The sequence below is a fragment of the Quercus robur genome, chromosome 8 (assembly GCF_932294415.1).
Source record: "Quercus robur chromosome 8, dhQueRobu3.1, whole genome shotgun sequence".
In the NCBI taxonomy this organism is placed as follows: domain Eukaryota; kingdom Viridiplantae; phylum Streptophyta; class Magnoliopsida; order Fagales; family Fagaceae; genus Quercus; species Quercus robur.
In genome coordinates this window covers 54534787-54595386 of record NC_065541.1, presented here as the reverse complement: position 1 = coordinate 54595386, position 60600 = coordinate 54534787, and the positions used below count along the sequence as shown (strand labels likewise).

The window sequence follows — 60600 nt, the reverse complement described above, 5'->3', positions numbered from 1 at the left end:
GGTCTATTAGTGGAAAGATTTGAACAAAGGAAAGTACATTACCCGATGTCATCATATGTTCTGCTAAAGCGGCTTTGGCTAGCCGATCGGCGAGCTCATTTTCTCCCCTGGGGATCTGGACGACCATTGCTTTCAGCCCGTCGACTCTCGCCCTTACTTGATCAAGATATCTCTTCAACCTTTCCCCCTTGCATTCATAATCTCCGTTTACTTGATTGGTCACGACTTGAGAGTCGCAATACACGACCACACTTTCAGCTCCGGTGGCTTTGGCTAGGTCGAGTCCTGCCGCCACCGCTTCGTATTCTGCTTCATTGTTGGTAATGGGGAAGTCGAGACGGACCATACATTCAACCTTGTCTCCTTCAGGTGACAGCAATACTATGCCGGCTCCTCCAACTCGCCGATTGGATGATCCGTCGGTGTAGATGTTCCACCGGGGGTGTTCTTCTGCCCTCTTGCCCTCGTCACGCGTAAACTCTGCTATGAAGTCGGCTACAGCTTGTCCTTTAATGGCCACACGTGGACGGTACTTGATATCGAACTCACTCAATTCTATTGCCCACAGCGTCAGTCGACCCGCGGCTTCAGGATTACTCAGTGCCCTTCGCAAGGGCTTGTCGGTCATTACATTCACGGTATGGGCTTGAAAGTAGGGCTTGAGCTTGCGAGCCGCCGTGACCAATGCAAAAGCGAGTTTCTCCATAGGTTGGTATCTTTCTTCGGCACCACGGAACGCCCGGATGGCGTAGTACACGGGCTTCTGTGCCCTGTCCTCCTCTCTGATTAAGGCCGCGCTGACGGCCATCGGGGAGACAGCCAAATAGAGGAAGAGTTCTTCACCTGGTTGCGAGGGGCTCAGTAGAGGTGGTGAAGATAGATAGGTTTTTAACTCCTCGAAGGCTCGCTGACACTTGTCCGTCCACTCGAATGACTTTTTCAATGTTCGAAAGAAGGGTAAACACTTGTCCGTCGCTCTCGACACGAATCTATTCAATGCCGCTACCTTGCCGTTAAGGCTCTGTACTTCCTTCGCGTTTCTTGGGGGGGCCATCTCCATTATGGCTCGGATTTTGTCCGGGTTAGCTTCAATCCCCCTTTGAGATACCATGAATCCTAGGAATTTGCCTGCCGTTACACCGAATGCGTACTTTCCCGGATTGAGTTTCATGTTGTAGGATCGAAGCGTGCCGAATGTTTCCTTGAGATCTTCCAAGTGGTCTTCCTCCTTCCGGCTCTTCACCAGCATGTCGTCGACATAGACTTGGACATTCCTCCCGATTTGCTGTGCGAACATCTTGTTCATTAGTCTCTGGTATGTTGCCCCTGCATTCTTCAGGCCGAATGGCATTACTTTGTAACAGAAGAGTCCTTGACTGGTTACAAACGAAGTCTTCTCCTGATCGTCCTCGTGCATGCGGATCTGGTTATAACCCGAGAAAGCATCCATGAAGCTTAGCAATTGGTGTTGAGCCGTCGAGTCTACCAGGAAGTCGACCCTTGGAAGGGGATAGCTATCTTTGGGGCATGCTTTGTTAAGATCGGTGAAGTCCACGTACATCCGCCATTTGCCGCTCGTTTTCTTCACCATTACCACATTCGCCAGCCAATCGGGGTAGTAGACTTCCTTGATGAAGCTTGCCTCTTGGAGTTTGCGGACCTCTTCCGCTATTGCTTGGTCTCGTTCCGGGGCGAATACTCTCTTCTTTTGTCGGACGGGTGGAAACGAGGGCAACACATTCAACTTATGTACCATGACCGAGGGATCGATTCCTGACATATCGTCATGGCTCCAGGCGAACACATCCTTATTGCTTCTCAAGAAAGCTACGAGCTCTTGACGGATTGCGGGTTTGGCAAGCGTTCCGATCTTGGTGGTTCGGTCTGGATTGGAACTGTCGAGAGTTATCTCCTCTAGCTTCTCTGTAGGTTCTGCCGTCGTTCGGTGTTCTTCTATGTTCAAGGCCTGGATCTGGTCTTCCACCTCCATCATAGCTACGTAGCATTCTCGTGCGGCAATTTGATTTCCGCGTAGCTCTCCTACCCCATACTCCGTTGGGAACTTGATCATTAGGTGGTAAGTTGATGTTGCCGCCTTCCACGAGTTGAGCATGGGTCGTCCAATAATAGCATTGTAGGCTGACGAGCAATCGACCACCAAGAATGTTACGTCCTTGGTGACTTGTTGGGGGTAATCTCCTACTGTCACCGATAACGTGACTGCGCCCAAAGGGAATATTCTACTCCCCCGAAACCAACGAGCGGGGTGTTTGTCGGTATCAGCTGCTCCCTGTCAATCCTCATTTGTTGGAACGCCGGATAGTACAAGATGTCGGCCGAACTACCGTTGTCGACCAACACTCGGTGCATGTTGTAGTCGCCTGCCCGCAAGCTGACGACGAGGGCATCGTCGTGTGGATGGTGTAGGCGTCTTGCATCCTCTACCGAGAACCCGATAATGGGGCCTTCCCTTCTTGCCATCTTTGGCACTGTACCCGCCAACTGGACATTCTGTACCATCCGAAGGTATGTTTTGCGAGCCTTTTTCGACGATCCGGCCGCGGCTGTTCCTCCAATTATCATTCTTATGTCCCCTAATGGGGGTCTTTGTCGCTCGTTTTCTCGACGGGGGTGTTGTTCTTGTGGGGGTTGATCCGTTCTCTCCTTGCTGACGAACTTCTTCAGCTTCCCTTGTCGGATAAGGGCTTCGATTTGTTGCTTCAAGTCGTAGCAATCGGCCGTGTCGTGACCATGGTCACGATGGAAGCGGCAATATTTGTCTCTGGACCTTTTGTTGGGATCACTCTTCAACTTTCCCGGAAACGTCAGGGATCTTTCATCCTTAATCTGCATTAGGACTTGGTCTATTGGAGCGGTCAACGGGGTGAAACTTGTGAACCTTGCGCCCATGGGTTTTGGACGTCTCTCCTCCCTTCGATCTCCCATCCTTCCTTTCTTCCGCCCCTGGTCCTGTCGGGGATCCTCTTGTCTGTCTCTTTTCTTGGGTCTATCTTCTCGGGCTAATAGTGCGTCTTCAGCGTTCATATACTTGGTGGCCCTGTAAAGCACCTCCGACATGGTCTTTGGGTCATTTTTGTATAGGGAGAACAAAAACTTACCCCCCTTCAGCCCGTTCGTGAACGCTGCCACTAGTATCTTGTCGTCGGCTTCGTCGATCGAGAGCGCTTCTTTATTGAAGCGAGATATGTAGGCCCGTAACGTCTCCTCCTCTCTCTGCTTGATATTCATTAAACGAGCCGTGGATTTCTTATACCGATGTCCTCCGATGAAGTGCGTAGTGAATTGAGCGCTCAGCTCCTTGAAGGTGCCGATGGAGTTTGGTGCTAGCCGGCTGAACCAAATCCTTGCTGCGCCCTTTAGGGTTGTAGGGAAACGCCCTGCACATAATTGCGTCTGCCACTCCCTGAAGGTGCATCAGGGTCTTGAAGGTCTCTAGGTGATCGAGAGGGTCCTTGATTCCGTCATAACTATCCATACTTGGCATGCGGAATTTACTTGGTAGGGGGAAGGAATTGACGGTTGCCGTAAATGGCGAGTCAGTCCGGTTGACAAGGTCGTCAAGATCATTAGACACCCGCCCCTTGAGAGCGTTCATCAGTACTTCCATCTGTTCCTTCATTGCCTGCATCTCCGCGATGATGGGTTGTGGAGCTGTATCCGTCACTGAAGGGATGCTAGCGTCCCGTCGCACTTGTTTGCTCGGGGCGTTACTCTCCTGTGGTCCGTCATGATTCCTCCTTTCAGCGCTGGTTCCTTCTTGATCCGCTCCTTGGTTATTGACCGCCGCACTCTTTTGGTTCAGCTGCTCTTCTAGGTCTTGGTTTTATTTGGTGAGGCGCTCCACGGCTGCGGCGAGCGTCCTGACCTGTCTCTCAAGGGCAGTCGTAGGGGCTTCCTCTTCTTGAGCGTCGTTAGTGGTTGCCATCGAGCGTGTGAGTACCATGTAACTCTTTTGTCTAAGAAGCGATAACGTGCTATGACGATCGTTTCCCACAGACGGCGCCAACTGATGACGTCGAAAATTGTCACCAATGGGTCACACCGTACTCGCGACTCGAAGCGAACCTGCACGACAGAAGCAATCGAAAGAAGTCCTTCAGAGAGCACCGGTGTGGTGCCGGCCAAAAGCTCTCCGATGGTCAAGTTAGAATTCTTCTGTTTTACTTAGAGTGTTAGAGAGGGTCAATTAAAGCGTACCTCAATTTCTGAGGGTGGTAGGCCTTTTATAGTGACAAAGGGTTGACTTTTCTTCTTGGTTTCCAAATCTTTTCCATGTGGGACTCTAATACAAATTCCTCTGAGCGTGGTGAGCAGGGATTTCCATTTTTGGATCTTAGGGCTTTTCTAGGCGATATGGACTTCGGATCATGGGCCCTTACTACGTTTGTCAGCAATGGGCCTTCAAAGTACAGGGGATCATCTTTATACAGGCCCAGCAGTTCCGATCCGTCAGGCCCATTAAGGTAAGCCCATCAGGCTCTATATTTTACCATCTTCACTGGGGTTCGAGTAATTATTCTGATGGCTTTTTCTTACATAAAATCCAAATTGATCACAACCAACACGTTCTCATCTTTATGTTCAAAAAAAATTGTAGCTGTTGGGGCAACTAAAAACAGCCTGTTCATGCCACATTGTTCTACAATTTTGAGTTCAAAGTTTACTAGGTATAGTGTGGTTCCTGTTGTGGGTTTGGTTGGAGTTGGAAGGTTGCAACATAATGTTAATCATACACATTGTTTTCTTCACACCACAAATAGATTTTACCATGCAAAAACAGAGCCAAAGTCACTAAATTGGTCAGCGTACAAAGATTGATGGGATTTTGTGGGAGAATATGTAGCTTTAGTTTGGCGTTTGGTGCTATGTTTGTTATTGCCATTTGTGGTGCAAGAATACAAAGAGACCCATACTCAAGAAGGTTCCATCTTTCTCTCATTGAAATGTTTGATGATCTGTTAGGAGATATTGGGTGGCAGAAGTTTGAGGAGGAACACAAAGGGAAATTATTCCTTCTATCAGACCCTCGACCTATTTGGGTACAATCTATAGCTACAAAGATCATTATAGCAATGAATAGCGGGTTAAGGGCTGGAGACGAGTTCACGATCAATGGCCATTTATATGCTAGTAGAGATTTTGGAGATAAAGGGTCGTTGTTGGCACCAAAATCTGAAGGAGATAAGGTTGAACAAGGGTTTAAGCAGAGACAAAAGCGGGATCGAAACTATATATGGAAACCTGCTACTAAATTTTTGAACCGAAGAGATTGGGAAGTCTATGTGATGGATACTTCGGAAATTAATGCCGTATGCTTCTTTGGTCGGAGGATTGTTGTTCACAAGGGGTTGCTTGAGATTCTATACCATGATGAAGAGTTAGCAACTATTATTGCGCCTGAGGTATAATTTGGTCATTTTCTTTAGAAATACAATATTCATTCCTCTATTGGATTTTACTATTTGAGAACTATTTAGTGCATTTTGGTTTTAAATTAATTTACCCCCTTTTTGTGTGGATAGATTGGGCATGCTGTGGCTAGGCATAGCTCAGAACATTTTGTGATGGATTTTGTTTGGGTTCTCATTGCTCTGATTCTTCTTATTTTTGCTATTCTTAATGTTGGCAATTCAACTTCAAGAAGAAATCCAGATGGTCCTGCAAAACTTTGGGGAATGTTTAAGAATTGAAAGTTCAAATATGTGTATAAATACCCTTGAACGTTTAGACCCCCAATTTACAACTTAACCAATTCAAGCATTATGTCAAACAACTAGTGTGCGGAAAATGAACATAAGCTATAATATAGAATTGGAAAAACTATCTAAGCCAAATTAAAATCATAACCTACAGCAGATAATAAAAAGGCAAAGATAAAAGGGAAGGAAGATGTAAACACAAAGACAACATGCGATGTGTTATCGAAGAGGAAACCGAAGCCCTCGGCGTAAAACCTCTCTGCCGCCCTCCAAGCGGTAAACAATCTACTAGAAAATGTAGTTGGGATACATGGACGGCAATAGACCTTCCAAGCCTAATCTACCCAGTGCACCTAAACCCTCCAAGTTTCTTGCTCCAACGAGGTTGCGCCGAACTTTTTTCTTTTCTAGCTTCCCGGATTCCGCTACTAGACCGTAGCATCAACCAATGTAGATTGGTTCCTTCATAACTGCTTCCCAGAAAACCAAACAGCCCTCTCACAGTGATGAATATGGTGAGAACAAGGTTTTGGTAAAATGCCTTTCAAGGATTTGACAATGGAGAGGAAGAGAGTTGAGGAATTTGAAGAGACTCTAATGTATAGATTGTAGGTGAATCAATCTCGTTTTACTCTAGGGTTTCTCTCTCAAAATTCTCTCTGGAAGCTCTCTTTCATTTGTGGGTATAAGGGGTATTTATACTGAAGTGAGAGAGGAATGTGAAACGTCAGGTTTTACAAAACAGGGGTGGCTCGCGGCTTGACCTAGCGACTTGACTGAGTCGCGAGATCCAGTCGCGAGATAACTGTATGGCTAGTTGTCCTGTTTTGTCCTGTAGTGCTCCAGCTAGCATGACTGTTCACCTTCTGGCACGCTTAGTATGTGTGCTGCGTCTGGCGGCTTAAAGCCGCGAGCCACCCGCGAGAACAAGCCGCGAGTCTCTGTTTTCTTGCACACTCTTGAGCAATCAACACTCTATCTCACTCACTACCCTTACAGCAAACTCACCTAAATACAGGGTTACTAAATGCTGAAATACAAGCAAATTTGGCACGGAATAAAACCAATAAAATGATTGATTAAATTCAACCTTACAATCTCCCCCTTTGGCTATTCCGTGACAAAACCCTAAAACAGACTCTAGACTTAACATGTGAGTTGGGAACAGTTGAACAAAACTCACTCACACCTAACTCTAGAAGCTGTGAAGCACTTGAATCATAAGAACATGAAACTCCTGAAACACAACAATACAACATGATCATTGTATGCAGAAAAGCATGAAATGCATATGAAACAAGCTTAAGGTGATCAAGCAAAGATGAAGTGAAGATTCAAATCATGGCTTGATCAACCAAGTAATCACCACAAGGTAGTGATCACAGTGCTCATTCACACTTGGAATGAACACTTGAACATACAAGTTAAACAAGAACAAAGCAAGATACTTGTATGCCTAACACTCAACCAATGCATAATACACTAAGTATATGCATCTAGGAACAATCCTACAAGGGCATAAGAGTGACAGTACTTAAAACAAAATGCAAGACATTTAGATAGAAGTACTGATTTCAATCAAAGCAAAAAAGGCTGCATAAAGCATGGTACAAACCATAAAGCCTACAAACTATGCATAAAACATAACCCTAAAAACTTACATAAGCAACATGGGTACAAAAACACAATATATCTACTTAAACTGAATAACATCAACATTATATATAAAAAATAAACCAAGTTTATAAGTTATGAGTTAGAAACAGGAATACACCAAAAACACAGTGTATCAAACCCGAAGAAACAAAGTATCCAAAACAAAATAACCACATATAGATAATGTCTGATTTTGACTGCTCCCCCTCAACATATTACTCCCCCTTAAGAGCTGCTTTTCTGCTTCTCATCAACTAAAATCTCCCCCTTTTTGATCGGAATGGCTAAAGGGTAGTCCATGCTGGGTGGTGAAGCTGTCAAGTTTTGCAGAAAAAATATCAATCTGGTCCTGCATGGCTCTCATCCTCTCAGAGTGCTCGGTCTGGACCCCTCTGATTCCATCAAGTCGTTCCAGAATGACTTGAAATGCATCTGGAGGTGTATATGAAGAAGTTGATGCTCTAGTCCTTTTGCCACTCCTCCGAGGTGTTAAGGTTGATGCATGCCCTGCTGCCTCTGCCTCAGTCTCCATTGGGGCACCCTCTCCTTCATCACCTTCATCTTCTTCACCTGGAAGTCGAACACTTATCCTTTTGAAGGTTAGCTTGTTAATTGCAGAAGGTGTGGACATAAGACTGATGTCTCAAGGGATTGGAACACCCTTCTTTCTAAAGATCCTCATGAGCAGACTAGGGAAGATCAGTTTTGGTCTAGAAGTGGTTCTAGTCTCATCCACAATAGTGTCATATATGTGGGAACTGATGTTAATGAAAGTCTTTTCTTTGAGGTCTATCAGAAAAATTGCTCTTGCACTGTTGATTGTAGTCAGCTTCCTTATGGGATATAGGTTGAACATCATGATTATAGTGAGGCATCTCATGTCCACTGGAAAAGCTGTGGTATTCAGACACTTCCCTTCTCTTTGTCCACCAATCCTCTGTTGAACAGTTTCAATAGACAGAATCCTATCTTTGTAATTTACAAACTCCTGATCTTCTAATCCTTCAAGTCCTAACACATCATCAATGTCATGTGCATCCAAAGTGAACTCTTTACCTCTAACCCAGTAGCTTAGATCATCCTCCCTTATCACAGCATTTGAATAAAACTCTCTAATCAGGGGTTCACACACTACAGGGAGATCACTCAGAAGCTTTTCCCATCCTCTCCCTTCAAAACAGCTGGGGATAAAAGTGTTCCTTAAATCTTCCAAATCCACAAATCTTTCTTGAATAATTCCTGCTTTCAAGAAGAAGTCCTTGTATCTCTCAAAGTGAGAAACAGACCTGAACAAATTAGGGTCCATTTTCATTCTCTTATCTGCCTTCTTTGCAGGTGTTTTCTTCTTTGGGGATGAAGGTGCCATCTGTGAGCAATCAGAAAAGGCCACAACAACATAGAACAATACATGTGTAGAACTAATCAGTACTATGTAATTAACAAAGAAATTGCAGCCACACAGATGAACTAGAACACTTAAACCTTATGCTACTTAAATCAACCACACGGATGAACAAGCCTAAAAGAGGATACATATGATCAACAGGTAAAATGCAGGGTAGCATTAAAGTAGCAGAGATTGAAAACATCTTAAAGACAGATATATGTCAATGAGACATACATTATGATGAGAATGACATGACCTAGAGAACAAAAGACAGATTCACACAATAGAGGTACATGCACATTCAGCACAGTAAACCACACATTCAAAATAGGAACATTATGAATCAACTTATCAACATAAGATGAGATAAAATGAGTAAACAATAAATAACAAACCCTAGCTAAGCACATGATGAAGAATAAAACCAACAACTTAATAAAGCTCAAATTGAATCAATAGCTACCACAGGCTAAGCATGGACAAAGAGTAACTGTCGAACCAAAAACCCATCTCAAAATCATAAACAAATGTGAATAATCCAGAGGGAAAAACACAAAATCAAGTAAAATAGAGTGCAAGACAGAAAGCCCATACCTGTTACTTGAAGATTTTGAGCTGAAAAGAAGCAACAATGGAGTTTGAAAAATGGGTGCACGGAGTGTTTGGGAAGGAGACAGTTGAGAAAGAAGATGAATAGTCACAAAAGTTCGAGGGAAAACTGAAAAAGATTTAAAAACTGCCCCTATTTTTGCCAAACACGCGTTTTTCGCAACTGAAGTGAGTCGCCACCAAGTCGCCAAGTCAAGCCGCCAAAACACTCAAAGACAGAATTTTGAAAAAATTTTCTAAGTGTTTTTCGCGACTGGAAGGTCTACCCGTGAGAGAGTCGCCAAAACAGGGCAAAAATGAATTTTTGAAATTTTTAAATTTTGAGAACAAAATACTTTCCAAAAACACCTAAAACACTCAAAAATCTTTTTGTGTTTGAATTAACAAAGATTGAGCATGTGAAAACACATTTCATCAAGTACAATCACACAAATGAATATGACATTTATTGAACATAAACTTGTGTGTTGTGTGTGGATATCAACAATGAGATAGTCCTTAGTCTAATGTGAAGCTTCAATGATCAATTCAACCAAGGCATACACAATTAGCACTAGATTAAGTGATCCATCTCAATTATAGAAATATGTATATATGATCTCTCACAAAACTTGATAACATATCTTGGAGTTTTACATTTAACTCCACTTTCAATCATAACATTTGATCTTTTTGATCCTTTTTGAGACAATCACCTCTCATTGTGAGAGAGATATTTGATATTTCACTTTAATGAACTAGCCTTTGACTTTTTCAATAAACATTCACTTTAATTTTAGGTCGCTTACCCTTTTTCCTGGTCAAGTACTAGAATGTGCAACAGACTTTTGCAGCTCAATATCTCTTTTCATTTGAAGATTTACATTTGGTGAGCTCTTTTTAGCAAAAACAAAAATAAAGAGTAGGAAGATATATAGACACAAGTCTATGCATGTCTCAAGATCATCATAACCATTCATGACAAGTTTGAAGATCTATTTACAACAATCACATAGATTTTAAGATTTCTCCCACAGTGATATAAGTGCAAAGAGACAAGCTATGCTCGAAAATGCACAAAGCCATTAGCACAAAGGTACAAGGCAAAACAAGTTTTGAGACAAAAACTCAACAATGTCAATCAAACTTTTTGATTTTCTAATTTTTATGTGATTTTTGGATTTTTGACATAAAGAAAAAGATAGATAAAAAACAAAAAGAAAACCAAAAGTATGCACAAATAGACAAACAAACAGCCATCAACATAAACAACAAGCAATCAATCAAACATCGTCACAAAGCATAGGAAGTATTAATGCATGGACATGTTGTAATGTTTATGCATGAGTACCCTTTTTCACCCACACGTCACTTGCGTTTGGGGTAATTTCCTTATAGGATTGGGTACGGGAGTTAGGGCTTTCAAACCTTCATGAGAAGCTTTCCAAGCAGTTGGTGAATGCATCAATCATCTTCATCACGTTCATCATTCCGGGATCACCATTTTGATCTCTCGATTGTTCACCTGCCCAATTTCTTCCATCATTTCTAGGTCCTCGTGACCTTTAAGGAGTTGCACTGTTCTTTACTCTCAGCTTTTGGCAATTTGGTCGAGTATGCCCTTAAAGTCTGCAATGATGACACACATAAGTTGATCTAGGACCTCTTTGTGGTCGTGGACGAGACTTGGCACGAGATTCAGACCTGCCCACAGATTGATTACGGGAATTCAACAACCGTTCCTTCCCCACATTTCTCTTCTCCTCTATCTTGGGCTTCTCAGCAGTGGGACCAACATCAGCTGATTCTTTGGCCTTTATAAACTTCACTTCTTTAGTGACATTTCCAGATGAGCTACTTCCTCCGGTACATCTCAACCTGAATTTGTCTGAAAAGCACTTTTGCGATGAAATAACATCATCTAGCTTCTTGGTGGTAACCCTCTCAATTTTAGCATTTGCTTGCACAACCTCTTGCTCAAGAAATCTCACTTTTGTGTAAGCTTCTGACAGCTCACCGTTCAGTATTTCTATCTCACATTTGGCCTCCCTATATCGGATTAGGAGACTTTTATAATCATCTTCTGCCTTCTTCATTTTTCTCACAGCTGCCTTGGCCACCCTTGTGTACTCACCCGACTTCTCCAGGAGTGAGTTATAATTCTCTTGAAGATTGGCTGTGCTTTCATCTTCTTTAGCATCTGATTCTTCAACAATTCCCAGTGATTCTTCATCACTATGTTTTCCAAGGTCTCGCACAAGCAAATTCAACTCGTTTGAAGACTCAACATGAGCAATAGTCATAAAAGCTGAGTAGTTCCCTTCTCCATCACAGCTTTCTTCAGATTCTGAGTCAGATGAATCAGAGTCACTCAATGTCGTGACATACACTTTGCCTTTCGATTTCAAATAATTCGGACATTCTTTCTTAAAGTGTCCATGCCCGTTACATTCGAAACAAGTGACACCTTATGTAGGTTGGGATTCTTTTCCATCTTTCTTTTTTAATTCCCTTTTCGCCCTTACTGAACTTTGGAATTTTCCTTTATCGCCAAATTTGCCATTATTTTTGAATTTCAAGAATTTTCTGAAATTTTTTACAAGGTAAGCAACATCTTTGTCAACCACATCTTCTTTTGATGAGTCATGATCTTCCACCTTCTCATTAATGGTCTTAAGAGCAAGAGATTTACTCTTCCGTTGATTGGGCAGCGACATCTCATAGGTCTGAAGAGAACCAACCAGCTCCTGGACTTTGATGTCATCAAGGTCCTTGCTCTCTTCAATCGCTGTCACTTTAGCACGAAAACTTTCCGGCAATGATCGAAGGATCTTCCTTACAATTTTAGAGTCCTCTGTATTCTCTCCCAAATTGAACTTGCTGACAATCACCTCATTCAGCTTGCTATAGAAAGAGTCAAAGGACTCATCCTCACTTATTTTTAGCTCTTCAAACCGAGTGGTTAGCATCTGCAACTTGGTGTCTTTTACCTTCTTCGTGCCTTCGTAAGTGGTCTCCAATATCTCCCATGCTTCTTTAGCAACGGTAATGTGAGAGATCCTGTGAAATTCATTTGGAGAGACACCACAGAAAATAACATTGAGTGCTTTACTGTTAGCATTAGATGCAGCAAGAGCTGCCTTATCCCATGTAGATTTAGCTTCCTCAGGCTTGGTCCAACCTATCTCAACAGCATCCCAAACAGACTCATCAATGGAGCACAGAAAAGCTCTCATGCGAACTTTCCAAAAAGCATAATTACTACCATTAAAATATGGAGGTGCATTTAGGGATTGGGACCGATCCATCTCAAAAGGGAGTCAAGGATCACACAATGGTAATGAAACCACAAGATGTGTACTCGCTCTGATACCAATTGAAAGTTCAAATATGTGTATAAACACCCTTGAACGTTTAGACCCTCAATTTACAACTTAACCAATTCAAGCATTATGTCAAACAACTAGTGTGCGGAAAATGAACATAAGTTATAATATAGAATTGGAAAAACTATCTAAGCCAAATTAAAATCACAACCCACAGCAGATAATAAAAAGGCAAAGATAAAAGGGAAGGAAGATGTAAACACAAAGACAACACGCGATGTGTTATCGAAGAGGAAACCGAAGCCATCGGCGTAAAACCTTTCCGCCGCCCTCCAAGCGGTAAACAATCCACTAGAAAATGTAGTTGGGATACATGAACGGCAATAGACCCTCCAAGCCTAATCTATCCAGTGCACCTAAGCCCTCCAAGCTTCTTGCTCCAACGAGGTTGCGCCGAACCTTTTTCTTTTCTAGCTTCCCGGATTCCGCTACTAGACCTAGCATCAACCAATGTAGATTGGTTCCTTCCTAACTGCTTCCTAGAAAACCAAACAGCTCTCTCATAGTGATGAATATGGTGAGAACAAGGTTTTGGTAAAATGCCTCTCAAGGATTTGACAATGGACAGGAAGAGAGTTGAGGAATTTGAAGAGACTCTAATGTATAGATTGTAGGTGAATCAATCTCGTTTTACTCTAGGGTTTCTCTCTCAAAATTCTCTCTGGAAGCTCTCTTTCATTTGTGGGTATAAGGGGTATTTATACTGTAGTGAGAGAGGAATGTGAAACGTCAGGTTTTACAAAACAGGGGTGGCTTACGGCTTGACCTCGCGACTTGACTGAGTCGCGAGATCCAGTTGCGAGATAACCGTATGGCCAGTTGTCCTGTTTTGTCCTGTAGTGCTCCAGCTAGCATGACTGTTCACCTTCTGGCATGCTTGGCACGTGTGCTGCGTCTGGCGGCTTGAAGCCGCGAGCCACCCGCGAGAACAAGCTGCGAGTCTCTGTTTTCTTGCACACTCTTGAGCAATCAACACTCTATCTCACTCACTACCCTTACAGCAAACCCACCTAAATACAGGGTTAGTAAATGCTGAAATACAAGCAAATTTGGCACGGAATAAAGCCAATAAAATGGTTGATTAAATTCAACCTTACAAGAATTTTATAAGCAAGAGGTATTTTCTTCTCCTCAAAATCCTCATGTTTAAATCATTCTCTAACAATTTTGAATGCATTTTTTTTTCTCCCCCTTTGAATTCGTGGTCTGTATGCAACTTTTTAAAGAATAAGATAGATAGATGAAGCTGCATTTCATATTTGAAAGTTGGAATTAATGTTTACACAAGGCTTTTGCATGTTTGTTTGGTCATTTTTTTTTCTTCGTCATAGATAATCAATTAGTTCTTCAAATAACGCCGCTAATTAACGACCTTGTGCTGAGAAAGTTTCTCAAATACTCCTATGATCTTTCCATTATTATTTCTGAAGGGGCCCTTGGTCAATAATGGCCTAGAAAGCACGGATGCGGCTGGGAGGGTGGCGCACCCGGGTCCGACGCGGCGTCCGACGCGGTTGACCGCGAGTCCGGCCGCGTCTGAGTTTTTTTTTTTTTTTTTTTTTTTTTTTCTCGGATTAGAGCCGAATCGTCTGGATTCGAGCCGACGCGGCTCGATTCGCGCCGAATCGGGCTGAGTCGGCCAAAATCGGGCCGTATCGGTCATATCGGGTCGTGTCGGCCGGTGACCGATACGGCCGAAACAGGCCGGAAACGGCCGAAATCGGCCGAAAACGGCCGAAATTGGCCTTAAAACTCGCCGGAGCAGCCGAAATTCTGACCTCAGATGTGTTTTTTGCTTTCTTCTTTCTTTGTTTTATGAATCAAGTATATTAATGTGTTTTTTAAGAATATTTTTATAGTAAAAATATATAGAAAATATAAATAAAAATATTTTTAATAATTTTTTAATCGCCGAGTCCCGCCGCACCCGCACCCTACTTTTTCAAAAATTGCCGAGTCCCGCACCCGCCCCCGCACCCGCACCCGAGTCCCAAAATGCACCCGTGCTTCATAGATAATGGCCAGGGCTTTCCTCATTGTGTTGATGAGTATTAACAAAGCAGATTGGGAGGAGGAGGACAGGAGAATGCTATATTAGTGTCACTAACAGACACTGTTTGGTATATTCATATTCAAAGATTCCAATCCCAGTTGTTATCTACAAGTTGAAAGGGGCTGCTTCCTTAGGCGTTAGTTACTTGAGATTGCAAATGGATTTGTGAATCCAAAGAAACGATTTCAATTCACTTGAATGAGCGTTAAAAGCTAAGATATTTCTTTCTTTTTCATTTTTATTTTAAAAAAGATCTATTTGGATTTTCAAATGAATTGGAACCTTCTTACGCTGTGGACTTGTGATAATTATTATATGGAATTCCTTATTTCTTTTTCTTTATTATTGTTCAAACAAAACCTAAATGCATGGGCTTGAAATTTCTTTCTTGGTGTCCATAATTGATATTATTGTGAAATTCTAAATTCTGTTAACTTGAATTTTCTTCACAGTAATTTGTAGTTAAGAGTTGGGATAATTATTTGTCATGTCAAATTGTAATAATGTTACATTTGATTTCCTTCGCAGGAGGGAAGAGGAAGCAGATTATATTGGATTAATGTTAATGGCATCTGCTGGATATAACCCTAAAGTGGCACCCAGAATATATAAGAGAAACCTGAGGAATCTTGGCGGTGAAGGCGGTATCAATTCAACTCACCCATCTTGTATTAAGAGGGTTGAACTGCTAAATAAAGCAGAAGTAATGAACAAAGCGTTGGCTGTGTACAAGGAGTGAAAGCTGGTGAGGGGGTGAGAAGCTTTGTCTAGGATGCTTTTGTAATAGAAATCACAATGCTTTGCTTGCTTAAGAAAACGAATGGGAGATGCACTATTCATATTATTGTTCATGGAGGGGATTGATGAAACTATATTTGCAATAGGCTGGTAATGGAAAGGGCATTTTTGGTTAAGAGTGCTAAGTTTCGAAAGCTTTGCTTGGATAATTTCTTCAGCAAGGGTAGTGATTAGTGAAACCCATGAAATGTAGTGTTTTGGATATATAACAATATTCTTGTTTTGGAATGGTATGTATTAGACTTTTAATGGTAGTATCATGGTTATGGAACAATTTTTGCTTTGGAATGGTTATATATTAACTTGGATGGTAGTATCATGATATGGAACAACTTTACGTTGAGTTTGGAAGGATTTTAAATGAATAGAATTTTTTTTTTGAGAAGATAAATTAGATTCATTAAATTTAGATATCATTTAAAATCCAAGGATTTTAAAGGTTTAAAATCATTGGTGGATTTGGTCAAATTCAAATCCTTGATCTTTTAAAACTCCAAACAAGGTATTTTTGAGTTTTAATTACTCAAATCTAAATCCATAGACTCAAATCTTGCTATCCAAACACACATTTGGAATGGTATGTATTAGAACTTGGATGGTAACATCATGGTTTATGGTTATGTATAGTATTGTGATAACTTGTGTATTTTGCTTATGTTTAACTAGGTTTAAGTGGTGTATTTTGAACATGAACTTCCCTTGCTTATGATGTAATTATGGATGTACCGGGTATGTCTTACTGAAAATAAAAACATAGTTTTATGTTGATTATATTGATTTTAGTTATGTATCTTGTGAATTTAGTTTTTTAACTTTTATTTTCATTTAATTATTTATTTTATATATTTGGAAATAAAGGAGAGATATTACCTAATTTTTACATGAAATTTATACAAAATGAAAATACTAATAGAGGTGGCAGAGTTGAGGTGCGGACTAAGTCACACAATACGTGCCATCTAAGGATTTATCCAATGTAGTAGCCAAAATAATTTTTGCACGTTGTTCTCAGAATACAACAATCTAGCCACATTGTTAATTATCCTTACAAGCAGTGGTGGGGCCAGAAAATCTTTTCGGGGGGGGGGGGGGGCAGGATGACTATAACAAAAATCTCATGTAAAAAGAAAAAATATACTTGATTTATAAGTTAACTTTAACCGATTAAAGTTGTGTCATTAGTTCCTTCATGGTATTAAATTTTCTAAAAAACACTTTTTTATGTACACATTTAAACAATCACTAAAAAAAAAACTTATATCTCTCTTGTTACAAAATTTCAATTTGACAAGTTTCATGGTTTTTTTTAAGAATAAACGGCAGAATTTTATTCAAAGAAGTAATAAGTTTATACAAAAGCAAGGTAGCATCAAAGATCAACCATGCTAAAACTATACTAGCTACGGGGCTATCTCTTCACCGATCAAAAACCAACAACTATATGCAAAGTTACATCAAAGAATGCCAAAGAAAAACAAGACTATCTTACAATTACTTAAGACAAGCTTCCATAATTAGCTTCCAAATATTCTAAAGCATGGGCTGCAACAAACTTGGCTAGAAAAGGGGGATCAGGACGTGGAGTACCGTAGCAAGCCTTATTCCTCTTATTCCAAATCATCCAACTGGTTGTGAAAAATATTGCTATCTCTGGGTGATTTTTCCTTTGCATTATTTGATCAGCCACATCCACAAATGAAAGATTTGTGCAATGAGACATGATCTCCCTCAAGCATGTGGACTTCGAAACCTTGTCAGCATATGTATAGGTTAGCAAGATATGGTATGTTGACTCTACCCCATCCTTACAACATTCACATCTAGCATCAAACAAAATTTTTCTTCTAGTTAGATTTGCTTTAGTAGGCAGTATATCTCTACAAGCTCTACAAATGAAAGTTTTGATTTTATCACATACTTTAATCGCCTAAATCACTTTCCAAATTTTATTGCTCTGTGAGTGATTGGATGATTAGCCATGAGAAGATCTCAATTGTTGAGTTTGGATCATCTTATATGCACTTTTTACCGAATATTCACCCGTGTTTGTGTATGCCCAAATTTGGATGTCCTGCACCACTCTATTGCTCAATGGGATGGATTTAATAACCTTAGCTTCATGTGGGAGGAATACATGATTAATCATGGATACTCGCCATGATCTTGTAGTTGGATCAATGAGGTTATCCATTGTGGCCATTGTTGACATTGTGGTGCACGGGTTTACCACCTTGAATGATGGTGGGGTTGGAAGCCATCGGTCTTGCCAAATTCGAATTTTATTTCCGGTTCATACCTACCATCTCAATCCACTGTCCAAGATATATCTGGTTGCCACTATACTTTTCCATGCAAAACTCCCTGAATTTGGTGATGGAGCATCTAAGAAAGATGTATTGAGAAAGTACTTTGATTTGTAGACTTGATAGAATAAGGAGTGTGTGTTTTTCAGAAGCCTCCATCCTTGGTTGAAAATACATATTCAGTAGAAATAGTTGCAACTTCAAGAGTAATAATAAACTTTTAAGCCCTTCTAGAGAGTTCAATATCTAAAGATTTAACAATTGAGACAAAGGATTGAACACTAGTTTCTAAATATTGAACATTTTTCCTACTTTGCATCAATTATAGACGAGTTACTTACAATTTGTGATCAGCAAAATATAAACTCCGTTTAATAAGAAAAAACTTTATCTTAGTACCTTCAACTATTAAGCAAATAATAACTCCATATAAAAATTAAAAAAAACAAAACAAAAAATATTATTAAAAAATATAAGTTCTATTTCAACAATCAACACTTTTATATTTTTATAATCAAAATATCATATCAACAGTAACTATACTTATACAAGCCACTCATTCAATGGTAAATAGAAAGTAAAAGTCACTCATTCCTTCATTCATGCCAGCCATACATTATATATTATATAAAAGCTACACAAATACAATCAACATTATTGTAGTGATTAGAGGGAGAAAGGGAGAAGTACTACTAGTTAGCTGTTGGTGTGTGTGTGAACTGTTCAGTGAGATGCCTTGCAAGCGGCTCCTCGAGTAAAGGAGGCAACAAGGAGATGGCGGCACAATGGGAAACTGTAAGACAAATTTGAAATCATTTTCTTTGTAATTGGTGATTAGAAAATGGTTGAAAAAGATAGATTTGGGTTTATTTATTTGCAATTTAGGGATTTGTTTAAGGAGAGAGGGGTTTTGTATTTGAAGTTTAAACTCCAGAAGGGCCTCAGTCGGAAGAGTGGACCAGATATAGGTAATGATTTTTTTTTTTTTTTTTTCATTAGAAGATATGGTTAATATATATATATATATATATATATATATTAGAGAAGATATGGTTAATATTGGGTTTGGGTTTGTTGTGTCATTTTAATTATTTTGGGGTTTACTGGACTAGTTGAAAAACATGAAGGTTCAAAATTTTCATTTTTAGGAGACTAAATTCTAAAATCTTGGGGGGGGGGGAGGGGGGGTGGGCAATAAGGAAATTTTTATCTTAACTTGTAACTTTGCCCAAACTTCTAATGGGAAATTTAAAAACTCAAAGGGGCCATGGCCCCTGGCTCCGCCCGTGCTTAGAGCAACCACACTAGTTCATGGATAGTCTTCTAGAATATAAAAAATGCTCAATTTTACATATTTTAACTCAAAAACCCCTCACATCAGTCTTTGTAAAAATGTCTAAATAAGCACAATGGTCTTGCAAATAAACAGTAATCGTGTATACTGTTCACCATGCAAATGATTTTTTTATTCTTTTTTTTCTCTCTCCTCTCTTCACCTCACTCTCTTTTCCTTTCTCTCTCCTCTCACGGTTACTGTTCACAGTGTTAAAAAAATGAATATTTTAATAAATGTGTATAATAGACAAACTAATGTGGGTGTTTTGTAAAAATAGGTGTGTAAAATAAAAAAAGTAGGTTTTAGATGTGCAAAATGAAATTTTTTTTGCACATACTGATGTGGATGCTCTTACAAGCCTACACAATTTTTAGGATTTGAATGTCTCAATAATACTTTCTTTTACCAGAAAATATAGAGTTAAGAAGAAAATATTTTATTATTATTTTTAAGAAGAAATAGGCAGAAGCATTTTTTTTTTTGGATACTCAATATGGAGCTGCGTTTATTAAAAAAACAGAGATTATAAGAAAATTAATACGTCTGGAGGAATTGGCTCCATCCAAACTATCGAAGGAAAAGAAAGCATAACTCTCCTAACTAAAGCATGAGCAACTGAATTGCCCTTGAAAGAAGGAAAAGTTCATAAAAATAAACAGAGTTTATAAGAAAGTTAATACGTCTTTAGGAATAGACTCCATCGAAACTATCGAGGGAAAAGAAAGCCTAACTCACCTGACTTAAGCATGAGCAACTGAATTGCCCTTGAAAGAATGAAAAGTTCATAAGAGAACTAACAATAAACTTAGGCAAGTAAGTATTTGAAATAGAAGAAATGCACTCTCTTTCTTTCTATCTTTTCTTACTTTTATTGGCAAGACATGAAATCAGTTTATAGCCCAAAGAATTCGTACCAAAATGAAACTGTATTTAAGGATATATATATATATATATACACATTTTGAGAAAGTATATTTAAGGATATTTGAAAGCTGTTGAATTCCTCATAAATTAAAAGGTCAGAACATTTGAAAGGAAACATTTTCTAAGGAAAGATATTTGACAAGGGAATATTGCTGTTATACATTATTAAGCCACTAAAAATGTTCGTTTAGTCAATAAATTTATTTTAGAACTATTGATTTATGTAATTGGAAGTAACCAATTAGGTTTACAATGAAACCTAGAAATCGATCACCGATCGAATTTGAGTACCTCTATAGGATAGACCTCAACAAAAAATTGAAGAGTAACGGCAGCAAGTGATTGAGATCAGTACTTTCTCATATAAAATTAACTCTAGAGATATAGTAATATGGAGAAGACAAAATTGTTTCAAGCACCGACAAAACTAAAAGCGCCCCTTGTTTCAAAGAGAGGAGGATGGCTTATTCACATTTCATTTGATGGTCAGAGGCAAATTGATAGATAAGAAATGGGAATTCTAAGGATTCCTCTGGGGGAAAATAGAGACGTCTCCTATGTTAGCACAATTGAATTTTAACTTTTTTTTTTTTGAGAATCAACACCGAAAACTTTTATTAAGTAGTTGAAGAATCTAAAATAACAAGCTGATGTATGTTAGATGGAACATGCTCCATCCACACTAGTAAAGGAAATGAAACGATTGCTCTCTTAGGCTCCGCTTGGGAGTTCATAAGGGAATGGAATGGAATGGAATGAGATGGTCATAAGGGAATGGAAAGGAATGGAATGGAATGGAATGGAATGGAATTAAGTAACCTTGATTGGATCTTTTAAAATAAAGGAATGGAAAGGAATGAGATGTAAGTAATCCTGTTTGGGAGCAACATGGAGAGAATGGAATGGAATCATTTTATGACAATATTACTATTAGACCCCTATTTTAAAATAAAAGGTTGAATATATAGGGGTATTTTGGGAGTTCTAGTAAAAAAATCATTAATTCTAATTTCATTCCCTCCCATTCCTCCCAATTTCGGGGGGAATGAAAATTTGAGGTTTTAAGGGAATAGAGAGGAATGAGTGTTCCCTCCTACCCATTCCATTCCCTCTCACTTAAACTCCCAAACAAGGGAATGGACTTTCCATTCCCTCCATTAAAACTCCCAAACAAGATAAGGGAAGAATATTCTAAAATTATTCTTTTTATTCCTTTCCATTCCATTCCATTCCCTCCTTCCAAGCGGAGCCTTAGGCTTCGTTTGGGAGTTCATAAGGGAAGGGAATGAAATGGAATGGAATAATAATAAGGGAATGGAAAGGAATGTATTTAAGTAAGGAAAAGGAACGGAAAAGAATGGAATGAAATGAAATTAAGTAATCTTGATTGGATGTTTTAAAATAAAGGAATGGAGAGGAATGAAAATGAATGAAATGTAAGTAATCTTGTTTGGGAGCAACATGGAGGAAATGGAATGGAATCATTTTATGACAATATTACTATTAGACTCCTATTTTAAAATAAAGAGTTGAATAAACAGGGGTATTTTGGGAGTTTTAGTAAAAAATCATTAAATTTAATTTCATTCTCTCCCATTCCTCCCAATTTCGGGGGGAATGAAAATTTGAGATTTTAAGGGAATAGAGAGGAATAAGTGTTCCCTCCTACTAATTCCATTCCCTCATACTTAAACTCCTAAACAAAGGAATGAGCTTTTCATTCCCTCCATTAAAACTCCCAAACAAGGGAAGCGAAGAATATTCTAAAATAAGTCTTTTCATTCCTTTCCATTCCATTCCATTCCCTCCTCCCAAACGAAGCCTTAGCCAAAGTATGAGCTATACAATTACCCTGCCACCTAGTATGAGAGAAAGAAAAAGTTCTAAGCTAACCAACAATAGACAAAGTGTCTTTGACAATATGACCGATGGACGAGTGACCTCAATTCGCTATCCTCAACGCATTGCACACCACCTCTGAGTCTCCTTCAAATTCAGAATAAGAGATACCCAATTCAACAATAAATTTTGCAGCCCTTCTTGCAGCTAAGGCTTCCAACATCTCCACTGAACCCGGGTAAGTGATTTTTTCAGATAATGCCGCAATTACCTCACCCTTAGCATCTTGAACTACGACCCCAATACCTGTCTCTCCCGATTCACTGAACACAACCCCATCATACTGTGTTTTGTAGATCGCACTCGAAGGAGGTCTCTATTTTAACAAAGAAAATTAGGCCTATTTTGGATATACACTGCTGTCAGTTTCTTTAAGACCTTCTCCTTTCTTCCCGTGTGTGTATGTTAAAATACTTAGTATTCTCAACCAAAAAAAAAAAAAAAAAACTTTAGCAAAGAAAGCAATATTGCCATTATCAGATAAAGATTGATTTCATCAATTCACTTAATTGAGCATTTAATCAATATTATAATATTTTATAATATTTTTTTTTATAAAAATAATCCAACGCAAACCAAACACTAGAAAACAAGTTATTTTCCTGAAAAATATATATATATATATATATATATATTTTTTTTCAGAAAACGTTTTGTATCAAAACAAAGGCAATCTTAATAGAATTATGAAACGGGTGACAACTTTTAGTAAAAAGGTTCTTAAAGTTCCTTTTAAGGAGTTTTTTTTTTTTTTTTTTTTTGAGAAAAATTTAAGGAACTCTTTTAAGTTGTAACATACATATACATTTAGATTAGGGTAGAGTAGAATTTCTATCTTGTAAAAAAAAAAAAAAAAAAAGTTGTAACACACAGGCCATACACCCATAGTCCATAGACATAAAAATGAAGTTTTAGGCAAAAGAAGATTATCCTCCACCATATCAGCAATTGTTCAAGTAGTGCGGCCTAGGGGAAAAAAAAAGAAGTGGACTCTGTTTACACCTATAAGGCTTTCTTACTTTTTTTCTCTTTTTAAATAGTACAAAATAACAGCTCATTAAGGTAAATGATTGGAATAAAAATCCAACCATAAATTTCAATTTTGATACGGGCTTATTCCTATAAAATTGGGCCTGTATTCGTTTGGCCCAATTCAGAATGTTGTTTGTTCCGCAAGTATACCTTCTAGCCTAATCTCCTTCATATCTACTCGACTTCAAAGTTCAAAACCAGAGTCTTTAAGTTTATTCAACCATTAAAGAAACCAGTTTTAGAGCTGGATGTCCAAGTTTTTCATCAAGAATCTCCAGGGTATCATCTTTCCTTCACAGATAGTATATATAGTAGTAGTACACTAGTACTACTGTACTAGTATCATCACCATTATATTGCTCAATTTACTAGGGTTTGAGTAATTATTCATGGGGTTTTCTTACGCAAAAGCCAAGTTAAACACATTCAACGCGCTCTCATCTTTCTTTTCAAAGAAAAATGTAGCTTTTGGTGCAGCTAATAATAGCCGGTTCGTGCCAAATGGTTCTACAATCTTGGGTTCAAACTTTTCAAGGTTTAGTGTGGTTCCTGCTGTGGGTTTGCTTGGAGTTGGGGGAGTGCAACGTAATATTCATCAAACATGTCGTTTTCTTCACGTCACAAGGAGATTTTACCAAGCAAGAACAGTGTCGAATTCACTGAATTGGTCAATGCATGTACAAAGATTGATGAGATTTTGTAGAAGAAATTGGGTTGCTTTGTTCTTTGGTGGTTCTGTGGTTTGTACTACTATTTGTTGTGCAAGAATACAAAGAGTCCCATACACAGGAAGGTTTCATCTTGCTCTCATTGAAAACATCGAGGATAAGTTAGGAGAGTATCAGTGGCAGGAGTTTGAGAAGGAAAACAAAGGAAATTTACTCCCTCTGTCAGACCCTAGAACTATTCGGGTACAATCTGTAGCAACAAAGATCATTGCTGCAATGAATAGTGGGTTAAGGCTTGGAACTGAGTTCAAGATCAATGGCCATTTAGGTGCAAGAAGAGATTTTGGAGATAGAGCGGCACAATATTTTGGTTTTAAAGATGCTCTTGCTGAAGCAGGGTTTAAGCATAGCAAAAAGCGGGATCGAAACTTTATATGGAAACCTGCTACTAAACATTTGAACCAAAGAAATTGGGAAGTGTATGTGCTTAATACTCCAGAAATTAATGCTTCCTGTCACCTTGGTGGAAGGATTGTTGTTTGCAATGGGTTGCTTGATGTTGTAGACAATGATGCAGAGTTAGCAACTATTATTGGGCATGAGGTCTGTTTTGGTCATTCTTTAGAATTACAGTATTCATAATTTTATTGGATTTAACTATATGAGAACTATATAGTGCATTTTGGTTTTAAATTAACCCCCTTTTTTGGTTAGGTTGGGCATGCTGTGGCTAGGCATATAGCAGAAGGTATTGTGAGGCTTTTCTTGATGCTTTCCGCTCTGATTGCTCTTATTTATGCTCTTATAAATGGCGATTCAACTTCAAGAGGAAATGTGGATGGTCTTGCAAAGCTTCAAGATATGTTTACCAATTTTATGAGCAGGAGGTATTTTCTTCTCCTTGATCCTCATGTTTAACAGTTTTAGTCATTCTCAATTCATTTTGAATGCATTTTGTTTTTCTCCCCTTGAATTCATGGTGTGTATGTACTATGTAACTGGTTTAAAGAATAAGATAGAAGCTGCATTTTATATTTGAAATTAGGAATTAAAGTTTACACTAGGCTTTTGCATGTTTGTCTGGACATTTTATTTTTGTCATATATAATCAATTAGTTCTTCGAAAAAATGCTGCTAATTAATGACCTTGTACTGAGAAAGTTTCTCAAACATCTTTCCATATTAATAAGGGTCAGGGCTTTCCTCATTGTGTTGATGAGAATTACCTAAGCAGATTTGGAGGATAGGAGGATGCTATATGTGTATATATATATATATATATTTGATAGGTAAAGAGGATGCTATGCTAGTGTCACTAACAGACACTGTTCGGTAATACTCATATCTCCAAACTCAATTGTTATCTACAGGTTAAGAGGGCCTGCTTCCTTAGGCATTAGTTTCCTGAGATTGCATATAGATTAGTGAATCCAAAGGAATGATTTCTATTTACTTGGATGAGCTTTGAAAGCTAAGATATTGCTTTTTATTTATTATTTATTTTTATTTTTATAAAGATCTATAATTGCATTTGCAGATGAATTGGAACCTTCTTATGCTGTGGACTTGCATAATTATTATATGGAATTCCTTTTTTTTTTTCTTTCTTATTATTGATCAAATAAAACCTATATGCATGTGCTTTAAATTTCTTTCCCAGTGTCTATAATTGATATTGTTATGAAATTCTAAATTTTGTTATCTTGATTTTTTCTTAACACTAATTTGTTGTTAAAATAAGGGAAAATTATTTGTCACGTCAAATCATAACAATGTTACATTTTATTTCCTTTACAGGAGAGAAGCGGAAGCAGATTACATTGGGCTAATGTTAATGGCATCTGCTGGATATAACCCTCAAGTGGCACCCATAGTATATGAGAGGAAGCTTGGTGGCGAGGGTGGTATCCAATCGACTCACCCATCTGGAATAAAGAGGGCTAAACTGCTACAGAAACCCAAAGTAATGAACAATGCGTTGGCTGTGTACGAGGAAGTGAAAGGTGGTGAGGGGGTGAGAAGCTTTGTTTAGAATGCTTTTGTAATGGAAATCATAATGCTGTGCTTGCTTAAGAAAATGAATTGGAGATGCATTATACATATTATCATTCATTCTTCAATCATAAGTATAAACCACCAACCATACTTGTATGAATGAATTCATTAGTCTTTCATTTTATTGAATTCTTTTGATTTAAGCCATTACAAGCTAGCTGATACTATTTTTGCTTAGTCAGAAAAATAGATCATAACAGTGAAGGTCATTTTGTTCTAATTCTCGAATAATAGAACCTGTCTCTAGTCTCTAGGTTGCCTGGAGATTCTCTATAAACATTTTGGGGAATCCTCAAAGAACTCTAAACAAATATGTAAATTTTAAGATATTTTTTTTACAAACTCAGAACTAAAACTTGAACAGTTTTTTTCTTGTAAGGTAAAGGTTATTGTTAGGAATGCTATGAGCATATGGATAATGATTGTTGTATTGAGATTTAGTTAGTTAGTTAGTTACAATTCCAAGCATGTTAATCACATTTAGCATATGTTGGAATTATTAATGCACATGGGGAATAATAGAACCGATAAGATGAGGCCATGTAGGCCAATGAGATTAGAGCTAATCTCCTATAGATACATGATTGTAATCCAATATAATATATGAATTGAAGAATAAACCAACTTCTTAGTACATTAGTGCATCTCTCTCTTTCTTTATGGAAGGTGACTACCTCAAATTAAGTCAATTTCCTTACTATTCCCATCAATTCCCCTATAATTCCTATCTATCCCCGTTAGGAACCACCGGGTTCCTAACAGTTATATATATTTTTTTGTTTTTGTTTTTGTTTTTACTTTTGAGAAACTCTTGTTAGGTAAAGTAGTACTGGGTCTTGCCCACAATCATATCAATAGGCCGACTAGTATCATGCTAACGATTGGCTTCCAGAATAATATGCTAAATAGGTGTTACTGTAGATGATAAACAACAATGGTTGCGGTAATCCACCTTGCAACTACATTGTAAACCAATAAAAGCCATTCAAAAAACTAACAATTACAAATAATAAAAAAAAAACTGGCATGGACAATTTTTCATTACCGTTTGGAATAATAGATTAATTAGAACCTGTAATCTAATTTCTATATATAAATCCATAGTAGCAAACCTATCCATGGCAAGAGAAAGAACGTACATTGAATTATCATATACAAAACGTATAATACATGAAGCTCAAAGCTTGGGTTTGCAAGTCAATGTTTCTCAGTCAAGAAGCAGCTAAGATAAGAAGAAATATTGAAGGTTATATGAAGAGCTTTGGAAGCTGCTTCATTGAGTGGAGAGGGAAAAAAATAAACACCAATAGATGCAGAATTCAATCATGTTGATTCCTCCAAGCCATGGCAGAATCAGCTTTGAAGTTTAAAATCCTACTTATTGCAGATACTTGTAGGATCTGTATTCTTGACTATCCAAGGATGCTCCATGATCTTCTGAAGAGATAGCCTTTTTGAGGAGTCCTTCACCAGAAGCTGCACATATTTTCAGATCACATATTCAGGAACACAACTAAATATATTCAATACAGCATTTCCTGTACACCCAGATATCAACATGAAAATAGAGTCAATAGACACGGACTAACATACTCGAAGAATGAGATCCTTGGCTTCTATAGAAACACAAGGGGTGGAAGGAAAGCTCAGGTCAACATTCATTATCCTGGTACAGCCAAATACAAGTTAACAAACTAAAAATAACACAATTTATGGTACAATTTTCTTCCACAGTAATCACACTAAAACAATTATCTCTACCTTACCTTCTAAAGGTATCGGTTTGATTCTCAGCCTCAAATGGAGGGACACCATAAAGGAACTCATAGCAAAGGATACCCAAAGTCCAGTTGTCAACTGCGTAGTCATGAGCCTTGTTCTCCACCATTTCTGGTGCTAAATAATCCAAAGTTCCACACATGGTGCGTCTCTTGGCTCTTGACTGTACAGACCATCCAAAGTCAGCAATTTTCAGTCGACCCTACAGATATAATTATAACTTAGTCAAAGAATTAATTGTCTTGGCTTGATGATAAAGAGCAATCATCATAAAAGAAGCGCTAGAGGTTCAAATCTATTGCATCTATAAATTAAACAGAAAATCTGCAACTTAGTTCTCACTTCCTCAATAATAATATATAACGTTGGTCCAGGTTTGGGGAAAAAATCATTAAAATTTTTTCAACCAATTATAGACAAGTATCTATTGAACAAATAAGAAGAAAATGTGGAATTCCTCTCTGTTTGGAGCTTCTTAAAAGATAAATTATTATTCAAATACAAAAAAGAAACCATCAAGAAAAAGAAAAGAAAGGGAGAGAGTTCAAAAAATTTTCCTATTCATAAGCTCAAGTGTCCAACCTCAGTTGCAATTTCTGCTATAGATTGTGCAGAAAATGCATCCAATTTGTGCCTATAGTAGGTCTACTCATCGTGTAGATAGACAGAAGCTTTAGGCAGAGAGGAATTAAAAACATTGTTCTGTTCATAAGCTCAACTATCGCAATTTCTGCTTTAACATTGTACAAAACAAAGCTACATCCAAATGGTCCCTTAGTAGCTACGTTATTGTATAAATTAGTACCATAGATATGCCCAAGTAGAATTAAAGTTCATACAGAAATACTTACGGCCGACTTATTAAAAAAAAAAAAACAGCATCACCAAAATTTGGATGATTCTTATTTTTGGGCAGGTAAAAAGAAACAGATAAAAATATGAAATTGACTCTGCTTAGAATTTGGGCTAAATTTGTCAAGTAAGAATAGTGCAATTCATGCCAGAAAAAAATTTCCCCACAAAGTCAACAATCAAGAGCCATGGTCTGTATGTTTGAAATGAACTACAACACACCAAAAATATTATCCACTTGAAAAATACACATTTACATCATCAATCCAGAACAGGTTCCTTTATAAAACTAAAAGGACAAAAAAGAAAAAAATGTCATGAAGGATTTTTTAGCATACCTCATGATCAAGCAACAGATTTTCGGGCTTGATGTCTCTGTGAATCACATCTTTCTCATGACAAAACGCCAACGCTTGCGCGAGGCTCAAAATGTACTAAAATTCACAAGGGATATGCATAAGGATACTAAATTTGACAAGAAACAATGAATTAAACAAGAAGAAAGGACAAGAAAACCCGTTGTAACTAAACATATTGAGTAATAATTAACAGTCATGCGCAACACAAAAAGCATAGCGCATATAGTTGAAGCAAACGACAATTATCCCAACATATACAACCACCACCACCAATTATATATATATATATATATACTCAATTTCTCAGTAAACAAACAGAGAAGGGAGAGAGAGAGAGATACAGTGGCAGCTTTGTTCTCAGAGAGAAATCCGCGTTTTCTGATCTCCCTATAGAGCTCGCCGCCATGAGCGTATTCGAGAATCAAGAAAATGCGTTCGGAGTCGTGGAACCAACCGTAGAGTCGCAATATATTTGGGTGGCGAAGAGCGGTTTGAATCTCCATTTCTCTCTTGAGCTGGTGCTGAATTTTGTACTTCTCTATTTGCTCTTTGAATATCACCTTCAACGCCACTATGTATTTGCTCTGCCAATCGAAAATGTCAGAGACTCGGATTCAGAGTTTTGCTTAGGAAATGAAATCAAAAGCAAAAAACAAACACCATTGTTACTTTTCAGTTCACCTTGGCTTCTCTGGCGAGATAGACCCGGCCGAATTTCCCTTTTCCGAGGGGTTTTCCGATCTCGAAGTCTTGCAAGGACCATTGCTTCTTTGGTGATTGGGTTTGGGATTCCATTTCTTTTCGTTTGTTTGGATTTTGAGAATTCAGAATTCCCAGTTTGGACTTGGGGAGAGAGAGAAAGGGAAGCTCAAGCGAATTTAAAAAATTTTCTTACGGTTAAAACGCCGCGTTTAAAACTGCAAACAGAACTAACCAAGGCACTGTTTGGTTTGGTTTGAAGTTTTTCCCCCTAAAACGCAAAAATACAATTTACACCTCATAAGTTTTGATCGAAATCATTTAATTAAGTATATTGAATTTGAAAATTGTCATTTTATCCCAATAATTTTGATAACATGGTAACTTCACCCCATATATCTATTGTCGCTATATCTATTATTTAAATTTCTTAAAATGATTTTGTTCACATATTCTTATATTTAATAAATACTAAGCTATATATTACATGGTTATAAACAAATTCTATTATTTATTTTTATTTTTTGTAATCTCCTCTTTGCTAAGTTTTAAAATATTTTTTGTACTTGAGCCATAGATCATGATATTCATATTCTTATTTGCGGATGATATAGCATATCATGAGTTTCTCTAAGTTTTTCTTTAACGGACTAATTTTTTTTGTACTAGTATTTTGTTTGTAATAAGTAATTTTTTCTTTTGAAACATATTATTTTCATATATATATATATATAGTGTACCTTTTTTTTTGAGATAAGTACAGATTCTTATTTTTTAGTTTGTTAAAAAGTGTAGATTTTTTTTTTTCTTTTGAGAAACATGTAGAATTTTATTAATAGTAGACGATTTAACAACTTTTTTTTGGTAGATAACAAAAAATTTTGATTGGGTTGATAATTTTAAAATTCCATAGTTGGAGTACATATTCTCTTTAAAATACTTGCCAAATTCTATGTCAATTATATGCTCTTTTTTCTTTTTTTCTTTTTGAGAAAAATGTCAATTATATGTTATGTTATATATGGAGTAAATATTCTTTTTAAAATACTTGCCAAATTCTATGTCAATTATATATGCTTTTTTTTTTTTGAAAAAAATTTCAATTATATGTTATGTTATATATACAATCAAACCATAAGCTCATGTTTTCTTAGTATTATGTAATTCTAAAACTCATCTAAATATCAAGCATATAGCTAAAACCGATTTCGAAAAGTATTCAAAAGGCAAGTGTAATCAGTATATTTTGGCTGATATTTCTGGCCAGGAAATATTTGCGGTGGATGGGGGACAAGTAGAGACAGCAAATAAAGCTTGTTAGAAAGTATATGTTAATTGATGAATTTAATTTACACTAATGTCTAGGAGTTAAAAAAAAAAAAAAAAAAAAAAATCAATGGATACATTATAAAACAATGAAATTATCAATATCTAAGGGACAAAATTTGAATTTTATGATTGCTGGCAAAGATACAAGTGCAAGTAGTGTCTCATGGTTACTCTATATGCTCTGCAAGAACCGTCTAATACAGCAATAATTGTGCAAGAAGTGCGAGATGTAACAAGTAGTCAAGAATCAAGATGATGAAGCTTAACATTGATGAGTTCATGTCAAATATAACTGATGAAATACTGGATCAAATGCATTATTTGCATGTGGCATTGACAGAGACTTGTTGGGAAATTGCCTCAAATTCCAATTGTGATTTGGAAAGTCAATTAGGTTTCCTAGTTGAAGAAGGAAAAATTAATTTAGGTTACCTTGTTATAGAAGAAAAGGTTATTCCTTAGTGTGGAAGGAAGTCTATTCCTTATTAAAGAGGTAATATATTCCTAGTCCAAGAGGAAATAGACTCCTTGTTAAAGAGGTAATATATTCCTAGTGCAAGAGGGAATACCAAAAGGGTCTTATAAATAGACAATGCTACAAAGAATTTGATGGTTTTGGCCCACGGATCCTCCCTATGGGGAGAGGGAAAATGGAGCATGAAACCAAGAGAAAGAAAATGGATGTTCGCTTGAGAGGAATGCAAGAGGAAGGAGAGAGCAAAGTATTGCCACCTTCAAGAAGATAGCCAAGGAGGAGAGAGCAAAGAGTTGCCGCCTTTGAGAAGATAGCCAAGGAGGAGAGAGTAAGGTGTTGCTAACTTTGAAAGAGATAATTAGTGTGTGTGAGCAAAGAAAAACAAGAGAGATTTTTCTTTAGCCGTGAGACATTCACAAGAATTATTTTAATTGATTTGATAATAGTAAAATTATTTGGAGTTTGTCCCGTGATTTTTTCCCTTCAAGAGAAAGGGTTTTCCACATAAATATTTGTGTTCTTGTGTGTGATTAATATTTTGAATTGCTAATGTTTGTGATAATATTATATGAAACCCAACAAGACTTTGAGGCTATACCCTGCAGTTCCTGCATGGGGAATTAATCTAGAAACTTTATCGGTGTTTAATTTGGACACAAATTTTACTATCTGCTACTATTTGTTATATTTCTAGTAATTACAATTATTTATGAAGTTTTAACAATGGGCTTCATGAAAACATTACTTTTGAATTTTGATAGTTTGGTAACGTGGTCTCTTTGGTGTACTTCAAGAATGGGAGGTCTGCAGATATGGACGACAGTCTTCTTGATGGCTATAGACTGAAAAAATGGGGATGTGAAAATGTGATATTCTACATGGGCTTTGCCATGGGCAGGATGCCTTATATTTGGGGAAAATATGCCAAAGAGTTTCGACCAGAAAAGATGGCTCGACAATGGAATTTTTCAACCTGACCATTCAAACGTATGTATCGTCTTTTAGTTACCTCATAAATACTTGGGTTGCAGGCGGGCCCTCGAATTTTCCTAGGGAATGACTTTGCTTACCTGCAGATTAAAATAGTTTCAATTGCTCTACTCCGCCTCTTCCTGTTTAAACTAACTGATGATATGAATATGAAAAATGTAACTTATAGGACAATGGTCACTCTCCAGATTGATGGTGGTCTCCATGTTTTTACAATTTCTAGGACAGTCGTAAACTCCAGTATGTGAAGCAAAATAAGTAAATAACGTTCCACTGTTCTCCATTGGTGCTCCTGAAGTGTATAACAACTTAACAAGGAACTTGAATTCAACTTTTAAGGTATTAATAATTGGACTGTACAACACTTTTCAACTGAAGTTCACTATCATCATTGCCTGTCATTTGCGGTTTGTGCACATTTTTACAGTAATCCGGGAAACTAGCATGGAGGGTTATTCTAATACTACTCATTGCTTCATTGTAAAAACTTTTCCTTCAAAACCATCAAGGAATTTTCACTTGCTATGACGCAAAATCATCTACTTATCTGAAAGTTGATAAATCAAATGTGTTGCTCCACCACTAATGGTGAGGCGTTAACAAGTAGATTCAAGGTTGGTTTGACATTGGAAAACTACATTTTTTGGTGTGCTTCTCTTCATGTTTAACAAATTTGTTGAAAATAGCTTGTCTTCACCTGATGTTGCACTGAAAGTAGCATGTTACTTCTAAGTTCTATCAGGAATGATTTTCAGGACAAAAGCCAAGCATTCAACCTAATTATAAAAAACAAGGGGTAATTTTACAGTGCATTCAAACTATCTCCTAGATTTAACATCCCAACAACTTTCTAAATTGTGGATTTTTTTTCCCCAAAGTAAGCTATCCAAATTGTAAATTTACTCCCAACAATAAAATCATATTCTTAACATATAGATTAAATATTTATATTATTCTTAACCATTTATATATTCCTGATCTGGTTCCTCTTCTTAACAAGATTCCATATACCACAAAATGATGACAATTCATAAACCATATATAAACTTCATTCAAATTGTTTTACAATAAACTTTTTAGAGATATAAAGACCAGTCTTGGTAATTGTGCAGAAGAATACAGATCATTCAACAATAGAAAGATTCAGGTTGTGAGGAGTGACATTTACACAATGTAGACAACTAGGATTTGCCTTTTCCTTTTTACCACTCACTGGTAGCCGGTAGGTTTGAATCACTATAACACAGCTTTGCTTTGAATTGTTAAAATCGTAACATGTAAAAAATTCAGTTAGAGCCATACTCTTCATTCCATTGCTCAAGCTCTTCCCACTTGCTTTTGTTTAAGCTGGGTCTGATGACCGTCATTGCCTTATGGAAATCTTCATATCTTAGTGGCCTCACCTGATTTTTAAAGAAAAACAGTTAAGATTAGAACATATAGCATGATTTCTTAAGAAAAGCAACACAACCTAATATTTACTAGTCAAAGTGGAAGGTTTAAATAAACCACATCCGATTGCTCAGATGTATAGCAATTACGCTAACTTAATTAACATACTCTACTAAAAAGCTTAAACCATGTAAACAAAATATCACCAATTGTTGAAAAAAATAAAAAGAGGGTTGATGGAAAATAAATTCCACATTAGTTTTACAGCTTGGACAATTAAGAGGGCTACTGCTTGGACAATTAAAAGGGTCAGTGCATGTTCCATACCAGCTTGCACCCTCATTTTTGGCATATATTAGGAAGTTGTTTACACCACCAAATCAATTTCAGACACAATACGGAGGGAGAATTCTAGAACCATTTAAGAATCAGTTACTAGGTCACAAATAGGGTTACAACTGTATACAAGTTTAGATTACCTGATTTGCTTTGACAGTAAGAATGTTAGCACCTAGCTCTCTGATTGGCATCATTGCAGCCTCTTCGCATAATGCTTGTAGATCACTTCCAGAATATCCTGTCCATCAAGAATAACAATTTGTAATTTCAATTGAACTAGAACAATTTTTTTTTTTAAATGTTGTTTGAGTTTTTGTTTTGCGACAAGTCTCTTAGGTGGCATAATTATGTTACCCTCTGTCACTCTGGCAAGTCTCTCTATATCTCCACCTGTCAAAAATAATGAGAAGCAAATCGTCATCTGATTCATACTTTTCATAATTCAGTGCAGTTAAAAGGGACACTAACAACATTGCACAGGTCACATGAGCTATGCCTGCACAATTCACTTCCTTTTGAGTGCTATATAATGAGATACCATGTTTCAGTAACAGAAAAATCCAGTAGTCTAATTAATTACCTATGTTGAAAAACTTGTTTCAACCAAAGAACTGGCCAATCTATCTGTCTTTTGGAGGCCTATAACTGTTGCTTATAATCACACTAGATATACATTGACAAGTATGTTTTGACTTGCAAACAGATGGGACCAGATATTCAATTTGTTTTACTTATCAAAAAAAAGATATTCAATTTGTTTCATTGATTGGTGCCTGGTACCCCAGCACACCTGCTACAAGTAGATGAATCAATACATGCATCCATACGTATACCATATAGGTCTATCCCTGAACATGGATTCAGGTGTGTATCTCCAGGTGTCAAATTCATTTACTCTCCATATTTTCCAAAGCATAACCATGCTAACTTCATATTGTGCTCACAGAGGTTTTCTACAATGAACTAAAGGAGAACATTAACATAGAGGACTATTTTTATCATGTTGTTGGCTACAATATCATCAGTAAACAATATGCATCTAGGGTACTTTTTGTAATTATGGTAGTATATAAGAGATAGTATTCAGGTGAGAGTGAAACCTACAACTTTCTTATTCTAGTTTCAATCATTCCTAATTATTTTGGATGTTTCTTCTTCTTCTTACAACAAAATAGTGGAGAGAGTAAACCCTACAACTTTCTTATTCCTGTTTCTATCCCTCCCAATTAACTTTGATGCTTTAGGTATCTCAAAATATTGGACCAAACTAGCTTAATATCACACGTGACCTTTCAGATCTACAATAGAAGCTCGATCTAGAGAGGGTGATGATTTAACAGCTAAAAATGAAAATAGTTCCAATAGAGTTTCATCTTTTCTGGGACTTAATAAGAACTTCCCATAAAAATTTATTACTAGCCACTCTAAAAGGTGTAGCCAATTTGGGCAACATTCCTTTCTACCCTTCCATGGGACTCCCAGAAAAAAGAAAAACCTTTCTAGTAGTTTAATGCAACCAGATTTGAATTAAGAAAAAAAAAAAAAAAGTTCTACAAGTTCACTTTATTTTGCCTCAAAAGTAATAACAAAAAGAGTACAACCATAAGCAGCTTTTTAAAGATACTGATAAGAAATATGAATTGTTCGTTTAAAAAAGACAAGCTTCAAGATAAAATACAGTATATTCTTACTGGGTAAGGAAAAGGCCTGGCCCTTGAGTTTGTTCTTAAGAAGTAGTCTTCTAACATTTTCATCTGGTAAAGGTATGTATATTCGCTTCACCTGGTTCAGGGTTTCACATTAAACTGAGTCACATTACCAAAAATAAAATTGAGTAAAAAATTCTGATAATCTGCCAAAAAACAATATATGAAGCTTTCAATAAGGAAAAAAGGAAAACAAAAGCTAAACAATCTTTTAATATGCTAATCTAGTTGTTTGTTGTGTGATATCTTTCTTCACATTAGAATCTTTTTGAAATTTAAAAAACGTGAGCAATTAGTATATTCCAGCCACTACCCTAGGTGAGTTCTCTAGACACTAGGGCTAAAACTCTCTATTTGCCTTCAAGTTGAACTAAACGACATTCATAAGTTCCTTCCCCCCCACCCCTTTTGCCACTCCTTGTACTTTCTGGCCCTGAAGGCTTGGCATCTTTTATAAGTTTGCTCCCACCAAAAAGGACAAGGACATCGAAGCATGAAGAAAGTGACTGAAAACTACTATTACAGTAACTAAGCTCTTATTGCATCAAATGGAAGGCTAAATCCAATTACAATGCAACTTCTATGTATAAATACCACATGATATTAGACAAACCAAAAATAATATAACTAATAATGATTCATTAATATTTATCCTTGAATGTAAAAAAAACTCAGCACTTCATATTTCATAATTTAATTTCCCAAAACAATTGAGTTGCAGCACATTCATGACAAATACTAACCAATCTCCTAAGAACTGCGTCATCCAGTTCTTGTGGCTTATTAGTAGCACCTGCATGAGCATGAAAGCAGAGAAAATTAGAAAATGAAACTGAAGCATTAGATATGCAAATTACATCAATAGAAATCAAATCCAGCAAGGACACCAAAAGAAACGTCCATGGATGTTGGACATGATGGTATACTATTGAATAAAATATGTGGCCTATTAAACAACACCACTGTGAAAGATGCATGTAGCTGACTCCAAAAGGTGAAGACAAAACCTTACTGAATTAAATATAGAGCTCACCAATGACAATTATTACATCATTACTATTAGAGGCCACCCCATCAAATTGTATAAGAAACTCTGACTTTAACCTTCGACTCGCATCATTTTCATTAGCCAATCTTGTTGACATGACACTATCAATCTGTTAACAATCATACAAAAAAAGAATAATTAATTACCATTTCAAAATGTTACAAATTTGGAATAAACAAAAATTCCAATTAAAGCACCATCCCATTCTCCATTTCATAAGCAAACCAAAGAACAAGTCTTAATAATAGTAAATATTATACTAGTTTATATGATGAAAGCAAAGTTAGGTAATGGAACTCAACAACAAACAACAAACCTTAAAATCCCAATTACAAGGAAGAATAACACCAATAGTGCAGATGGTGGTTACGGTGGACATAGCACTGATGGTGGTGGAGGTTGTGGTGGTAAACATCTAAATGATGGTTGAGTGTAAAAAAAGACAAGTTTCTAACATAGTCATTTCACAATGGTTATAGAGTACGTTTAGGAGAGAAAAAGAAGAAGGAAAACACGAGGGAAGCAAAGTTGAACAATGCTACCCAATAGGCCCCTAAGAGCATTCACAATGAGCTCAACAAACCCCATTCTCAAAATTTTGATGAAAAAAACTTACTTTTTCGTCTCCAACGAGCTCACCACTGACTCAACAGATTTTTGCTTTGCTACAGTAACTCAATAATTGTTGACTTACAGTAGCAAAGCTAAATCTTTGCCATCCCTTTTTTATTCCCTCCCAACCAAGACTCTCTCTTCTTCCAGTACAATAAACTGATTTTTACTTTGCTCCACTCTTCTTCTTTGATGCTGGCCCAACGAGTGAGACAGTTGTTCAATGGAGGTCTCCTGGTGGCAGATCAGTATGTTGGTAATGGCAACGAGATGGTACTGACACACATCATGATGGTCCTTGTGGTGGCATGGTTTGGCAATGGCAAGCAACATGGCTTCCAATGGAACTGATTAGATCCAGATCGGACTAATGCATGGGTGGATCTTGCAGCTTACATATTGGCTTTGACGTTGACACTTGAGTTTGTGGTGGTGGCTGGGGGATCGATGATCTGATCTGAGCTGGCAGCAGGGGTTCATTGATTGGGTTAGGACTCAGTTCAGATGGGTTTATTAATGGGCTTGGGTTTAGGGTTCCAGTAAGCTTGGCCATGGATCTTGTTGGTGCATATTTTGTGCATTCACAGATTGGGAGTGATGTTGTTGTTCATTTCTGTGGGTTGAATGAGGAAATGTGGTGATGGAGGAGAAGAAAAAATTTGACATTGAAATAGAAAGATTAAAAAAAAAAAAATGGAATAAAGAATAAAATAGAGAGTTCATTGGGGAATGTAACAAAATGGTTGGCAGTTACAAAAGAAAAAGGCTTTTCTAGCAAAACTTAACTAGAACTCTGTTGAGCTCATTGTGAATGCCCTAATATGTAAAATATGAATTTGCAACCTTCACAAATATTCATGTATTTGATTAATTTTATTGTAAGACAAGATTATCATTCAGATTACTAAATAACAATATGAAACTCAACTCCTAGCCACAGCAATAATTGTTCATTCTCCAATACAATCAATTTCAGCCAACTAAGATTGGTATATCAAGTTCCAGCTCAAGTTCCAAACAAATACGAATCTGAAAAGTGCCATAGGACACAGCAATGCAATGCAAACTTTATGCACTCAATGTTCCTTCATGAACTACACAATCTACTTAAGCATAAAAGGAATAGCATACTTCAAGGAAAACCAAGTATGGTGACTACTAAGACCCTCACAATGTAGTTTGCAGAAAGGATAGCATACTTCATCCATGAAAATTACAGATGGCTGTCTGGATTTAGCAACCATGAACAGAGCCCGTACAAGCTTTTCAGCCTCCCCCACCTATTTCAATGTAAATAAAACTTATAAGACCCTCTCCAATAAGGACAATAACTAAAAGAAGAACCATAGACATCATGATCTTTAAAACAAATTAATAAATCAAGGACAGAGACACACCCATTTTGATGTCAAGGAAGATGCAGAGACGTTAAAAAATGTTGCCTCAGACTCTGAAGCAACTGCTTTGGCAAGCATGGTCTTCCCATTACCGGGTGGACCAAAGAGAAGCAAACCTAATAACATCAGATATTTTCTCATTAAACTAATTTTTGGAGTGTCACTGGTCTGTATGTAAAAGTATTCCAAAGAATTGTGTCATTACCTCTAGCTGGCCTCCGAAGACCAGTAAATAAGTCCCTTCTTTTAGTTGGCAAGATTACCATCTCCATTAAAGCTTGCTTTGCCTTCTCAAGACCAGCTGCAAACAAACTCAAATAAGTAACTTTGTTATTTAATGAGCTACGTGACTACTGAAGGAAACAGAAAATGAGAAAAACAGAGCATTAATAATTTCATACCAACATCTTCCCATTTAACGGACGGACTTCTATCCACTATTGTACTATTTATCATTTCAACCAATTTGTCTTCATAACCAGAGTTAGCTTCTTTTGTAGGTTTAGAGCTTACAACTTTATCTGTCTGATTCCTCATACTTGGGCTGTTTGTACTAAAAGAAGAAGATTTTTTCAAAACATCCTTTCTAGGATACAGTGCAGGGCTCTGAAATAAAAAAGAAAAGCATCTAGGTCATAATCAAGATTATTTTATTTAAAAAAAAAAAAAAGAAAAGAAAAATGGGTGTGTAATCATCGTTGATGTTCTTTAAAAAGGAAACAAAAAAACAGCAAGGCTAGTTTATAAGTATTAAGGACTTGAAGAATAGTAAAAATGAAAGGTGAAGAACATTGTCCAAACACATTTCCAATTAAATAAAATCAAGAAAGGATTAAGTGGGAAAAATTCAACTAAAAATACACCTACTTACCAGAAAAAGCATAATCACGCTTCAAGTGGAAAATATAAACTAAAATAAAAATCTACTCTTATAATTCAACAAGAACAAATACCTTGCTTGTCGATGTGCCACCTGAAACAAGAAGGGGGCAGAAAAGAGAGAGGAAGAAGTATAAGCACTCTCTATAAATCCATATCAACTTAAAAAACAATGCATGATCAGTCTTAACAGTATGAGAAACGAACCTGCACGCCTACTTAAAGCTTGTAATCTTTCTGACACATGACCCTGCCATTTTGATATTTTTTGACGATAAGATTTCACCTTCTCTTGTTCACTGTTACAAAACCATCTATTTAAATAATACAAATAAAGAATGACTACCCCCACACACACATATTTAATAAGTAAGTTTTGACTCCAAGGAGAGGGAGAGATTCGAACTAGTGACTGGCTTCATAAGGTGTGGCCCCCAATTGTTTGAGCTACCCTTTAGAGTAAACATAATTGAAAATAAGGCAAAGAAAAAAAAGAAAGAAGAAGAGTTAAATCCAAAATTCATATTTCCAACTCCACTAGACTCATGCAAAGCATTGGGAACAACTTCAATATCAACAATTTACTTATTTTGGTAACCTAAGTAATTACAAAAAATGTACATTCATGAAATCTGTTTGGTTAACACTTCACTTTCACTATAAAGGACCAATTGCTAAGTTGGTAACGGATGTGTGCACTAGTAGTATAGAGTTATGTGAAATCCGAATCCTTTAAACTAGCCCCTAATCCACTTTCAAAAGAAAAGAAAGGAAAGGAAAGGAAAAAAGTTTTAAAAGAAGAAGAAGAACATGTTCCAAGATAAAGAGTTATACAAAAGATTTCATTTATAGAAGGAAAAGGAGCACTAGTATTGGAAGTACTATCTAACACTCAGATATGAACTTCCTTTGATGTGAGATAACTTTAACAAGATTTGTAAATCTCAACTTGCGAGAAAAGAGTTAATAAATAGACCCAACAATATCCTAAATCTCTTTGATACATAGAGAATGTCCATTCCCCTTTCCAATTGCTGAAAAAATGCCACAACCCGATTTTATCAAGAGATCATTAAAGAAATAAACTAAGATGTTTCACAATCCAGATAGAAACACTTAAAATTCACATCTAATTAAATCTTCCTCAACCAATCAGATCAGAGAGATCTTAAGACGACTATGATGTTCTACAACAAAACCTTAAAGACGCACAAGAACTCTTTCCAACCTGATGACAAATGAAAGGATGTTTTTAATGCTTTCCAATCTCTCCATTGCATATAAAACCCATTCTTTGTACCATTAAACTGCTAACCTGGAAACCTCTCAATTCTTCTATTGCAAAAAAATCTACCAGACCTTTCTAAAATCTACATTTAAGCCCCATTATACATGGGTTTGCCACCAGAATTAATTAACCATATACACGGGTTTGCTAAGTGAGGCCATCTTAGACTAAATTTATAGAACAAAATATGAATGCCCATATCATTTTTCCTAAAGTATTAGACACCAGAGCTAATGCCAAGCTCAGAAAACTCCCATCTAGCTACAATCTGTTCAAGCAATTTCAAAACAAATTCGCCGTAAAAGAGAGGACAAAAAACACCAATTACTTAAAGTTTATATAACCAAAAACAAAACACAATGTACAACTTTCTCAGCAGCAAAACAGAATGCAAACCCAAAAAAAAAAGGGGGTGAAAATAGAATTACCTGGAGGTAATATATGAAGGAGCAGGAGTGGAACTAGCTTCGAGGAGTATTCTCTGGGCGTTTTTGTAGTGAAGAATAGCATCGTCGACTAAGCCCCACTCTTCGGCTCTAACGGCCTTGGCGATCTCTTCCGTTGCCAAGTCGTGGTAACCCTTGAGCTTGTGTGCGACGCGCTCGTTCGACACGCCTTCCATGGTTGATGATGAAGAAGAAGAAGAAGAATTGGGATGGATAGGGTTTGGGTTTGGGTTTGGGTTGGAATCGTAGGCTGGGGAGCTAAAGATTGAGCCAAAAGAGTCGATGAGTTCCTTCAGGAAGCTCATGTCTGAAACACAAAAAGAGGGAAATTTATGTGATCAAGTCAAAATTCAAAAGGCGAAAGCTAAAGAGAGAGCGAGCCAGAGAGAGAGAGAGAGAGAGAGATTCTCACCATTTTTTTTTTCCGAGATGATTTCCGACGGAGTGCTTCAAGCTTGGCTCTGGAAAAATCAAAAAGGGAATTTTTGAGTTCAACAACAAATTTTGAATTACTGTTTTTTTTTTTTTTTTTTCACTTTTATTAATCACGAAAACGAGATTGTGGAATTTGGAGGTGTAAATGGGAATATTAAGTTAAATAAATGGTTTTTTTTTTTTTTTTTGGGAGAATAAATTAATGAAAATTTAATATTTCTTCGTGGAATCGAATTCGTGCTACATACGGGAAATATTAAATGTTAGTAATACTTAAAAAAAAAATTAAAGAAAAAAAAAAAGGGGGCCTGAAGGGCCGAAGAAACCTTTCTTTACTTTCTTTTATAGTTATTAGCTAATTTTAAATTATATATAGTTTTATTCGTAAACAATTAGCCAACTGGTCGTTGTAGTATAGTGGTGAGTATTCCCGCCTGTCACGCGGGTGACCCGGGTTCGATCCCCGGCAACGGCGATATCCTTTTTAATGTTTCTCTGTTTTGAGCATTTCAGTTTTAACTGGTACCGTACATCTGACTTTTCCCCCCCAATACACTATACTAACGCTGGCAGTCGATAAGACAATGTATAAAACCATGTTTCCTACCTCTCCTCTTCTTTTTTACAAAAAAAAAATTTCCCTACCTCTCTAAAAAAAAAAAAAAACTTGATCCTCAATTCTTATTTATATTTTTTTTTGTGAATAAGTGTTTCATTAAGAGTGCATTTAGTTGGGGTGAAAATTAGGAGATGGAAAATGAGGGAGATAAAAGTGTAGAGAAAATGGTATGGGAGAGTGTATGGTTGAGGGGGAAAATGAGAGAGATTTTGGTAAGGCACAAGAGTTTTCTCCTCAGGCAGGCTGAGCCCATCATTTGGGGTGATTTTGGAGTCTCCCAAATAATACTAGGACTACAACTAATTTTACATTCATTTTCATAACTATTTTATGTGACAGATTATGTTGATTGCTTATTACTTTTATATGAACTTTTTTTTTTTCTTTTTCATACTACTCATAGTTAGCCACATTAGATAGTTGTGGAATTGGTCATTGTTCTAACATTTTTTGTTTCACTAATTTGATGAGAAATTGGGGGGGGGGGGGGGGGGATGTTAGAGGGGGCTTGATGAGAAATTACCCTTCTACCTCCACCTCCTCCTACTTATGTGTGCATTTTTTTTTTCTCAACTTTAACAGTAAGGTTTCTTTAATTTTTTAATATCAGAAAATTTTTTCCCTTTTAAACTATTTTTTGAATGTAATAGGGAAATGAGAGTAAATTTATATAAATTATATTTTCTATTATCTTATTTTTCTTCTAAATCAAATAAAAGAGTTTTTCATCTCTCTATTTTTCTATTATTCCAACCAAACACACATGAAAAAAAACTAATCATTAAAAGAAGAAAAACTAATCATTAAAGAAGAAACACATCTATAGCCTGGAGATTAGTTAATATGACATTGTGAGAAAGCTCAATTGACTTGTGGGGTTTAGAAGAAGAGCTCTGAACAGGGAGAGTGACATCAGGACCATTCCAACTAAGTTATTCTAAAGCTCCTTTTAGGATAGGACAATACATAATAATTTTCACAATTCGTTAATATGATTTGTTGTGATTAGAATCACATCACTTTTATTTAAGTTTATCATTAACACCATTTTTATTATGTACCAATCATAACAATTGGGTTTGTAGGGTTATTGCATGATTTCATCAATCCAATGTGTCAAAATTAATATTAAATTAATTTTGTTAATATCAATTTGTAAAACTTATGTAGTTTAATTTGTAATATCCTCAATCCCACTTCACATATGTTAGACATTATATGGAGATTTTTTTTTTTTTTTTGAGTCTTGTTAAAGAGGACCTAATTAAGGTTTAGATATTAAAGAATAATAAATATTCAATTATGAGTTGTAAATTGTAATGCAATTAAAAAAAAAAAAAAAAAAAAACTTGTTAATAGTTCATTGGCTTGCACCACATCAATTCACTACGATTGCGTCTTTTAAAGACATTATTTTTTTTCTTTCAAAAAAATATAAATACATCATTTAATAACTTGTGCCATCTTGTATTTCCAATATTAAAATTTATTTTTCATTATTATAATTTATAATTATCAACCATATCAATTATTACAAAAAAAAACCCATAAGTATATTGCTTTTACTTCACGAAAAAGCAAAAACCTTCAATTAAATACAATCAAAACCTAATTCCTTAACCATTCCAAAGTCCAAACCCACAACCAAACTCGGCGCAGCATCTTCTTTGACGTTGAGAAAACAATTTCATCAGAAATTTGGGCAAGGCCATGGAGTCGTCGTCGGTGGCAGAAGTGGCGGAGAACAAGGCGACCGTGGTTGCGCAAATAAAAAGTATACTGGCAGATACACTTGAAGTTGGCATACAATCCGTGACAAGAAGCCTTTGGCTAGGCGGTGGAAGCAGTTGGTGTGGTTCTCAAAAAGTGTACCTAATTAAGAATGCATGTGTAAGCTGGTTCGTTGATCTCAACGACAAGTTCACTACCAAATATAGGGCACGGCTACTTGGGCTTTGAAAGAGGGTGTGTTGTGTTGTGCATGTTGATGCTTTGGATCATTTATTTATTCTATGTTTTTTTTTATAAAAAAAATTATTATTAAAAGGATTTGGGACGTTGTTTTGAACATGTGCTTGATGAAAAGGGAAGTTGGTGACCTGTGTTATGAGTAGTTTTTTGTAACATGTTGCTAATGTTAGATTATATAAGAATGTTAACAACTCTATTTAGAAATATAGCTATGTATGTGTAGTTCATGGAGGCTGTTTTTGAGAATCAATGCTTGTTTTCTTTTTGTTGAAACAATTCACTCCTCTTTCCTAACAATTTAAGTTTTTTGAACAATGGATAATTTTCTCTCATGGTGTTTAAGTTATGAGTGGTAATTGTGTAATAATTACACATTATGTGTATATGTACTAAGTGTGTAACAAGAATTAACCTTAAGTTATAGTACTTTTTTTTTAGTGCCTATCAAAGAGAAGCGCGGTTACATATATGTGGATTTCATATTCATCATGATACAGCGACTTGTACTTATATATGGATACATATATATATATATATATATATATATCTGGCTCCCTGTCTACCTCAGCCCCCCTCATTGGAATGGATGGTACAGAAAGTGGTCACAACCTTCACATTGGTAACATTATTAGTAGTCATTTTGTCTCTACCATATAATTATTGCTGCGAGTTCTTCTTTGTACAAATATTCTTCAATCCAGCATATATATAAACCTTCAATTATTATTACTACCTTAATTATTGAAGATTTTTGTAGCTAACAGAACGGATTGGATGTCAATTTCCAAATAATGATTCTCTTAATTAATTTCTATAGCACAAACCACCAATCTCAAGTTTGAACCATTAATTTTAGGTTATCTTTTTTCTGGGGATTGCTCAAAATTTCAGTGTTTGTAAACCTAAGGTATAAGTGCCAGGTTATCTCAGCAATTATATGTGATAAATTGAAAGTTTTGAAACCCCAAAATGGTTGATTGTAGTTTTGCCTATTCTTTTGTTGACATAAGAAGCTGTAAGTGCTCACCAAAAGTTACTAGAAATACGGAGGGGTGCTATTTCAGATTGGAGTATAAACTTGAGTATTGTTTTGGTGAAATGAATGGAACATCATTGGAGAACGCCATAGCTTTGAAAAATTAGATAGTTTTCACCATTGTCATAATTACTGAAATGGGATACCTGCAACTTGAAGTCTGGAGCAATAAATTTGTGGGCCACTTCTTGATTGAGCATTCTTCAAGGTGAAACTAATACGATCTTATCTATCTATCACATGCTTTCTACCCTAATCACTTCAGATAGATAAGGTATCAACATCAACATATTTTTATCAAGTAGCTAGATTAGCCTTCAAAGTTATAGTGTTATACTAGCAATTGAGCCCATGCCTACTATTGGATCGATGTGCACAATACATTGCTCACCTGCCACACAATCTTTTTGCATTTATCTCATACACAAAAACAAGAACAACATAATCAGTACCACTAATGTTCATTGCAGTGAGGAGATTTATTTTGGTCTCATCACTGGAGCCATTACCCAATTATAGAAGAAAAAATCACTATGTCAATCATATAGCATATAAGATATTTCATCATCTTCACTGATATCCACTCATTTAATCACAGCATCTTTTTTTCATGGATAGTACAATCACTATTTTCAGTTCTTTCCTTCCATAACTTAATATAACTCTCCCTATCCTCATAAGGCTCAAGCTGATCAGTTTAGCTCTGCCTTAAATCTAGTATTTGAAAGTATCTCCTAGCTGTCTAAATTGGAGAGGACAAGAGATCTCTGTATTGAAATATGCAGAAAGCTTGGCTTTACGAGGAGAATGGTCCCAAGGAAGTCCTCAAACTGGGAGACTTCCCTATTCCAACTCCCCTGCATAACCAACTTCTTGTCCAAGTTCGAGCTGCTGCTTTGAATCCCATCGATTCCAAGAGGCGGCAGAGACCAATCCTTTCTTCTGACTTTCCTGTGAGTAGGAACCAAAAGTGCGAAAACAAGGAGTAAATTTATACTAAGTGGCCACCCAGCACACCGCCGGGGGGATGTGATGTTTTTTTTTTTCTAAGCAACAGTTCTGATTTGTTAAGTTATTGGTTTGAATTGCTTTATATTGTCTTGCTATATCATAGGACTCCTTTGGAATCTACTGTAAAGATGAGTTGGTTTACTATTTTAAGATACAGGATGTGAAAGAAAAACTTTGTCATTTAAGATTAACAGAAAAATATGTTGGGGGGGGGGGAGGGATCTGCTGTAAATAATTTGAAGCAGGCAGGAAAGACAAGGTAAAGAACAATAGATAATAAATTCATGTTGAATAAGGATATTAATTTAAGCTGAAAAAATGTTGCATATTTGTGGCTTGCAAATAATCTTTTACGTATTATATGCTAATACCTTTGAGAAATTTATAGATCTTTGTACTAATACTGCTGAAAAACATTATACAAACATGCAAAAAAATAACTCCTGGCCCCTACTCCCTAGCAGGTTAGCAATTAAATTTGAACCAGCAAGATTTTAAGATATATCATTTATGTTAGTATTCGTGCAGGTGGTCCCTGGCTGTGACATGGCTGGTGTAGTGCTAGAAATAGGCAGCAGTGTTACGAAATTTGCTATAGGTGATGAGATTTATGGGAACATCCAAGATTTTAATGCAGAAGAAAATTTAAAGCAGCTTGGAACTCTGGCAGAGTTAATAGTTGTGGAAGAGAGTTTGATTGCAAGAAAACCGAAAAACCTTTCATTTGAGGAAGCTGCCAGCTTGCCTTTAGCAGTTCAGACTGCAATAGAAGGTTTCAAAACTGCAGGTTTTAAAGAGAGGCAATCGATTTTTGTAGTAGGTGGAGCAGGTGGTGTTGGAACTTTGGTTGTTCAACTAGCCAAGCACTTGTATGGAGCTTCTTATGTTGTGGCTACAACTAGTACCCCAAAGGTGGAATTTGTTAAAAAGTTGGGTGCTGATAAAGTTGTAGACTACACAAAGACTAGATATGAAGACATCAACGAGAAATATGATTTCGTCTATGATACAATTGGTAAATTTCTCACATGGATTATTTTACTTAGAATTTCCACCCTAGGGAAGTGCTCTATGGTAGCTCTCTTTTCATATTAGCAACTTGATTTGTTGAATAGATCTTAAAATTTATTGACCCTTGTTATTAGGCAAATAATCTGTATATGTGAAAGCATGATTGCTGTACTGTTACTACTTTAAACCATTACAACTGCTTTGCATTTTTGGAGAAAACAATATGAGAAAATTAGAGCTAAAAGCCTCATTCTTTTTTACATTTTCTGTTTTCCTTGTGATTAAAAAACTGGTTGCAGTGCACGTACTCAATTTGAGTGTATTTTTTTGTTTGATTGATTACTGGGACTTGAAATTTGAATCCATGATTTCACCAACCACCCCCCAATCCTTATGGAGCATGGGGGTTTCATTTAGCTTAAAGGTCATTGGTAGCTGTTAATATTTCTCTTCTAAAGCAAATTTTTAATTCAGTGCTTTGAAGTGAGATTTAGTATTCCTTATTATCTGGTAGGCTTTGTAAGGAAAGTGTTTCATCATGTCACTGTTAGCTTGACCAAGGTTAGTAACATGGTTATTTTTACTAGATTGTGGGATTGAACCAAGAATCTGATTTACCCTATTAAGCATGCTTATCTGTTAGACTATCACTATCCAATTGGTCCTCATTTTTCATTAAAATTTTCATCTTCAGGTGACAGCAAGAATTCTTCTTTAGTAGCTAAGGATGACGCGCCAATTGTTGACATAACATGGCCTTTGACTAACCCAAGAGCTGTTTATTCGAGCTTGACAGTTTCTGGTGAAAACTTAGAGAAGCTTAGGCCATATTTGGAGGGTGGAAAGCTTAAGGCTGTGATTGATCCAACTGGCCCTTATAATTTTGGAGATGTAATTGAAGCTTTTCGGTATTTGGAAACTGGAAGAGCAAGAGGAAAAGTTGTCATCTCTCCCTTCCCTTCACAGCATCTTCCCTCCTCTATTCCATCAGAGAGCAAGAACAATGTAACATCTGAAATGGATCTTAAGAAAATTTATGTTTCCTGAGTTGTGCACCTGATAGTTCTGAGTAATATATATGAATTTACAAGGGCAGGTTTAGCTTGTCATACCATGTTCTAAACAAACTATTCTACCTCTGCAGTATACTTCAGATGTTCTGATGAGATAAATAAAAAGGTTCCATTTCTCACTTCTCTGGCTGATCTTTTGTCATGAACTTCTCAAATGTAATGAGCTACTGCTACAGTATTTTATGCTCCCTTTCATGTTTGACAAATATTGTTGAAATCTATGTCTAGATGAGAGAACTTTTAAGCTGGTGTTGTTTGAAAGGTAATTTTTATACCAGAAAATTTTTTAGAGAACAACTTGGACATGGAAATTTTAGAATAGACAACATGTAGAATGAATTTGTCAATTTTATATAGTTAGCTGAGTAAGGCCAAAAACTGTTAATGGAGAGTTATCCTATGGGTTGAGTCATGATCATATGAAGTATAATCAATAAACAATTGCTAGCGGTTGAAAATGATATAATGGACAAATTGGTTGAAAAAATATGTAGAGAGAGAGAGAGAGGCAAAGCGGTTATGATAAAAACTATAAAAAAAAAAGTCGAAACACGCAGCGAGCAGATAGTTGGAACTTGGAAGCTAAATATATGTTGCTTTGGATCGGTCAACATTTGTAACCAAAATGTGAAATGCTTGGAAGGAAGGAAGAATCTAAATGCATTAAGCTAATAATTTTTGTTATCTTTTGGCAATAAACTGATCAGCATCATTTGACTGTCGAAATTTCAATTTTTCTAATGCATCAATGTTCAACTACAGTACAAAAACCATAAAAATATATCGGGAATTGTTTATTACTCTCGGACAAAGTTTGGCTATAATGGAACTTGGAAGCTAATATATGTTGCTTTGGATCTCAACATTTGTAACCAAAATGTGAAATGCTTGGAAGGAAGGAAGAATCTAAATGCATTAAGCTAATAATTTTTGTTTTCTTTTGGCAATAAACTGATCATCATCATTTGACTGTCGAAATTTCAATTTTGCATCAATGTTCAACTACAGTACCAAAATCATGAAAGTATATTAGAATTGTTTATTACTCTTGGACAAAGTTTGGCTAAAACTTGGTTGTAGTTATATAATGACTACGACTCACATTAAAAAAAATTAACATGATTACATTTTTTAAAAATCTAATCACTGATTGCATGTTCTTGCTGTCCTTAACATGCATGTTAATTTTTGTGTCAATAATATGTTATTTACAATTCGACTCATAAATTTATTTTTTATGTATAATTTTAGACTATAAAAACTTGAAATTTAAACATTTGATTGATGAAAATTTGAACTAAGAAGAAGACAATTGTTGAAGAAGATGAAAGGTTAAACAAAGTAAAAAACTAAAAATTGCAAAAAATAAAAAATAAAAAAAGGCTGCTAATGACATGGCACAAAAATAGCTTTGTAAAATTTATTTTGAAGCTTCCATTATTATATAATAGTATAGATAGATATGTATAGACATTATTTTTTGTTTTAAATTCTTCATTGATTTTATTGCTTAGTTATAAGCATCTAAATAAAGTAGATGAATTTATAAATGCAAAGTTATATATAAAGTTAAAACTGCCCAGGATGAATGTGTAAAGTCAATCTATTTATATATTTAATATATTCTCTAAAAAAATTTATATATTCTAATATTGTCAACAAAATTTAAGAATAAAAATTAAATAAGAAACATAATGATTATGCAAGCAATGACATGGCGAATGAGGTGGCGCAATATAAGCATAGCAAAAATAAATGCTACGCTTCAGTTTTTAGATATATATATATATATATATATATATAGATTGTCAACAAAATTTAGGAATAAAAATTAAATAAGAAAAAAATGATTATAAAGGCAATGACGTGACGAATGAGGTGACGCAATATGAGCATAACAACAATCAATACTATACTTCAACTTTTAGATATATATAGATATAGATTATATAATAGTATAGATAGATATTTATAGACATTGTTTTTTGTTTTAAATTTTTCATCGATTTTATTGCTTAGTTATAAATATCTAAATAAAGTAGATGAATTTATAAACGCGAAGCTATATATAAAGTTAAAACTGCCCAAGATGAATATATAAAGTCAATCTATTTATATATTTAATATATTCTCAAAAAATATTTATATATTCTAATATTGTCAACAAAATTTAGGAATAAAAAGTAAATAAGAAAAAGAATGATTATGCAGGCAATGAGGTGGCGAATGAGGTGGCGTAATATGAGCATAGCAACAACAAATGCTACGCTTCAGTTTTTAGATATATATATATATATATATATTTATAATATAGATTATAAAGATATTAGATATATAATAATATGAAAATAATAACTAAATTGATTTTTTTTTTAATTTTAATGTGAAAAGATTAAAGAATTGGTCCAACCCCAATCCAACCAAAGAACCTAAAAGTTTAGAACCACTTATTTTTTCGATAGTACTACAACAAGCATGAGTGGGGATTTGAGCCACTAGGAAGTTTTAGTTGAGCTACAAAGCTACTGGTTATAAATCCCTATAATTAAGGAAAAATTTTAACTACAAAATTGGTTATAGTCTTAGACTATAACTTTACTCAATATCTTTTTATTAGATGTTCATTTTGATAAATCTACCATTGGATTATATCTTCTTTTTATATCCTCTATTTTTGCAAAATTTCTAGAAAATTAAAGATCAATATTTAGTTATCAATAAATTGTTTAAATTGCAAATTTTTGTAATTTAAAATTATGCATAAAATATAAGGTTATAGATCAAATAGTAAATAATATTTGATTGACACAAAATTTGACATGTGTATTAAGAGTGTAAAGAATATGTAATTCAATTGTTAGATTTTCAAAATATGTAGTAATATTTATTTTATTTAGTAAAGTTGTGCCTTAGCCTACTATCTGTTTTGTAACTAAACTTTATCCTATAATTAATATGACTTTTTTCTGATTCATAGATTATGGGAAAGTCAACTACAATGTTCAATATTTTTTATAGAAAAATGCAAATAATACTGATGATGCAACATTGCCAACCTCTAATGTTGACATACCAATTTTTGAAATTTTCAAACAAAGAATTTTGGCCCTCTAGGTTCGAATCCTAGTTATATATATTATATAAAAAACTTTCATTACATAAAACTTATAAAAATATAAAATACTTTTAAATAACATGTGTATTTAACCTATAAATTTTTTATGTTATATTCTTATGACATAATTATATTACATTTTCGAATTTATCTTGGGAGAAGGTATCTTGTGTATTGTAATACATGCATCCTCTTCTCAGGGTTGAAGCATGCCAATGACACATATTACATATGCAACTTTCATTACATTATATGATAGGGACAAGGTTGCACAAAATTTCCACATTATAGAATAGTGACAACTTTTTTTTAATAAAATATTATTGGAGCAATTTCTTGTACACATAATTCATCATTAGAAAAGGTATCTAAATCTAATGAAACGTGATTCATGCACTATCCTTCTCATAGCTCATCAAGCAATCAATCAATAAAATCTTCCTATAATAATTACAATCAAAAGTTGCAATTCTTTTATAAAATTTATAATCCTTACTAGTAGTACAAAATAAAATGTACTTACCATCGGTCGTCTATGAGTTTCATCTTTATTATCATTATTCCTAATAATAATAAGCAATGTGTGCTTCCAAATAGGTTGTTTTATTTATTTATTATTTTTATGAATGAAAAATAGGTAGAAGGGGGCAACTTAAGTTGGTGTCTTTCTCAAAAAAAAAAAAAAAAGTTGGTGTCTTCTATGTGAGCGTGACTATAATGATACTCTATTTGCTGGGCCTAGGCTATAGAAACAAGGAATCCGGATGAGCTTCCACATAGTTTGTTAATGAGCTTCAACTCTATGAGAGATATATCTATTGTTAGCACGATTATGATTGGTATTCAAACTTAGGTCGATAAATATGTCGGAAATTTCATTTAGTCCACAAGTTACACCATAGCATGAATGTAGCCTTGAGGGCCTACATTCCATGAGTAACACCATTGATAAGGTGATAATTGTCTTCATCTTTGTCTTTCACCATATAAGGAATTTAAAATACTAATGACTTTTGTCACTATCTATTCTATAATACGTAGTGAGTTTACTAACAACTTGTCTTTGGTCTATTGCAGTCCACTTTGGTCCACTTCGATCAATTTTGGACTAGTTGGGCCTTAAATTATATCTTTTTGTAGGTTGTTTTTTAAGTTTTTGGCTCAAAAATTAATTAATTTTTTGTTTGAAAATTATGAAATTTTATTCTATTTGGGTCAAATTCTTTAAAATTTGGGCTAAAGAATACAAATAGAAAATACATTATAAATTAGAGAAATGATCCCTAAAAAAATCAATAAATATTCAAAAGATTACCTTAAAATTCAAGTTTCAATAATATAGGAATTATACTTATATTTGGAAAGAAAAAAAAATGCTACTGTAGGGACTGGGTTCAAGCACTTCTACAGTTGGATGAAAGGTCTCAAGCCTAGTTGGCCCAATACAATAAATTTGTAGAGAATAGGTTCAAAAACTAGGTCTTAGTCTGAACTACAACTACTAGACATGGTTATACATGGATTGGATAACTAGGATACAGACAAAAGCGCGAAATGGTGTCCTTGGGCGCTTCATCCGAGGAACTTAATGATTATTCTTCTTTCTTCAGTGCTAGGTTGTAGAGGTTTCCAAAGTCACGCCAATTGCTACTGTCTTCTCCTTTCTTTTCTCCTTTCCCTCGATCTCTCATTCTTGAAGGGTCTCTCACATTATATACTTCTTTCCAGTCGATCTTGGCCCTCCACCTGTTGATCATGCAGGTCATTACTCGAGTGCTTATCCCACCAGCCACCTTCCCAAATCCTCTATGAGTTGCTGCAACCAAGACCACACTGTTCAAGGGTCATTTCCTCATTAATGCAGACAGAACGTTAGTTGGGTGCATTCAATGCGGGGGTGACAGTTTCTCCTTAAATTATTCCTACACCATACGTCCATGGGTATCCTACTGTACTTGTCCTTCTCCTAGGGGCGCTTTGGGAGGTTGCTTTTACCGGAGTGCTGTTCTTTCCTCCTGGGGGTTGGGATGCCAAGAGCAGGATCGTCCTCGGCAACATTTCTAGGCTATTTGGGCTTTCTTTGTCCGTTTTCGGTCATTTCTTCCTCCTCGGCATGGGTCTTGGGCTCGTTATAAAGTGGGCCGGGGTTGTCAAATTCTTTGGCCCCATAATAGCTCCTCAAAATCCTACTGTCCGGCTCCTCGGATGGAGAAGAGAGTTTTGGTGACATCGGGCCTTTGTCATGGCTTGTCAAGTCTTATCCTCCATCAATGCCAGAGCCTCTTCGCTTGCCTGAGGTACGTTCCTGGCGCCTTGGTATATGAAACGTGTCTTCATTAAATTCTGGCGGCTCTGTGCTCCCCACGTTCAACAGTGCGATGGTAATCTAACGATAAAGATTCCTTTGTCTTTATGGATGGGAAAACCTGCACAGTTACTTTTAATAGGAGGTATAAATACCCATTTGAATTTATTTGTCTTTTTACCTTTGCACTTAAGAGTTCTTGTGCACATATCCTAAGTTTAGTCAAACTTCCTGCCAAACTCAAGTCTCTTTCCAGCATAAAAAGCCTGTCCAAGGAGTTTTTCCTCATTTCTGTAAGCTTTCTTCTCTCCTTAACTCATGTTTTCTCTCTTCTAAGTTTCTTTTCCTCTTACCCCTCTCCCTCCTTTGTCTTTTCCTGAGTCATTCTAGCCATTTCTAGGAATGGGTAAATTAAAAAAGTTGGTTAAGACCGAAGAGGCAATGGAGAAATTCATCGTCGATTATAGGATACCCCCTAATGTAGGTTTGAGGTATTGTGAGGAAGGAGAGTGGCATTTTAGGAGAAATGAGGGCGAAGTGGTGATTTCCCTAATTGCGTTTATAGAAGGTGGTATAAGAATCCCTATGGGGCCAGTGATGAGGGATTACCTTAGGTATTTCCGGCTAGCTCCCACCCAATGCACTGCAAACATGTTTAGGATCTTGGGTTGTGTGGATGCTCTAAACAAGAAAATGGGATTGAGGTTAACCCACCACGACGTAAACTGGTGCTACAACCTCCAAAACCTGAGGGGTAAATCCTGCTATATGAAGACAAGGGATGATAAGGTTCGGCTTATTCAGTACCTTCCTAAGACCAGCAAAGGGTTGAATAAGGACTTTCTCATTGTGTCTAGGAAGTGGCATGATGGCCTTCATTGCCTAACAAAGGAGGGGGAGCCAGGTGAGGTAGCGAGAGTAGGAGAGGGCTAATATTCTGTGCCATTGTAATTTGCATCGTTCGATTGCTAATGTGAATGTGTTTTCTTTTTACAGATCCACACGCCTTTGAACGACACTTTCACCTGACCAACCAGGGAGATTTAGAGACCATTCTAAAGGCGGCGGTTTTTGTAAACGAAACTGACAACCAAGTCAGGGCTGCTCACAGAATCCTAGGGTACAATTCTATCCAAAAATCATTCACCGCCCTGAAGCACGTGATCAGAGCTAATGATCCTCGACTTCAGAAAATCGCTATAGTAGAGCACGGATTTTTGATCCCTAAAGGATCTACTATCCCCGAAGGCATCCCGTTGGTAGGCTCTTCTTCATTCTACCAAGCAGCGGAGGCCGAGGGTGATTTGGGTCTGTTCGAGGAAGAATTTGGCATGTTTGACCAAGTTAGTCCATTCGAGGATCCTTTTGGTGACTTGGGCGATCCCGATTTGTCTGAGGCGAATCTTTTGTCAGTGGGGACATTTTCTCAGGCAGAAATGAGCTTTAAGAGGAAACCTACGACCAGCCTATTCGACCTTCTTGAGGGCCAATCGGGGAAGGACACGTCAGAGAAGTCACAATCCAAGCCTCCTCCTCCTTCACCGCCCCAGCCTCAGTCTGCCCAGACTAGGTCGTCTCCTACCTAATCATAGCCACCATCTCCACAATCTGGACTTCCTCCTCCCCACTAATCCACTCTGCCTCCTTGGCTCAAGCCCACCGATCCAAAAAGGAAGAGGGCTACCAAAGGCAAGGAGCCCATGGATGGGGGGAAATCTCGCTTCTCTCAGGAGGAAGACGAAGCCCCACGAGCTTCGAAACAATTGAAGACTGGGCATCAAGGCTAGGGAAAGGAGATAGACGCTCAACCTGCGACCTAGGCTTGGCTTCCTGCCCCAAGGCTTTATAGGGAGCCGCTGATGGACAACGCTTCCCTAAGGGACTTCCAGGGCGGCAAAGGCATTTATGTGGCCGACGCGTTGGAGAGGACCCTGCTGCTCCCTACTGATATGGCCGAGTTAGGGAAACTGAGGAGGCAAGAGATCTTCCTCAGCATCAAGAGGTATTTGGGCATGGTAAGGCCTCTGACACTTGTGACTCCGTTGATTTTTGTTTCTTGATTTCCAACTCATTGTATGTTTGTTCCAATTGGCAGGCTGTCCAGGCCACTTATAGGCTAGAGGATGAGGCTAAGGAGCAGAGCAAGTCTCTGGAGCTTGAGCATAACAAGCACGTGGACACTGCGCGGACCCTAAAAAACTCTGAGACCGACCTCTTTAAGGCCAGGGAGGAGCTGAAAGAGATGACTAGGGCCAGGGACAGCGTCGAATCAGGCCTAGCTAGCGCCCAAAGACAGGCTGAAAGCCAAACAAAGCGTTTACTTGAAACTGAAGATCAGTTGAAGATTGCTAAGGAGTAAATCGTTGATCTAAAGAAGAAACTGGCTGAGGCAGAGGGAGCCAAAAATGTTGCAGAGTAGGCTAGGGATGAAGCTTTGAGGGCTAAGACGTGGGCCAAATTTGCCAGGACGAAGGTCGAAAGCTTCAAGGAGAAAGCCGAGGAAGAGGCTTATAACTCAGGGGTGACTGAGACCCAGGCCATTCTTAAGGCTCAAATCCCTGGAGTATGCAAGCTCTACTGCTCCCAAGTCTAGAATGAAGCTCTTAAACAAGCTGGGGTTGAGGCTTCATCCAATCTGTGGAAGGTGGAGAAGGTATACTACCCTCCGGTCATCCGCGAGACTGCCTCTGCCAGCTCCGAGGCTGTGAGTGCTCCAGAAGAGGCTGAGACTACTCGGTTTGAGGCTGCTCTAGCCGTGTCCATTCCTGATGAGCCAGCCGAGGGGGGTGAGCTTCTTGGGGTGATAGAAATACATGGAAGTTCGAATCCTAAAGCGCCCCAAGAAGGTGCTGAGTCTATAGTCAGTGCTTTGGCCTCTTATGCCGAGGAGCCAGCTATCTTGGTTCAGCCCTTCAGACCATTCCCCCAACTGCTGTCTCCAAGGGCCCTGAGGCTAATCCTACTTAGCTCCCCAATAAAGGGGCCAAAATAAAGTTGAAGAAGTAGGGGACCCGGCCAATTTTTGTATCAGCTTTAATTTGGGTTTTTTTTTTTTTTTTTTTTTTTTTTTTTTTTTTTTTTTTTTTTTTTTTTAAAACCTCAGAATTGTTGTAATTAAAATTTTTCGACTACATGTGTTTATTGTTATTACTACTATTGTTATTACTATGAACCTTGTGCCTTGTAAATTGGTTATTCTAAGCAACTTTACAGCCCCAATTATCAAAAAATTGAAATAAGCAATTAGTAATAAAACGTTACCATTCGTCCGTGAATCGCTTGACACAAGGTATGAGGGAAGGTGAACTTTAAATTAAAAGAAATGATTCTACCAATTTAAACTTTAAGTTCTATATACACACTATTTCTGCCGGATGTACCTATCGTAATTAAAATTTAAACTTTAAGTTCTAACTCACCGGCATTAAGGGGACACTTAGTTTGTGTCTTCCTACATTCTTAGGGGGCAGGGGCCGAGCCTATGATCCAAGGTACTGAGCGCACACTTAGGCCATATCCACAACTTTTACGAATCTTAAAGTAGCTAGTTTCCCTATAGGTTTGAGTCCGAGGACCATGCAAGACCTTGATTTTATCTAGTACTTGGATTTTCTTGAAGTAGCTAGTTTCTCCATAGGTTTGGATCCGAGGACAATGCAAGACCTTGGTTCTATCTAGTACTTGGATTTTCTTGAAGTACCTAGTTTCCCCATAGGTTTGGGTCCAAGGACCATGCAAGATCTTGATTCTGTCTAGTACTTAGATTTTTCTTGAAGTAGCTAGTTTCCCCATAGGTTTGAGTCCGAGGACCATGCAAGACCTTGGTTCTGTCTAGTATTTGAATTTTTTTTGGAGTAGCTAGTTTCCCCATAGGTTTGAGTTTGAAGACCATGTAAGACCTTGGTTTTGTCTAGTACTTGGATTTTCTTGAAGTAGCTAGTTTTCCCATAGGTTTGGGTCCGAGGACCATGCAAGACCTTTGTTCTGTCTTGTACTTCGATTTTCTTGAAGTAGTTAGTTTCCCCATAGGTTTGGGTCCGAGGACCATGCAAGACCTTAGTTCTGTCTAGTACTTAGATTTTCTTGAAGTAGCTAGTTTCCCCATAGGTTTGAGTTCGAGGACCATGCAAGACATTAATTCTGTCTAGTACTTAGATTTTCTTGAAGTAGCTAGTTTCCCCATAGGTTTGAGTCCGAGGACCATGCAAGATCTTGGTTCTGTCTAGTACTTAGGCGTTGCCAGAATGCAAGACATTCAATCATGATAGGCTTAAAATTTGAACTAGAGAAATGCTTCTATTAATAATAATACATTCTCAAGTTATTTACATTCCATGAACAAGGTATAGTTTTTTCATCTAAATCTTTTAGGTAGTATGCTCTTATTCCTGCTACTGAAATAATTCGGTATGGCCCTTCCTAATTGGGCCCGAGCTTTCCCCAGGATGGATTCTTGGCAGCACCCATAACTTTTCTCAATACTAAGTTTCCTGGTGCTAGCAGTCTAGATTTCACGTTAGCATCATATCCCTGTTTGAGCTTCTAGTGGTAATAGGCCAACTGGATCATTGCCTTTTCTCTTCGTTCATCGATTAGATCTAGGTTCTTCCCTAGCAGTTCGTCATTACTGTCCGGGGTGAAGGAGTTCGTCCTCAGCGTTGGGAAGTCTGCCTCCAGAGGAATAACAGCCTCGGCCCCGTAGGTCATGGCGAAGGGTGTCTCCCCTGTCGACCACCGGGGCGTAGTCCGATAAGTCCATAAGATGTGCGGCAGCTCTTCTACCCATCTCCCCTTGGCATCATCCAGTCTCTTCTTAAGCCCATTGACTATGATTTTATTGACAGCTAGCCCAATATAATAAATTTGTAGAGAATGGGTTCAAGAACTAGGTTTTAGTTTGAACTACAACTACTAGACACGATTATACATGGATTGGATAACTAGGATACAGACTAAAGCACGAAATGGTGTCCTCGGGCGCTTCATCCGAGGAACTTAATGATTCTTCTTTCTTCAGTGCTAGGTTGTAGAGGTTTCCAAAGTCACGCCAATTGTTATTGTCTTCTCCTTTCTTTTCTCCTTTCTCTCGATCCCTCATTTTTGGAGGGTCTCTCACATTATATCCTTCTTTCCAGTCGATCTTGGCCCTCCACCTGTTGATCATGCAGGTCATTACTTGAGTGCTTGTCCCATCAGTCACCTTTCTAAACCCTCTGTGAGTTGCGGCAACCAAAACTGCACTGTTCAGGGGTCATTTCCTCATTAATGCGGTCAGAACGTTAGTTGGGTGCATTCAATGCGAAGGTGACAGTTTCTCCTTGAATTATTCCTACACCATACGTCCATGGGTATCATACTGTACTTGTCCTTCTCCTGAGGGCGCTCTGGGAGGTTGCCTTTGCCGGCGTGCTGTTCTTTCCTCCTGGGTTTTGGGATGCCAAGAGCAGGATCGTCCTCAGCAATGTTTCTAGGCTATTTGGGCTTTCTTTGTCCATCCTCGGCCATTTCTTCCTCCTCGGCGTGGGTCTTGAGCTCATTATAAAGTGGGCCAGGGTTGTCAAATTCTTTTGCCCCACAGCTACAATTCTAAACTTATATAATAATTTAGACTCAATGTAACAAGTTCCATATGTTCCATTGAATGGGGGTGTATATATTTTTTTTCTAATATTCTTGTATATGTTCAAACTACTTAATCTATTACAGTATATTTTAAAAATTTATATTAATAACATTTTCTCCATTTATAAAAAATAATATTATAATTATGTAATTTAAATATTTTTATTAAATTACACTTTACATACATACATACATACATACATATATATATATATATATATATATATATGCATTGTTGTTGAATGCAAAATAGATTATATGTTTCCTTATATAAAACTTATAAAAATAAAAAAATATTTTTAAATAACAAGTGCACTATTTAACCTACAAATTTTATATATAAAATAATCAAATTACATTTTCCTATGCATCACTTAGAGTTAAAATGTGAGTTGTTAATTATCATTTTTGTGTAACTTTTCATTGACTATGAACATGTGAAACCTCATTTTCAACTTGACATTTCTGACTTTTATTACATTATATGATAGATACAACATTTTTTTTTTGCGACAATTTTCATACTCAATTAAGGTGATAGGTTGTGATTAAATCAACATTATTTTCACATGAATTAATTATTGGAGAAAGTATCTTGTGTATTGAGATATATACATCCTCCTTCTCGAGGTTAAAGCATTATGCGCGATGACGCATATATCATAATACATCCTCCTAATCGGGGTTAAAGCATTATGGATAATGACACATATATCATATTAGTATATTACATATGCTACTTTCATTACCTTATACGACAGAGAGAAGGTTGCACAAAACTCTCACATTATAGAATAGTGATAACTTCTTTTAGTAACTTTCGCAATTTGTTAAGGTGATAAAATTAAAAACTATAAAATATGATTGAACCAATTTCGAGTCCACGTAAGTCTATCGTTAAGAAAATGTATCTAATGAATCGTGATCATCGTCCTTTCCACACATTATGAGATAAATATATGTTATTTATCCTTTTTGTCACAACTCACAACTCACAAGTAAAACAA

General features: G+C 36.7%; 6 protein-coding genes, 1 non-coding gene and 1 pseudogene across 11 annotated transcripts in view; 6 read left to right on the top strand and 2 right to left on the bottom strand.

Moving 5' to 3' along the window:
* Positions 1-4838: 4838 nt before the first annotated feature.
* Positions 4839-5711, top strand: LOC126696502 (uncharacterized). The gene is made up of 2 exons (XM_050393228.1): positions 4839-5423; positions 5544-5711. Exons 1-2 carry the CDS (start codon positions 4839-4841, stop codon positions 5709-5711), a joined length of 753 nt encoding a protein of 250 aa, XP_050249185.1.
* A 17760-nt stretch (positions 5712-23471) lies between these two features.
* Positions 23472-25798, top strand: LOC126696501 (mitochondrial metalloendopeptidase OMA1-like). Its single transcript, XM_050393227.1, has 3 exons — positions 23472-24353; positions 24465-24637; positions 25548-25798. The coding sequence occupies exons 1-3, from the start codon at positions 23472-23474 to the stop codon at positions 25780-25782; spliced, it is 1290 nt and encodes a 429-aa protein (XP_050249184.1). The 3' UTR covers positions 25783-25798.
* A 1126-nt stretch (positions 25799-26924) lies between these two features.
* LOC126697075 (serine/threonine-protein kinase Aurora-3) lies at positions 26925-29690 on the bottom strand. 3 transcript variants are annotated; one of them, XM_050393906.1, is made up of 6 exons: positions 29477-29689; positions 29137-29379; positions 28775-28870; positions 27572-27747; positions 27399-27471; positions 26925-27281 (listed from the first exon to the last, which is right to left on the bottom strand). In XM_050393906.1, exons 1-6 carry the CDS (start codon positions 29588-29590, stop codon positions 27180-27182), a joined length of 804 nt encoding a protein of 267 aa, XP_050249863.1. In that variant the 5' UTR covers positions 29591-29689; the 3' UTR covers positions 26925-27179. The 3 variants fall into 3 exon arrangements, with proteins under 3 accessions (XP_050249863.1, XP_050249862.1, XP_050249864.1); XM_050393905.1 differs by having other exon boundaries at positions 27572-27786; positions 29477-29685; XM_050393907.1 differs by lacking the exon at positions 28775-28870 and having other exon boundaries at positions 27572-27786; positions 29477-29690.
* A 1219-nt stretch (positions 29691-30909) lies between these two features.
* On the top strand, positions 30910-32680 carry LOC126696500 (cytochrome P450 704C1-like; annotated as a pseudogene).
* Positions 32681-33306: 626 nt separating this feature from the next.
* LOC126697073 (uncharacterized) lies at positions 33307-41986 on the bottom strand. Its single transcript, XM_050393904.1, has 14 exons — positions 41808-41986; positions 41378-41702; positions 39869-39960; positions 39736-39755; positions 39184-39388; positions 38988-39083; positions 38783-38898; positions 38585-38665; positions 36759-36882; positions 36469-36518; positions 35711-35801; positions 34374-34409; positions 34160-34257; positions 33307-33691 (listed from the first exon to the last, which is right to left on the bottom strand). The coding sequence occupies exons 2-14, from the start codon at positions 41698-41700 to the stop codon at positions 33575-33577; spliced, it is 1449 nt and encodes a 482-aa protein (XP_050249861.1). The 5' UTR covers positions 41701-41702; positions 41808-41986; the 3' UTR covers positions 33307-33574.
* A 247-nt stretch (positions 41987-42233) lies between these two features.
* TRNAD-GUC (transfer RNA aspartic acid (anticodon GUC)) lies at positions 42234-42305 on the top strand. The gene has a single exon. It is a non-coding gene; the product is annotated as a tRNA-Asp (tRNA).
* Positions 42306-44959: 2654 nt separating this feature from the next.
* LOC126697072 (2-methylene-furan-3-one reductase-like) lies at positions 44960-48670 on the top strand. Of its 3 annotated transcripts, none has more exons than XM_050393902.1 (3): positions 44960-45039; positions 46996-47482; positions 48173-48670. In XM_050393902.1, exons 1-3 carry the CDS (start codon positions 45007-45009, stop codon positions 48523-48525), a joined length of 873 nt encoding a protein of 290 aa, XP_050249859.1. In that variant the 5' UTR covers positions 44960-45006; the 3' UTR covers positions 48526-48670. The 3 variants fall into 3 exon arrangements, with proteins under 3 accessions (XP_050249859.1, XP_050249858.1, XP_050249860.1); XM_050393901.1 differs by lacking the exon at positions 44960-45039 and adding an exon at positions 45748-46409; XM_050393903.1 differs by lacking the exon at positions 44960-45039 and adding an exon at positions 46261-46409 and having other exon boundaries at positions 46985-47482.
* An 11874-nt stretch (positions 48671-60544) lies between these two features.
* LOC126697071 (cytochrome P450 704C1-like) overlaps positions 60545-60600 on the top strand; it is a 3457-nt gene continuing 3401 nt past the window's right edge. Inside the window, exon 1 of the mRNA XM_050393900.1 lies at positions 60545-60600. This exon is cut by the window's right edge and continues 533 nt beyond it. The gene's annotated coding sequence lies outside the window, so the exon portion shown is untranslated.

What these genes read in the sequence shown, in the direction of transcription:
- LOC126696502 (XM_050393228.1), top strand. Translation starts at nt 4,839, where the DNA reads ATGGGATTTTGTGGGAGAATATGTAGCTTTAGTTTGGCGTTTGGTGCT. An exon ending in CAACTATTATTGCGCCTGAG is followed by an intron (nt 5,424 to 5,543) that starts GTATAATTTGGT and finishes TTGTGTGGATAG; the next exon opens with ATTGGGCATGCTGTGGCTAG.
- LOC126696501 (XM_050393227.1), top strand. Translation starts at nt 23,472, where the DNA reads ATGGGGTTTTCTTACGCAAAAGCCAAGTTAAACACATTCAACGCGCTC. An exon ending in CAACTATTATTGGGCATGAG is followed by an intron (nt 24,354 to 24,464) that starts GTCTGTTTTGGT and finishes TTTTTTGGTTAG; the next exon opens with GTTGGGCATGCTGTGGCTAG. An exon ending in ACCAATTTTATGAGCAGGAG is followed by an intron (nt 24,638 to 25,547) that starts GTATTTTCTTCT and finishes TTTCCTTTACAG; the next exon opens with GAGAGAAGCGGAAGCAGATT.
- LOC126697075 (XM_050393905.1), bottom strand. Translation starts at nt 29,590, where the DNA reads ATGGAATCCCAAACCCAATCACCAAAGAAGCAATGGTCCTTGCAAGAC. An exon ending in CTGAGAACAAAGCTGCCACT is followed by an intron (nt 28,871 to 29,136) that starts GTATCTCTCTCT and finishes TGTGAATTTTAG; the next exon opens with TACATTTTGAGCCTCGCGCA. An exon ending in ATCTGTTGCTTGATCATGAG is followed by an intron (nt 27,787 to 28,774) that starts GTATGCTAAAAA and finishes TTATATCTGTAG; the next exon opens with GGTCGACTGAAAATTGCTGA.
- LOC126697073 (XM_050393904.1), bottom strand. Translation starts at nt 41,700, where the DNA reads ATGAGCTTCCTGAAGGAACTCATCGACTCTTTTGGCTCAATCTTTAGC. An exon ending in GTGGCACATCGACAAGCAAG is followed by an intron (nt 39,389 to 39,735) that starts GTATTTGTTCTT and finishes TTTTTATTTCAG; the next exon opens with AGCCCTGCACTGTATCCTAG. An exon ending in CTGTAATTTTCATGGATGAA is followed by an intron (nt 36,883 to 38,584) that starts GTATGCTATCCT and finishes GATTGTTAACAG; the next exon opens with ATTGATAGTGTCATGTCAAC.
- LOC126697072 (XM_050393901.1), top strand. Translation starts at nt 46,236, where the DNA reads ATGCAGAAAGCTTGGCTTTACGAGGAGAATGGTCCCAAGGAAGTCCTC. An exon ending in TCCTTTCTTCTGACTTTCCT is followed by an intron (nt 46,410 to 46,995) that starts GTGAGTAGGAAC and finishes GTATTCGTGCAG; the next exon opens with GTGGTCCCTGGCTGTGACAT. An exon ending in TTTCGTCTATGATACAATTG is followed by an intron (nt 47,483 to 48,172) that starts GTAAATTTCTCA and finishes TTTCATCTTCAG; the next exon opens with GTGACAGCAAGAATTCTTCT.